At 33.8% G+C, this 72,089-nt stretch overlaps 3 protein-coding genes and 2 pseudogenes across 3 annotated transcripts; 1 reads left to right on the forward strand and 4 right to left on the reverse strand.

Annotated features, from left to right (window-relative positions):
- Positions 1 to 3,202: 3,202 nt before the first annotated feature.
- LOC120188058 (DNA gyrase subunit B, chloroplastic/mitochondrial-like) lies at positions 3,203 to 24,631 on the reverse strand. Its single transcript, XM_039191595.1, has 21 exons — positions 24,404 to 24,631; positions 23,937 to 24,078; positions 23,748 to 23,828; positions 23,554 to 23,667; positions 23,074 to 23,130; positions 22,247 to 22,348; positions 20,628 to 20,778; positions 20,474 to 20,550; positions 20,151 to 20,261; positions 18,962 to 19,032; positions 18,467 to 18,608; positions 11,633 to 11,731; positions 11,380 to 11,508; positions 11,136 to 11,250; positions 6,636 to 6,703; positions 5,303 to 5,416; positions 5,108 to 5,224; positions 4,981 to 5,034; positions 4,787 to 4,892; positions 3,623 to 3,753; positions 3,203 to 3,324 (listed from the first exon to the last, which is right to left on the reverse strand). Exons 1-21 carry the CDS (start codon positions 24,544 to 24,546, stop codon positions 3,256 to 3,258), a joined length of 2,193 nt encoding a protein of 730 aa, XP_039047526.1. The 5' UTR covers positions 24,547 to 24,631; the 3' UTR covers positions 3,203 to 3,255.
- On the reverse strand, positions 20,821 to 46,519 carry LOC120188060 (annotated as a pseudogene).
- On the reverse strand, positions 32,592 to 35,072 carry LOC120188059 (pentatricopeptide repeat-containing protein At3g53700, chloroplastic-like). The gene is made up of 2 exons (XM_039191596.1): positions 34,769 to 35,072; positions 32,592 to 33,983 (listed from the first exon to the last, which is right to left on the reverse strand). The coding sequence occupies exons 1-2, from the start codon at positions 35,033 to 35,035 to the stop codon at positions 32,985 to 32,987; spliced, it is 1,266 nt and encodes a 421-aa protein (XP_039047527.1). The 5' UTR covers positions 35,036 to 35,072; the 3' UTR covers positions 32,592 to 32,984.
- A 6,143-nt stretch (positions 46,520 to 52,662) lies between the features above and the next one.
- Positions 52,663 to 53,756, forward strand: LOC120187987 (putative cyclin-D6-1). The gene is made up of 4 exons (XM_039191559.1): positions 52,663 to 52,809; positions 52,884 to 53,063; positions 53,142 to 53,474; positions 53,544 to 53,756. Exons 1-4 carry the CDS (start codon positions 52,663 to 52,665, stop codon positions 53,739 to 53,741), a joined length of 858 nt encoding a protein of 285 aa, XP_039047490.1. The 3' UTR covers positions 53,742 to 53,756.
- A 2,460-nt stretch (positions 53,757 to 56,216) lies between these two features.
- LOC120187999 lies at positions 56,217 to 57,442 on the reverse strand (annotated as a pseudogene).
- Positions 57,443 to 72,089: the final 14,647 nt, after the last annotated feature.

A 72,089-nucleotide genomic window follows, 5' to 3' on the forward strand; every position in this document is an offset into this window, starting at 1 on the left:
ATTTAATCATCATTCTAAAGTTAGTATATTTAGCTTAAATTAGTCCTCACATTTAGGTTTCTCTTAATTTAGTCCCTGTTTAGGATTGTTTTCTTTAATTAGTTGTGTATATTTATTTTGCACGTTGATATGTTTATGTATAAGTATGCGAATGATTTATTTAGGAGTCACATAACATTATTTTTGCATAATTTGTATGTTACTTTCATGTGCATAACTTAATCCTATCATATAATTAGATTAAGGGTTTAGGGTTTAGGAGTTAGGTTTTAGTGTTTATGGTTTAGAGTTTAGGGTTTAGGGTTTAGGGTTTAGGGTTTAGGGTTTAGGGTTTTTAATAATCAGATTAATGTTTTAGGTTTAGGGTTTAGGGTTTAGGGGTTTTAATATATTTTTAATAATGTAATTTTAAAAAATCTAAAGTTATAATATAACATTATAACTTACAAATTGGTCACCAAAATTAATTTAATAAGATTGGGTTAAACATAAATGACTGAACATAAACGAACATAAACGAACATAATCGAACATAACCGAACGAACATAATCGAACATTCACGAACGTAAATGAACGGACGAGACCAATGTTTATGTTCGTTCATTTAATTAAACGAACACAAATCTTGTTCATGTTCGTTCATTTAATAAATAAACGCACATAAATGAACTTCTCGCCGCACGGTTCATGAACGGTTCGTTGAACGTTCAGTTCATTTATAGGCCTAATAATTATAAATATTCATAATAGTAAACTATTGATAAGTTAATAGTATATGACGGGAAATAATTTTTTTCCTTTTTTAAACGATTCTTAGTAGAGGAGAAGAGGATTGAACTCACAACCTAAACGTGATGAAATGTGTCAATTAATTTTTTTTAAACCACCTATCTTAAAAATTATTGACAATAACATGTTAAATTTAAATATGATTATTCAATTATTCATGAGATCTGTTTCGTGATTTAAAGGAGTGATCTATGGATCAAAGTTAAAAATATTAAAAAAATATTAATTAATCAGCAATGATGGTTGACATGACAATGTACAATTTTACCGGATGTTACATAACATTGTTAAAATACTTAACATGCTAGGACGATGTTTATTCAGAATAACTTTTGGGTAAATTATATATATTATTTTTAATGTTAGAGCAAGTATTTTTTTCTCTATTGATATTTTAAAATTAATGATTTTGATCATTAATATTATCTATTTATAATTTGTTCACTCGACTATTAATAATCGTTACTGAGATAACAGTTTATGTGACGAGTTAGTCTGACTTATTTTGACATCATTTGATCACCTAGACCATTTTGACTCTCGTCTCTTCTTCCTCTTCAACTTACCATTTTGACCCTTCCCAAACCCTTTATTTCCCTTCTTTTGTTTTTCTCTTTAACTCCTCCAATAAGAAACGCAACTGCAACTCTTTCCACCTTCGTTCATGGCCACGGAAACGTCGCCTCTCTCTGTTCATGTCATCCCACAACACAAACATTTTTAAGAAACGATTGGTCTCTGTAAACTGGACTTCTAATTATGCAATTTGGACTTGCATCTAAATTAAAATAAAACAACCCCGACAATATATGTTTTAAAAGAGGAAACGAATATCTAGAAAAAAGTGGCGGTTTGGTCTTAAATCTGCAAATGTTTCACTGCCATAAGTTTGCATGCTTTCCTTGTTTATTTCCACGCTAGTTTTGTTACATACACTAACATTAGATATGTTTCATCTCCAAAGCGACGTGCTATTTTGGAGCTACGTTTTCAGAAGTTCATTGGCTCATGCATTCGATGTATTGACTTTAAACTATTTGACAATGAACACTTGTACACTCCTACAGACGTTCTACTCAAACCTGAGACTTTTAAGAATAATAATCATCCTTTAACTATTGAGGTCGCTTGATTCATGTAAAGTTTATGCATTTAAATATGTAAAGTTTATGCATTTAAATATAGGGGGGAAAGACCCATTTGATTCCTTTCTGTAAATCAATTTGTTTGTGTGTTGACAAAGTGATGTTTTCAATAGCTTTCTCATGTAATATACTTTGATTTTGTTCCTATTTGGATTTTCTGCTACTATAAAATTGCTGCAAACATTGTGGTTGTTGGAACTTGGAACAGGAAAAGGAACATATAGTATGGAGGTAGCCAGCAATGTAACCTGTATTATAATTCTACTGGTTCTTTTCTGCGGGTCAGTAGTCTGAAATATAGGGAAAAGGCTTCGGTGGCCATGAACGGAGGTGGAAAGGGTTGTAATCGGGTTTCTGATCGGTGGAGATGAAGAAAAGGAGAGAAATTTAAGGGTTTGGGAATGGACTCGAACAAAGAATGAAAATAATAAGTTGAAGAAGAGACGAGAGCAATGATCTCACGTGGTCAAAAGATATCCAAAAAAAAGGTCTGATTTACATGCCACATCAAGATTTTGTTACTTCATTAACGACCGTTAACAATTAACTAATAATTTATTGTAAATCAATAATATTAATTATCAAATCATTACTTTTAAAATATCAATACGAATAAGAGAAACTTAAACATTTATGGTTTTTATTCAGCTTGCCCTAAATTGGAAGAAAAGTTTCTAAGACTACAACTTGTGTGGTAGGAATAATTTATTTAATAATGTTTATTTAATTTATTTTAAGGTTGTTGAAATTTCTAACATTCTCTTGCTTCCTAATTTTAATTCATTTTCGTCCCTCCCTCCCTTACCAACGAGATTACTGATGATTTGCGGACGCTGCATTGATTATATATTATTAGCAATTGAGCAATGGAGTTAAGAATACTTTTCTTTTCTCATATAACCACTAGTATCCGATTTATTGGTTGAATAATCTGAATCAAACACTGCAAAGATAAAGGTGACACTCCCAACCAATTTGCTCCATTTACAAATCTCAGATTCGAACTCCTCTGATCTTGTTTAAGAGATCTTGTTCCTCATTTAGGAATTTGATATCTTAATTTTAGAACTATGATGATTCTTTTTACATAAAACAAGGGCTAATTACTAGAGTTAATCATTTCAACTAAATAACAGCCTTGAATATCTCTATAAATACAAGAGCCAATTATATAACAAATCAAGAAAACAAAAATCCCAAATCACCTGTCCCTTTAAACCCAATTAAAATAGTGCCACTTTCATGGGACCCATCTCTAAATAGCATCAAGACATCAGATTTAGCAATGCAGATATTCTATGCATCACTGATCCATCGTACTCAAATGTCCAGCTTATCAAGGTTCACCTGGCTTGCAGAATTCTGGATGAGTTCCTTCCTTATGTCCACCTAAAAGGCACCACAAAAGTAGCTTACAACCAAAATTATCACTATTATGCATGAATGTGACGGAGTTAAACGAATAAAGGATGCACCGTGCAGTGCATTCGGAAATCCTTTTGGCCTCAACCAAATCCAGATTTCCATTCGGTAGTGTTCATGCTTACAAGAGTGGGGCAAGAAAATACATCGACCATTACTAGGCTCATACTGGACTCTTTTGGTCAATGTAAAAAGAGACCGTTAATAGTTGTGCCTCATTCATCGTAAATAACCTATCCATGAACGAGATCAGCAATTTACATACCCGAGCACCCATAAGGGATGAAAACACTCTATTAGATTCAGCTGCATCTTCAACCACTAATTGCTTCAATAGCCTTCGCTCGGGGTCCATTGTTGTTTCCCACAGCTGAGCAGGCATCATCTCGCCCAAACCTGCATTGCAACCAATTAAAATATAAGATCAATGCTGAATACTAAAAACTTGTACAACTCCATATTTCAGTAAATCCTTATCCTTATTATTGCCACAAGTAAGTTTTGTGAGGAAGCCTCACTCAACTAAATATAGGATATTTGTAAGCTGGGTATTTGTTTCAAATTATTGCTTATTATTGCTACAGTATGAACCTATCATTAAAAAAAAGGAAAAGATGACATGTAAGCATATTGAAGCTTTCTCTATTTATTTTAGTAGTGATTCCATTCTATTCTCAAAATGCAACTCATTTTCCATTTTTTTTTAAATATTTATTACTCCATATCTGTTGAGTATTGAGATTCCATGGCATTATATTAAAGTTGAACCCTCCACCTATTGCCAACTGGTTTTAGGTTATATGGATATCAGAGCTCGGGTTCAGTTATGTTGTTCTTCCTGCCTAAACCCCATGCGAGGTTGACTACCCCTGGTGAAGATGTTCACAAGTAGCCTACATATGGAGAATGTTGAGAGGTGTTATACCACATCTGTTAAGTATTTAGTTTCCTACGGTCTTATATTAAAAGTAAAACCCCTCCACCTACATAAAGTTATAAAATGCCAAAAGAGGAAGGAATCCTATAATATGTACATGTACATCCCCACTTTGTCGGCTCATACACATTACACAACAAGAAATAATAGGTATACCAATGAATCATAAATAAGGCTACAGATTAGCATTGTGTAGACTCTCAACAATCAACTATAAATTTTTAGCATGTATGTGTATGTACACATGCAAACTCAAACAAATGCAAACAAATGCAAACTCAAACTCAAACAATCAACTTAGAAAACTTTGAAATTAAAATAATTTCATTAACGTCAAACAAGAAAATCATTAAGAAGAAAGCACACAACTATGTTCTAAGAGGTGAACATTAATCGCATAATACAAAGTACCGTGCTTAGCCTTCCAACAGTCGATTAAAAATCAACAGACAGCAAAAAGAGGAAGAGATAGAAAGAGATTTTTATCCTTGCCTTTGAATCTCTGAATGTTGTAAGATGCATTCTGAGGGAACAAACTCAGGGCCTTTTTAAGGTCTGCATCATCATAACAATAGTGTACTTGTTTTCCCCTTTCAACCTGATAAATGTATCAAACCAGGAGAGAATATATAAGCAAGCCATCAAATAGATTAGATTCTCATAATCCAGTGAAGCCGTCGACAAACCTTGTAAAGAGGTGGAACACCAACATAAATGCATCCTGCATCAAATAAGGCTCTCTGCAAAGATAACAGGGATATCAATTTGTTTATTATTGTACCCACAATATTGTGACTCCTTTTACCACTGTACCTGATACCTGAAGAAAAATGTCAGCAGCAGTGTTCGGATATGAGCGCCATCTACATCAGCATCTGTTAAGATAATGATCTTATGATACCGTAGGTTTTCTATTTTAAAATCCTCGCCCTGGGATCAAAAAGATACAATACATGATATTATCAACAACTTTAAAATTGAAATTGAGCAGAATAACAAAATAAGTACCTTCACCCCAAGTCCAAGACCAAGAATCAAGTTCTGAATTTCTTCATTTTTGTACATTGCTGCCTCATCCCTCCTTTCAATATTCAAAATTTTACCCCTCAAGGGAAGGATAGCCTGCAACAACACATTTTCAGACTAAAATGTCAGATATAACTCTAATAAGGACAACAGTAAAATAAGACACCAATTTTCACAGAATAAAGGTCTATAACCCCATGCATAACAGAGCACCATTTAATCAGTTAAATGTCATTTGGTTAACTAAAGTACAAACTACTTCCCAAACCATCTTAAAATTATACCATAAGCCAACTTCCTAGGTCAAAACACTTAAGCTTCTAGAATTACCATGAGCCACAAAGCATATCATGTATTTTGAGTAATTTGCATTGTGGTATAATAATCCAGAAAGACATAACTACAGTAGCATGTTAGAGAAGACATGATATAAAGAATGCTATGCTGAAGTGCTTTTTACCATGTAATAAGAATATAACTTAAAGAAAAGAGGACTTGGGTGAAAATAAAGCGTAGCCTAAAGCTATGGGCCCCCTCAAAAATATTCAAAAACTAAATCAGTCCCATTGGAAATGTTACTTTAACATTCAAAACAGCTAACAAGCAACAATGATGACACTTTTGTTTGGACTTTAGTTGCGGAAAATCAATAGTACCTTCCTCTTCCCCTCATTCTTTTGTTTCCTTTCCTACTCATTCTATTCTATAATATTACTTCACTGTCTTCTACTCATTTCCTTTTGCTGCACTCATAATCATCAAGGTGTGTTAGACATCTCTCTCTTCCTTTTCCTTTCCTACTCATTCTTCTATATTATTACTTGTCTTCTACTCACTTCATTTTGCTACCATTTGGTCCATTTTAAAATACTTCCATTTTCATATGTTTCACAAAACTGTTAAAATGTTTATAAAAAAAGTTTATAAAAATGCTATAAGAGCAAATGAAAAAACTTAGCAGATGAAAACATTTGCATAATAATACCAGTCTCACGATGGCATCAATTGGTTAGCATCTGCTCCTATAAGCATCATGAGACTAGCCTATTACAAACACGTACTACAGATTTCATAAGCAAAGTTCTCCCACTCCACTACATCTTTTCTTCATATGAATAGGTGTTACTTTTAAAAGTTAGTGTGTTTTAACATCAAGAAAAAGCATGTTCCATCAACTCCATAAAGGAAAGCTTAAATAATTGATTAATTGAAGGCTAATACCAAGAACATATAAAGAATTTTCCAACATGTTTCAAGAAATTGCTTGATAACTAAATTAAATCCATTCTACCCAACTACTATGGAGAAGTATAACCTGAAAGCGCCTATCACGGCCTTGCTTAGCACTGCCACCAGCTGAGTCTCCTTCAACTATGAAAATCTCTGTATACATGTAACCATATAATAAGTTTTAGACACTATTACGTAGCAGATCAGAATGCATTATCATTTATTTTGAAGCCAAAAGGAACTAACAATGTAGAATTCACACAATGAAAAATAAAGTCAGAGATACTTAATCCCTCAACTGGCATATTTCCATTCTCTGCCAACTAATTTTTATATCTTGTATACTGGCTTTCAATCAGTGAAAAATCATCCTATTTAGTTATATAGCAATTAGCCCCCCAGGAAAATAAAAATTAAAAATTAAAAAAAACCTTATCTTTGTCGTTATAAGCACAGATAAATAAGAGAACTAAAAAAACCGTAAGAACTGCAGCTCTAACCTTAGATCTAACAGTAGATCTTGAAAGTCAAATTTAATGGTTATTAAAATAAATAAGATGAAAGAGTGAAAAAGAGGTATTGCTATCTACCATCAGTATAAATCCCATAATAGCATTGGTTAAAAGATAGGGCATGACATTTGGGCTAGAGACGAGAGTTTGAAACTTAGAAGGGTATAGAAAGACAGAAACAAGAAAATAAATCTGGAGAGAGATGGAAAGAAAAATAGCTTAGTTGTAATAAAGGTGTACAATTACAGTTATATAAAATTTAAAGAAAATAAAACGGTTACTCTGGCCATTCATGTAAAGAGGAGTTAAAATCTACCAACTACTAGTTGATCTAGTGGAAACAGGTGTTAGATCCATTAAACCATGTCCAGAGTTCAAATCCTAGCTTTCTAAATGGAGCAAGCTGGGTTTGGAGGGTCACCCTCATAATAGGGCTCTGTAATACACAATTCAGAATAGTCAGTCACCGGGTCAGATATACTGGTGGTTATACCAGATCTGAATACATTTTTAATAATAATTTTCAGTTTTACTTATTATTTTTGCAATTGCACATCAAGACCCCTCCCACAGTCCAAGCAACAAAAATTATACCATAATCTAACCTCAGCAAAAATATTCAGAAACTTCTACTTTTGCTCAATATTCATAATGAAAACATTTGGCCGTCTCTAAAGGAAGACATTCTGAAGTTTTTTAAGGATTTTTACTCGGGGAAGAAGCTGCGAAATGGTGTGAACCATTCGTTTATCACGCTGATTCCGAAGAAGTCTAATCCGGTTGGAATTGAGGACTATAGGCTTATTAGCTTGGTAGGAGGGTTGTATAAGATCTTGTCGAAAGTGCTGTCAAAAAGATTAAGGGTGTGTTTAGATTCGCTGATTGGTCACTGGCAGTTCGCGTTTATCCCAGGGAGGCAGATTTGCGATTACTCCTTTATAGCGAATGAAGGCATCGATTATTGGACGAGGAAAGGAAGGAGAGGTATTGCTTTCAAAGTGGACTTCAGAAAAGCTTATGATTCAGTTGATTGGGTTGTTTTGATAAAGATTATGGAGCACATGGGATTCGGACAGAAATGGCGTTTTTGGATCTTCGAGTGCATATCCACAACTATTTCAGTCCTAGTAAATGGATCTCCAACAGAAAGTTTCAATATATCAAGGGGATTACGTCAAGGCTATTCTTTATCTCCGATGTTATTTAACTTAGTGGGAGAGTTGCTTAATCTGTTGCTGTCAAAGGCGGTTGAGTTGGGATTGTTTAATGGATTTCATATTGGTTGCGACAATAGCTCGTTCTTGTTATCTCATTTGCAATTCGCTGATGATTTGCTAATCTTTTATGGCGTTTCAGAAGGCCAATTGAAGAATGTTAAGAGAGTTTTGGTAGTCTTTGAGATGTGTACAGGGCTACAGTTAAATCTCTCAAAAAATAAGATTTTTGGGATTAATTTGGAGGACTCAACTGTCAATGATTGGGCCAAGTCTATTGGGTGTTTGGCTGATGTTTTTCCGACGGAGTATCTCGGGCTTCCTCTTGGGTCCATGCGAAATTCGATAGGGTTATGAGAGCTAATTATCCAGAAATTTTATCAGAAGTTGTCGATAGGGTTATGGGAGCTGATTATCCAGAAATTTTATCAGAAGTTGACTGGATGGAAAGCTTCGACGCTATCCCTTGCTGGAAGGGTTGTGTTGGTGAAATTTGTCCTTTCTGCGCTTCCGATATACTATATGTCTGTTCCAAATGCCTTCTGGCATTTGTTGAAGGATGAATTCAGTTATGGCTAACTTTCTATGGGGGAGCACGATTCAGAAAAGTAAAGTTCATTGGGTTAACTGGTCGCAAGTCTGTAAACAAAGAGAGTATAGGGGTTTGGGGGTCACGGATTTAAAGCTTATGAATAAAGCATTATTAGGTAAGTGGGTTTGGAAATTTGGTAGTGAGAAGGAATCCTGGTGGAAAATGATGGTGTGCTCCAAGTACAGTTTGGATAGAAGGGCGATTCTGTTGGAAAAAAATGTCCTCCCAGTCTTCATGGTTTTGCAAAGGAGTTTTTAATAACTTCTGGTCAAACGACACTTTTGGCCAATGTTTACGCAATCATTTGGTACTGCAAGTTGGGAAAGGAAATTCCTTTAAGTTTTGGCGGGATGGATGGCTTTTCAGCCTTCCTCTGAGGATGAAATTTCCCAGGCTTTTGAGTTATAGCAGATTTTGGGTCGCTAATCAATGGAAGATGGGTGTGGGACATCCAGATGAGGAGAAATTTGTTAGATTGGGAAATGGATCAATGGATTGAATTGTTTTTGTTATTGGACAAAGTTAGTATTCGTTTGGGTGATGATGATTGTTGTGTTTGGAGAGGGAACGGGGAAGGTGTATATTCGGTTAAATCGTGCATTAAAGTAGCTTCAAGATTTTCGGATCCGGATTTGCTATGGTCGAAGTTTGTTTGGGCTGGTTTTGCACCTCCCAAAGTAGAAGCTTTGTTATGGCAGATTATTCACCAGAAGATGGCAGTCAAATATGCTTTAATTAAGCAGGGTGTAAGCGGAATCGAGGATCCTCTGTGCCCGTTGTGTGGTTCTGAAACCGAGTTTGTTTGTCATTTATTCTTCTCATGCAGATTAGTTTGGGGAGTGTGGGTGCGGTTCTTAAGGCTACGGAACGTATGTTCAGCCTTGCCCAATAGTCCCAAGGAATTCATATACTTCTGGGCTGATGTAATTCTGAAATCTGAGATTTGGAAATTTATTTTGGGTGCTGTAATGTGGTCCGTTTGGAAATGTAGGAATCAAATGGTTTTGAGAATGGCAGTGTGGATCAAACTTATCCCTTTTTTTTGGCTAGATATAGGGTGGCTACTTGGTTCTTGGCGAAGAAGTTCAGGTTTCTGTTTCACTAGATTGTCTTGTGGGTGACCTAACGTTGGCCGATAAGCATAATGGTTCGATGAAGAAAATTCCTACCTCGACATGTTGGTGTCCACCCCCTTCGGGATGGTTTAAAGTAAATGTGGACGGGGCAGTGGGCTGTGACTGGAGGTGCAGTGGTATCGGTGGGATGCTTAGGGATGTTGAAGGCAAGTAGATAGGGTCATTCTCAGTTGCGTCTGGACTAGGTCCTCCGGTCCTTGTTGAGCTCAAAGCAATTCAAGCTGGGTTGAAGTTGTTTTTATATTCAAAGTGGAAAGATAAGGGGCGTCTTATTTTGGAGAGTGATTCTTTGATAGTTGTGAATTGGATTAAAAATCCTGAAGCTAGCCCTGTTGTATTTAGCAATTTGGTTAAGGAATTAGCAAAGAGTGTGCTAGATTTTAACGTGTTGTTAAGCATGTTAAGAGTAGTATAAATTGGGAAGCTGATGGTTTAGCTAATGCAGGTATCGTGTCAGGTGTGTGTGTGTGTGTTTTTTTTTTGGTGTGTAGGTTGTTTTTGAGGGGAGAGGCGTTGATTTATGTGGAAGATTGTAATCAAGGGGATTTTTTACCCAGGTTGTACTCTATGTTTCTATTAATAAAATGTGGACACTCTTTTCCTCCTTCCAGTGTCCATCAAGATACATGTGTAACTTGACGATTATGAAGGGGGTTTTAACGAGGCCTTTTTCTTATAAAAAAACATAGAATGGTGGAAAAAACATTCAGAAGGGAAAAGGTTCATAAAAAGTATATATGCAACAAAACTATACCTCGTGTAAAGATGTTGGTAGCAAGAAGATAATAGTGACAGAAACACCTTCGGTATAGAGAATTTGAATAACATTTTACCCTGAATACTAAAAATAGAATAGCAGCTATTTCTTTTACTTGATTAAGGAATTGCAGGGGGGGAAACATCATTAAAATATAACACTTAGAATTGAAACCAGGTTAAACACCAAAAATTGACCTTTACACATTTGGCAATTGCTATAAGTAGCATATACAGAGCCTAGTAACAAGACTCCAAAATGATTGAACCAAGGAGAAATTTAACTACAACCAGAACACAACTAACATGAGAAAAATTCCATTAAAAAACTCATAATGTAAGTCAGATAATATTTTAAAATAAAGCAACATTTACCAGATTCTTCTGGATTTGTGGATGAACAATCAGCCAGTTTTCCAGGAAGAGAAGATGATTTTAACACACTCTTTTGCCGGACTAATTCCCTTGCCCTCTTTGCTGCAAGAGCTGCCTGGTTGCAAAACAACAGCCATGAGAACATCATTGTTATGTACTTACTTCCAGCAGACATAGAGCCCTTAGACAAGGTAACTAGTGAATCAGTAACAGGGTCAAAAGAAAGTTTATAACATAAAGGTACCTTGAAAGCATTTAGTGACTTGGAAAGGATTGAATCAAGTACATCTGGATGCAACTCCAAATATTCAGTAAGAAATTCTTGAACAGTTTGATCAACGATTTTTCGCACATCAGGATTTCCCAATCTTGTCTTTAAAGATAAATGAAAATTCAAGTCATTATAACAGCAATGTAGGCCATGCATTGGGCTCAAGATATCAAGAGCTTCACTATGCAAGAATAATAGTATGAAAAGCATGATATGCAAATAATACCTTAGTTTGTCCTTCAAATTCTGGATTTGAAACTTTCACAGAAATAATGCATGTCAGTCCCTCCCTTACATGTTCACCACTTAAGCTAATATCCTTATCCTGAGAGATACAGAAGATAATCATGATGGCATAGATCACAAGTACTTCAAACCATCCATGGGAAAAATAATAGTTAAACTTGAATCAACAACATCAATAAACACATTGAAAGTATTTAAAGTGCTTTAATTATTAGACGGAAAAGAGTGATTTAACTACTTTTTGCTTAGACCTTAAAAGTACATGAATAGAGATTTGCAACCTTGGTTTTAAAATGTGGGATGCGCTCTGATGCGTTTAGTGTCCCGGGAGCCAATGCATGATGCGCTCGCATCACGAACCCGATGCGCCAATTTTCACAAAAAAATACTTTTGAACTAATTTTATACCTTGTAAATACTTATATATCAAAAATACTTCAATTAATACCAAAAGTAGCTTAATAGTTCTTCATAAATATTGAATAACATAATAGACAAGTACGCGTAAGAAAATCAAAACAATCAAAAGATAAATCAACAATAACCCCCACTTCCCTTTCCCCCACAAAGTTCTCCAAACATTCTCTAGTCACAAACTAAATGTCTCCAAGATCCCCATCATCAAACCCGAGCACGTCTCCATCTCCCTCATCATCAAACCCGAGCACGTCTCCATCTCCCTCATCATCATCAGTCACTCCAATGTCTTCCTCTATTTCATCTTCATCAAGAAGAGCGAGTCTTTTTCCTTTATCATTTCTTGATGGGCCGACCCCATCATCACCTCCTCTTCTTGATCCTCTAGTGAAATGACTTGGCTCATTAGCCCCGGAAGATCTACCCACCGCATCCCATGTAAGATCATCATCAAGAAACACCAAATCTTCTTCATCTCCTTCCACACATAATAAATAAACAAATTCCACACAACTTTAAAAATAGTAGTGAGCAAAGACTTAACCTTAAGGCGATATATTGCCCAAGTAAACTCCCAGCTCCAACTCCCCACTCTACAATTTACATAACACATTTTCATTTCTAATTTTAACTAAGTTTATCATTACAATATTGAATATTAAAAATAGTTTATAGCGTGTTCATTATAATAAACCCGGTTTATTGATTCGGATGAAGAAAATAAAAGTCTAGTCCACTGCTATATCTAGAAGGGCTAGACGGTAAATGAGACGAGACAGATCGTGAGCTACTCAAGATCGACTTATTCAAAGCTCGATAGATATTCAACTCGAATGGACTCGGCTCGATCTTGAACTCGACTCGAGTTCTTAACGAGCCGAAACAAATTATTTGATACTCAACTTGACAAGCTCACAAATATCTCAAAAATATAATATATTAAAATTTTATTTTTAAAAAAATAAATTATTAATAATATTAACATTTATGTGTTGATTCTTTCAAAAAATACAGTATAAAGTTTTCATGTATTTAATATTCATATTCAAGTTTGAGTTTCAATCGAATTAAGTTTAAGATTATTTTTTCATTTTGAGTTTAAATTCATGGTTTCGAGTTTCGAGTCAAGCTTAAAAAATTTAGACTCGTGAGTTTTCGAGTCGATTCGAACTTAATTTTAAAGTTTTTAAATCGATTCAGACTCAATAATATTCGAGCTCGAGAGGGACCTAATAAGTATATAAATAAATAAACCAATAAATAAAGCGTGAAGTGAACTTCATTGAGACCCTGTGCCTGCAAGTAACGGCCCAGATTCTCTCTCTCTCTCTTCCTTGTCCTTTAATTTATCTGCTCTCTTTCCCCTTCACTATCTTCCATTTCCACTCCCTTTTCCTTTCTCTTCACAAATCCCTCGAGAAAGGAACAGAGAAAAAAAACAATATAAGTATATAACACACGATGTTGCTCGGAAAACGTACACGCCAGCCAATCAAGAGAACGACGAGCATGACGGGGATCGCCTTCGTCGATGCCTCCGACGTGGAGGAAGTCGTGGACCGACACCCAATCGTATCCGATCCTCCCCCTCCCCACCTTGAATTCGACGACGGAAACTCCCGTTCCGATCAACGTTTCTCGTCCACGGTGTCTTCCAAAAACCCTTCTTCGGAAAGATCGGCTTCTACTAACCACATAGTCGAGATCTTGTTAGCTTTGTGATCGCCGCTTAGCTTCTGGTCGTGACATATATATGTATAGGTATTTTTCTACTCTTTTCACATCATCTTTTCTTCCCCCCTCTCCTAGTTTGAATCCTTTTCAGTGAGCTTCGTTTTGTTTCTTTTTTGCAGGGGGATACAGCGTTTTGTAGTCTCGAGTGCAGAGAAAAGCAGATGAACAAGGAAGAAAGGGAAGAGAAGAATGCAATTGCAGATGCGCATCAGACCGCATTATGTACGCCCTACCGCATCAGGCTGCCATTTTAAAACCAAGTTTGCAACTTAAATGGCTTTTTGACAAGGAGCATGACAAAGGTGATTCTGCATAAAAAGGTGTAGATAAAGGTTTATATGATGAAAGTTTTTCAGAAAATATTTTGAACCAGCTCAATATTTCAAAACTCAACTTGAGGCTCTTCATAAACTACTTGGGACTCCTACAGCCAGTGGGTCACTAGCTATTCAAGGTACTGCCTTAAATACTACACATGAACCTATCTAGATACTAGACTCGGGTGCATCCAACCACATGACAGGTAATCTTAGGGATGGAAAACAGGCGGGTCGGGTGCGGATACCCCCTCCCTGTCCCCATACCCACCTAATATTTTCAAATCCACCACCCGCCCACCACCCATGATGGGTAAATTTTTCAGATCCACGCGGGTATATTCTCAAATCCATTCCCGCACCCATTACCCAACTGGAGACGTACCTGACTAGACCCGCCTGGCAGCAACCTTAAGTTATACATAAGCAATAAACATAAAACAAACACGTACATTAAGAATCATAATAAAATAAACCAAGGATTATAAGTTATATCTTATACAATATTAAAATTTATAAATTAGTCTCTAAAATTATACCTAAATTCATAATGGTCCAAAATTTAATGGGTATTTAGTGGGCGGGAAATGTGCGACGGGAGGATGCGGGGCGGATGCGAGGCGAGTAAGGTCTCAAACCCATCACCCACCCACTACCCGCGATGGGTACCATTTTCTAAATCCACACCCGCCCACTACCCACTAAAGTTATATCCATCCCTGCCCTAATTGGAGCGGGTATGGTGCGGAATCCATGAAATTATACCCGTTTGCCATCCTTAGGTAATCCAAGTTTGTTTCACATATTTACCATGTCATGATCACTCCCGGATTCGCATAGCTAATGGATCTTACTCGCCGGTGGCTGGATTGGGAACAATTAGACTTACTGAAAATTTTTCCATTGATAAAGTTTTACATGTTTCAAATCTTTCTTGTAATTTACTCTCAATTAGCAAGCTTACCAAGGATGAAAAAGTACTTGCTGAATTTTCTGCTTTTGGTTGTGTGGTTCAGGAACAAGAATCGGAGAAGATGATTGGCACTGCTAAAGTTGATGATGGCTTATATGTTTGGAACAAAGACAATTCACAAGAAGGGATGGCCTTATCTACATCAAAAGAAGATTCTATCATGTTATGGCACCGTAGACTAGGACACCCGAATTTCTTGTACTTGAAGAAATTGTTTCCTCTACTATTTCTAAATAAGAAAATAAGTTCCTTGAATTGTGAAGTTTGCCAACTGTCTAAACACACTCATGTCCCTTATCCTTTGAAACCTTAGGTTCAATCTCAACCATTCTCTTTAATCCACAGTGATCTATGGGGAGCCAGTCGAGTAAAAAACATCACAGGGGCTAGGTGGTTCATAACTTTCATTGATGACCACACTAGAGTTTGTTGGGTCTATCTCCTCAAAGAAAAAACCGAAGTCATTCAATGATTCGAACCCAATTCAATTTCAAAATTCACACCCTTAGAACTGATAATGGGAGAGAGTACTTTAATTCTATCCTAAGTCTTTATCTTTCAGAGCAAGGAATCATACATCAAAGTCCTTGTCTTGACACCCCTCAACAAAACGGGGTTTCCAAGAGGAAAAACAGACACCTTGTAGACGTGGCTCGTGCCCTTATGTTTACTACGGGTGTTCCAAAGTATTTATGGGGAGAAGTTGTTCTCACTGCTTATTATCATATAAACCGACTCCCATCAAGGATATTAAACTTTCAAGCACCTTTACATACTCTTCAAAAAAAATTCCCTTGATTTGTGTTCTTAATCTCCCAACCAAAACTTTTGGTTGCAAAGCATTTGTCCACAACCATCAACCTAACCGATCTAAACTTGATCCTAGAGCCCACACTTGTGTCTTTATTGGTTACTCACCTACACAAAAGGGTACAAGTGCAACTCTCCAACCTTACATTGGATGTTTGTGTCCCTTGATGTTACTTTCTTCGAAAACGAACTATATTTTTCAGCCTCTCATCTTTAAGAGGAGATATTTAGTGAAGATGAGACCTTGAACAATCTTCTCATTATACCTCAAGACTCTATCAGCTCTCCCACCACTACAAAACCTGCTGAAAATCCTACAGCCATTGTAATTCTTGCTTTGGACCCTGTTTTTCCTATCTCCACTATGCAGCAACAAGAAACAAGGGTGATTAACCATACTAATGAAGAAAAACAGCCCTCATTCTGAAAAACAACAAGAAAAAACTCAACGGCTTCGTATATACTCTCGGAGGCATCAGCTGCCAGAGACTGAAACAACAGTGCCAATGCCATCTTTACCCGAGGACTGCCTTGGGGAAGAAGTCTCACCTCCTTCACCTTCCATCTATCTTCCAACTGCATTAAGAAAGGGCACTAGGAGCTGCACTCAACATCCCATTTCTCAGTTTGTATCCTATGGAAACTTGTCTAAATCCTACAATGCCTTTGTTTCTAATGTTGACTCTGTAGAAACTCCAAAGAACATAGAAGAGGCTCTTAAGTCAACCAAATGGAGGCAAGTTGTGTTGGATGAAATAAAGGCTCTTGAAGACAATGGAACTTGGGAAATATCTAAACTACCTACTAGGAAGAAGATTGTGGGTTGTAAGTGGATTTTCACTACAAAATTTAAACCAGATAGGAGCATTGATCGATAAAAGGCTAGACTTGTGGCCAGGGGTTTCACTCAAACATATGGGTTGGACTACGAGGAAACATTTGCACCAGTAGCCAAACTGAATACTATTCGAGTGCTTCTCTTAATTACTGTCAACTTAGAATGGCCTTTGATCCAATTGAATGTAAAGAACGCTTTTCTCAATGGAGAATTAAACGAAGAAGTCTACATGGATTTTCCGCCCGAATTCGAAGGAAGCAAGGGCCAAGTATGCAAGTTGAAGAAGTCCTTGTATGGACTAAAGCAATTCCCTAGGGCTTGGTTTAATCGTTTTGCCAAAGCCATGACTAGTAGACATTATATTCAAGGTCAAGCTGATCACACCTTATTCTACAAACACTCGGATAATGGGAAGTGATGTATTCTCATTGTATATGTAGATGACATAATATTGACAGTAGATTATTCTATTGAAATTGAAAGACTAAAAGAGTTCTTAAGTCTTGAGTTTCAACTTAAAGACTTGAGGAATCTTCGATATTTTCTTGGAATGGAGATAGCAAGGTCAAAGGCAGGTATTCCAATCTCTCAAAGAAAGTATGTTTTGGATCTACTTCCTGAAGTCGGACTCTTGGGTTGCAAACCAGCCGAGACTCCTATGGAACCCAACCTTAAATTAGGAATTGATAAGGATGGAAAAGAGGTACAGGGAAAGATATCAACGGTTAGTGGGAAAACTTATCTATCTTTCTCACACTCGTCCAGACATAGCTTTTGGAGTAAGTGTTATTAGTCAATTTATGCATGCCCCTATGGAGAAACATTTGGAAGTTGCCTACAGGATATTGAGGTACTTAAAAGGGACTCCTGGTAAGGGGTTGCATTTCAAGAAAGATGTAAATCGAAGCATAGAAGTCTACATTGATGCAGACTGGGCAGGTGTTGTTAATGACAGGCGCTCCACAAGCCGTTACTGCAGCTATGTTTGGGGTAATCTCGTGACATGGAGTAAAAAGCAGTCTGTTATGGCACGCAACAATGTTGAATCTGAGTATCGAGCTCTGTCCCACGGTATATGTGAAGGAATATGGTTACAACGGCTAATGGGAGAACTAAAATTATCCTATACAAAACCGATAACATTATTCTGTGACAACCAGGCAGCAGTTAGTATGGCTCATAATCTTGTACACCATGACCGTACCAAGCATGTGGAAATTGATCACCACTTTATTATGGAGAAAATTAACAAAGGGGAAGTTTGTGTTTCATATTTACCTACAAGACAACAAGTAGCAGACGTGTTAACCAAAAGCTTGAGCAGAAAAAGGTTCGAAGAAATTATGGGCAAGCTGGGTTTGATTAACATCTACACTCCAGCTTGAGGAGGAGTGTTGGAATTCCTTAAATTAAACAGATTTAGGAATTTCCTTGTACCATTAGCCATAATCTAATTACTATTTTTTAGGGATAGGTTAATTTCTAGAGATTATTTCCTTTTTTTTTATTTTTCTACTATTTTAAAAGGTTGTATTTAGATTAGAAGAAAATAGAATTATTCTTCTTCCTAAACGTGTTCAATCTTTTTCTTGGAATATGGGATAAATAATGCAAGATGGTAGTCCCCATAACAAAGAAGAAATTGTTCTAAAGAAGAAAAAAATTCAACAGAAGGAGAGCAAGAACAGAGAAAACTTCTAAAATAGAAAGTACTAATAGAAATACCTTGACAATCTTAGACTTTTTTCCAAGGTTATTGAGAGTTCTAGTCAATGAAGCCTTAACCCCTTCTATATGTGTGCCACCATCAATGGTTCGTATGCTATTGGCATAACCCAACATTGTATCTGAATATGCATCTGAACACCTAGTATAGTTGAACAAGCCAACCAAATCACATGGATTATTAAACCAATAATATATAAACAGTACATGATAGAAAATTATAGACACCAAACAAATGAAACTGGCAGGTAAAAGTTACATAAAATTATAACCCAACACCAACTAATGTAACAATTTTAAATTCCATCAAATAAATTCCCCAGTAAATACATCAAAGGTATGAATTTAGTAATGACGGGTGTTACTAATTCGTCAAACGTAAATAAATAGAATCTATAATGTTTAAAATGTATGGCAGCACAGATAATATTTTTTTATCATGAAAAGGACAATTTGAATGCATGTGAATAGCATACTAAGTGGTTAGTACTTTACCACTGAAGAGCAACATCAATTGTGGTTCCATCTATTTGTCTGCTGAAACCTAGCACATCATGAAGTGGTTTCTGAACCAAAGAACCAGCAGTTACCAATAAAAAATATCATCAGAATGCAAATATCAGATATATATCCAAGCATTTAGATTGTAAAACCAGAATACACATGCAATAATACAACTCTGTGCAGATGTCAACGACAAACTGCAAATCTAGATTTTGCATTTACCCACTTCTATTTCACCAGTAATTTTTGCAACAGACAATAAATTACTAATCCCAAAGAAATCTTAGTTTCCAAGCCATTACTTGAATCTCCATTCTGGGACAAAAATGCAGGCCCAGGATACAAAGTTTCCATCATGTGTCTCACTCATGATTTTATTCTCATATATTGGAGCCTTTAAGGCTGAAAGATTGGAAATCAATGTATAACATATGCACTGCTCGCCAAACTCAATAAAATATAAGTTTATCATTCTGAACTTGCCTATTAGCAAGTTTCAAAACCTATAATGGCTCCACCACAGCTCTGAAGTGGATTAAACATCCTGACCTATGTACCCCACTATTTCAGAACTTGGTTAGAGGTTTAGCGTCTAAGGTGGAAGGACATGGCATCATTTCAAGACATATATTGAGAGCCGCCAATTGGGAAGCGGATGAGTTAGCAAAGGCTGGTATTGGTTGATCAAGTAGTATTCTGTTGAGGTTTCTGTGTGCTTGTGTTTGTCTCGTTTTTTAGGTCCTGGTCTTACTGCTGCAGGTCGTTCTATGTTTTTAAGTTTTATGTCAAGCTGTCTATGACTACGAATTGGTTGTACGTTATGTTTCAGGGTAATAAAATTCAGAGGTGCTCTTGTCCTCCTTCCGATGTCCTTCATGTTACTGATATAACATGAAGGATATGAAGGGGGTTTTAATGAGGCCTAACTTCTATAAAAAAAAAACCTATAATGGCTGTAATCCTAACCTTTACCATTATTTTGGTGTTGCATGAATCACTTTATATAAATATAAATGTATATATTTATAAGAGGATGAGGACGTATGAAAATAGCATAAAAGCAAATAAAAGGAAAAGAAATGAAGGAGAGGAGAGGAGAGGAGAAAGGAACAATACATAAATAGAGAAGTAAGAATGAATGGAAAGGGGAAGAGAGACAAGAAAAAACACAAGCACAAACCTTATCAGCATTTAGCCATTTCACATATTCGAACAGCCCACCAGCAAAGAAATATTCATTATAAAGGCTCTTTTCTGGACCATTATCTTCTTTTTTAAGCGTGATAGTAAGCTGCAACGATCAATTAGAAAAAGCAAGGCTATAACACCAGAAGGTAAAGTCTCAGATTTATACTACATAAAGGAAGCAGATAGACCAGAAAATTCCTATAATGATATCCATTTTGTTTTTGGCCCTATATAACGCAAGGTAAAAGAAATTAATGGAAAGTGTTATGAGGATTGATCCTAACATAGTGACCTAACTAAATGTGAAGAATTTACCTTAGGGTTCAAGAAAGCAAGTTCTCTAATTCGTCCAGCAAGTGTGTTGTAGTCAAACTCAATTGTCGTGGTAAATACTGTGTTAAGAAATATATATTAAATCATAAAAATCTGATTATCATAAATAAATAGGAGCTCAAAATACCAGCCATACTTTTATTGTCAGGCCAAAACCGAATGCTTGTCCCTAGATGATCACTTGATTCAGTTGAAAGCACATGACAAGTTAGTGTCGTTACAGGCTTCCCGCGTGAATACTTTTGCTGGTATTCCATTCCATCTCTCCAAACAGTGACTTCTAATGCCTGCAACAAACAGTGGATTAATAATCCGAACCTTAGTACTACTTTGTTTCAATCCTTGGTAAGGGATATAGCTACCATTGTGGAGAGGAAGGGTATTATCATGAGGCATATTTTGAGAGCAACAAACTGGGAAGCGGATGAATTAGCTAAAGCTGGTATAGGTTGATTTTTAGGTTTGTGTAATGCTTAAAGGTGTTAGGCCTTGGTTATTCTTATTAAGGGAGTATTAGGGTGTGTTATGTTTACAGAATTATGGTATTTGTTATGTAAGGAGTTGCTAGTGTTGAGGTGTGGAGGTGTATTAATGTTCTCATTAATAAAAGTTAGAGGCGCTCTTTTCCTCCTTCCAATGTCCTTCATGTTATGTTTGTAACATGTAGGATATGAAGGGGGTTTTTAATGACGCCTTATTCTATCAAAAAAAAAACTTAAAATAAGTGATCATCAATTACGGCAAAACCTTAATTTCAATTTAGTAAGAAATAACTGTCACCAGAACAAAATATTGTATACACCCTTGAATACAAACATTAATGTTCTAATTTGTAATTTATGCATAAAACATGAATGCAAATGAAGTGTAAACTACATTTTATCAAAACCTGAGCGGAGTACATATCATGTTCAAGGACATAGGAAGTAACAAAATAAAATTAATAAATAAATTAAAAAGGAAAAAGTAAAGTTGATGACCCATAGCCAAGAGACCCAAATATAAACCAAGTTAGTCAAAAGCAAGGTACAATCGAAACTATTCCCTGGGATCATCTTTGACTCCCAAAAAGCATTCACTGAGAAAATATTAGCTCAGGTTTTTTCAGTAAATAAATATTTAATAGAATAAACATATATCTTGTATGATAAATAGATATTATGGTATAGTCATAAGCGTCAAATTTCATGGGAAATGGATTTTAGTTTGTAGATTACAAACCCGCATAGAAAGTTAACCTTGCAATTGTTCAACCATAAACCACATTAGAGAAGTATAACTCAATCTACAGGTACAATAAGACTCAAATGATGTAAATGAAACAAACAAAGAAAAGATCCATGTTGGACACCCTGTTAGCTGTCTATCATTTCTTCAAAGTAGCAGAACATAATAAATCAAGGTGATGACAAGACAATAAGTACATAAAGGAGAAGTGTCCTTCCAATTTTTTGTCAGATTTCATTGTTTTACCCCTTTAATTAGAGAGCTATGCTCTCATATATGAGCACCATTTCTGTAATTGTCCACAGAGTTGGCAGTTACATTCATCCCCTCCAACCCCCCCCCCAAAACCAAAAAAACTTCAATTTTGTTTCTCTTTTTTGGGGTTCTTTGGCATTTTCTGGAACCAAAATCGTCAGAGAGCATAGATGCGATACTAGGCCTATCCCACCTTTGACAACTGATATAACCATAAAAAACTAGATAAAACCAGAAATGAGGAAATTATAAAATTTAAAACATTATTCATACCTCAGATAAGGCATTAACAACAGATAAACCCACACCATGCAAGCCACCAGAGACATTATAACCACTACTTAAACCACCAAACTTGCCACCTGCATGTAAGACCTGCAGAATAAGAAGAATATGCAACTCAGATTTCCATCAGACAAAGTAACCATTGATATCATACTACTTCTGTTATATAATTCATGCAAATTTTCTAAAATCAGAGAATCTTATTGAATATTTTGAAAATCATTGGGAAGTTGTATTTCCCACAATTCATTCACCAAATATACCATGTATTTTTATGAAAATTTAGGAAAAATAATATTAAACAAAGAAGTTTTGGTAGAAATTAACTCAAATTTCCATCATTCAAAGTAACTATCAAGATTAGACTATTATAGTTATACAATTCATGCAATTTTTCTAAAAGCAATGAATTTGATTCAATATTTTGAAGACATTCCAGATGGCCTATTTCTGATTCTCACAATACCTTCAAAAAATATACTATGTACTTTTATGACAATCTAGGAAAAAGAAATATTAAGTGAAAGTCTAAAGCCATACCAATTGATTAGAAGGTTATAAAATGAAACAAAAATGGAAATAGAGAACTATAAGAAAGCAAAAATACACATAGCACCCTAAGGAAAAATACCAAAGCATGGTCTCAACATTCCTGCAAATCATGTATGCAAGACCTAGCCATGAAAACGAACTTCAGATAAAAAATTACAGGACAAAGGAGAGTGCTTTATTTATATATGCAGCTTTCATGAAGAAGATTCTCGGAAACCTCAATATGAAAACAGAGGACTATATGGTTTTTATGCTTTTTTTACCGTCAACACTGTTTCCAAGGCAGATTTCTTTGTGACAGGATGTAAATCAATTGGAATCTGCAATTCATAAGCACTACCACGTTAAAAGCAATAGGAAAGCACATTAATAGCAGGCAGAAATAAAAGATAGCTTTTATCAATATTATGAAGTAAAACAATTGAAATGGTCTGGCACTGGAAACACATAATGACCGATGTGTCAGTTTAGGTCATATATACAAAAATTATGACAAAGAAAATTCTTATTGACTGTTTGTGTAATTCACATCTCAAGATAATGTACTGAGCATGAACCAGTGATATAAAGATATTGACTGCAAAAAGGGATATGCTGCACCCATGGAGAAAACAAGGTATTTGATAAAATAGTCTGGACACCAAAATCAAATTCACAGGAAAGAAAATCTTAAAACACATTTGACAACAAATATAATACAGAATAAAAGCATTTATAGCAGTAAAATAACAGAAGTTACATACTCCTCGGCCATTATCACTTATGCTCACAGAACCATCTGAATGTAAAATAACATCTATTTGTGATGCAAAACCTGCTTGAGCCTCATCAACAGCATTATCCAATATCTCGTATACCTAATAGGAAGAAGTAAAATCAAAAGTGTCAATGATTTTAACATCAAATTGTTGTAGAAGGAAAAGGAGAAATAAATTACCAAGTGATGCAAACCACGAGGACCTGTACTTCCGATATACATTCCAGGTCTTTTTCTAACAGGGTCCAATCCTTCCAAAACCTAATGATATTATAAGACATTCCTTAGCACCAAAACAACAACAACGTAAAAACATCATCGATACTAAGTTAAAGAATATAAGAAAAGATTATATTTTTTCAAAATTACCTGAATTTGCTCGGAGTTATAAGCTTTCGAGCTTTTGCTTCCACTAACAGCTTCAGTTGTGAAATTAGAAGATATAAATGCCTTTGGAGTAAGTACATGTTGAACTGGAAACCTGCAAATGCTCTTCAATGTGAAGTTTTTCCTGCAAAATCAATGACAAGTAGAAAATGAAATACAAAAATTAAAACAAAACCCGCATTAACCAGTCACAAATAATTGAAAATTAAATATCTTCCCATTATCACTCAAATCAGAAATAAGAAAAGGAAAAAAATTTCTCAAACGAAACCAAAAAGACAACTCTTGTGGCAATTTTATGTACTTGAAGTAAGAACTGAATAAAGTTCAAAATGCCCATCATGTTTTCTACTTTCGAAAACCCAACTTTGCTTCTTTCCCACCAAGTAATGAAAAAAGAAAGGAAAAAATATGGATGAAACCAGAGAAAAGAAAAACAAAATAAAAACCTGGGGTTGAAGAAGATGGAATGACGAGGAAACGAAGCGAGGGAATGAAAAGAAGGAGAATGAAGAAAGAAACGAGGGCGAGAAGCCATGAGACGAAGAGGATAGTGCAGATGAGGATAAAGATATCGCGGAAGAAGCGCCATTAAACAGCAACACTTTGGGTTTTAGAGGGACTCTCGATCTTTTTCTTCAATTTTTGGCTCTACGCGTAATGTGTTTTATATAAATCCTAAAAACCTAGGCTCAGTCTAAAGGAAAACACTGAGGGGGGTGTTTGGTTCAATTTTTATGTTTAGTTGGTCATGAATTTTATTCTCGATAATGTTTTATATATTATTGAGAATGTCATTACCTCTCTTTTCTTAGGTATTGTAATATTACCGGTATTTTGGACTAAAATGCCCTTAAATTTTTATTTTTTTTCAAAAATATCATTCTTCTGTCATTGAATAATAAAAATTCTACGAAAGTTAAATTACAAATTTATCCTTAAATTATTTTAGATTTACAAAAAAAATCTATAATTAAAATTTTATATGAAGTTCAGGGGTTAAAAAATTAACCTTTTTTATATTTTTAATTTTGTAAAAAATTATATAAATATTATGAATTTAATTTTTTAAAGAAAATATATAAATATTTTACAATTTGTAATATTATACAAATATATAATAAGGACAATTTGGTCAAATATACATTCCAATAATCTTTTATTCAATTAACCAAACACGGTAATCTTACATTTCTGCTAAACCAACCAAACACAAAATACAACATTCCAGTAATCCTATTCCCTAGTAATCTTTTATTCCCACTGGTAATCTTACATTCCGTGAACCAAACGCACCCTAAAATGAAGCAAATATAAGGATGTTATTTTTTAGTTTGGACGGAAATGAACATATCATTCAATTTTATAAATTATTTGTCAATCGTTTGTATAGTTTATGTTTGTTTGTTAAGTTTAATAAACGAGTATAAATAAATTGTATATGTTCATTTAATAAACAAATGAATTTGAATAAATGTGTGTTTAGTTCGTTTATGTTCACGAATAAGTTCGTTTATGAGCTTCTTTATAACCTCATTTATCGACTCGTTCATTTATGTTCACAAAAAACTCATTTAATGTCTCGTTCAGAAGCTCGTTTACTTTTTTTACATTTTAAATATTGGTGAATGTAATGACTAAATTGAACATATGGTGAAAGTTGGAGTTTATAATATGAAACTTGAGGAATTTAAGAACTAGTGGCATAATTTTACCATTTTTTATCTTGGAAATGATCATGTTAACGAATGTTAAATGAACATGTTCACAAACGTATAAACGAACACTAAACGTACATATTCGTGAACTCCAAAACGAACATGTTCACGAATATTTAAAGAACATATTTGCTAACTCTAAACGAATGAATACAAACATGTTCAAAAATAAATAAACGACACAAACACAACTTTTTTCCTTCAAATTCAATTATTTACACCCCTATTTTTGAGTTGTTGGATGCAAGGACTGACTCAGGATTTCATGTTAGCATGGACGAATTTATAAAATTTAAGTTTGGGCGAGCTTATAAAATTTTAGAGGGTGAAAACATATTTTCAATAAAAAATACAAAGAAAATATCTAAAATATATAGTACTAAAATTTTAGGGGGCGATCGCCCCCACTCGTTCCCCTTTAGGTCCATCCCTGGTTGGATGGCCTTTTAGATTAAAAAAATAAAATAAAATCTAGTCTTTGGATTTAAAAAAATTAATGAGAGAAACTAATTATGTATGTTAACTGGTTAACATGCACATAAAAAGAGGTTAAATTAAACGGTAGAAAACTCCCATAAAAACCTTTCAACTTCACATACTCAAAAAATCATACTTATCACCGATAGAGTTGGTGCAAATTGTAATTATCTTGATATCGCTTAAGTAAGGTCTCGAGTTTGAATCATTGTGTATGCAATAAATCTCTACTGGGAGACTCACCCACCAAAATTAGGTGTGCAATCTGAACTAGTCCAGATTAATTAAGGCAAAGCCTTAAAACCGATAGGAAAACCAAAAAAACCATACTATCTTTTTCAACCCATTGAAAGTGAGTTAGAGTGTAACACCCCCAACCCGTATCCGAGCCTGAGGTGTCACATTGTCTTCTCAAAACTCTGTTCTTTACAAATCCACTAAAATCTTAATTTCATCATTTAAGAAAATGAGTATTTTACATTAATAATTACAATCAAATTGTTTCTTTAAAACTATCAGAGCATATTCAATTTAAAATATTGTAACTACATGCCAACTAACTCTATAAACAAAATACATATGTTCAATATGTTTCTGATCTGATCATCGTAAGGAAAATACTGACATGTCTTGCTTCTCGCTATTCCACTCTCGTTTCTCATACCTACGTGTGAAACAATCACACGTTAAGTCGTTGACTTAGTGAGGCATAAAACATATAATAAAACTCTAACTCGTAATCATGCTTGAACTATTTCTACTAACATATCACATACAAGCATCACATCCACATATACATATACTAATTCCTACTATGCACATTTCATATATTCATCTATAAAATAATTATCCATATGCGCACATATTATTCTTCACTTCATAACTTTATCATTTTATTATCATACTTTCACATACGTACACATCATTTTACTAAACAAACATATATCCATTCATATATATATATATATATATATATATATATATATCAAATACACACATGCATATAATTATCTTCTTTCCTATTATTATCATATTATCACCATTCATATTTCTATTTTCTTGTTTATATGATTCATTATGTTCATATCATATATCTTATAACATATACAATAATCACTCATACACACATATCATATCATATAATTCATATCACAAAACACATATATACATCACATACATTATATTCAATGTTATCTCTTATTAGCCCATGTACACCTGTGAGAACTGTAGATATGTGAGTCTATTAAGGTTGTGCACTATGTTGTCACCACAGCTCGTATGGGGTCTCACTAGGGGCTATGAAATTTTGTCCCAAAGGACCACTATGAAATATCCCGAAGAACCGCGTAGACCTTCGACTCTTGGCATGCCAACTATACCTATAGCTCTCGTATCATATAACATGGGCATTATATTCATATCACTTCACATATTCACATATACATTTCACTTTTCATATGATTTCATAATCATATGCCACTTAGCTTATAACACTTCTCTTGTGTTCATATGACATGTACATTGTCATCTCTTATTCTCATATGATTCTCATACCTCAAGTATATCACATTCATATTACAGATTCATATAAGCTCACTGTTTTTTTATCACTTATCTTCTTATTATATTATTCACATCATATACCTTATTGTCACATAATCTCATATCACATAACATGTATTATTCAAGTATATTAGCATGTCACATGGCTATGTCTTCTCATGTATTCACTTTCATCATATTCTTCTATGATTACCTATTTTATCTCATAACCATATGTTCACATAAGCCACATAACATATACAAAAACATATCCACTCATATAATCAAACATACATATATTTCATGTCATTCACCTACTTATAATCAAGACTTCATGCACTTTAACTATCGGAAATAGACTTATCACAAGTCCAATTCCATATCATTTTATAAAATAAGATGCACTCACCTTGGCCTCACTAAGTTCCAATTCACTTTTATGATTTCCTTTCTTTCGATCGAATCTTAATTTGATGATCGTTCTGGAACTTGTTCGAGTTCGGAATCTACATAATCATACATTGATACATATTAGTATCCAATTGATATATTATAATCTATCATTTCTTAGACCAAAAGAAATGTCTATTTCAATTTCCTCTTGAAGTGCATCGATGCATTCTTTAACATGTGCATCGATGCACTACCCATGCATCGATACACCAATTACCTTCGATGTTGTTATTTTAAGGGGATGCATCGATGCACCAATTGCAATCGATGTTCATTTATTTGAGAGTGCATCGATGCACATTGAATTTGCATCGATGCACACAACCCAGAAATTCCATTTGAGCCCAAAATTCTTACTTTGACCTCAAATTCTACTTATTAACCCCTCCTTATGCCTTAAAACTCATCTATACATATGTAAACCTTCTTATAACACTATAACACTTAACTATCCCTCATAATTCACCACAATTCTTGAATCAAAGAATTTCATTAAATTTTCCATGTGTTCTTAATTCAATTCTATCACCTCTAACTTCTTAATTAACCCTTTGGCAAGTCAAATTTAACTTCATATTCTGTTAACTCCTTTTATTTCAATAATTCACTTAAACACTCCTTTTTCTAAATCTCTTATAACTTGTTCATTTTGAAGTTTTAGGTCACCATAACTCTTCCCTTACTCTTTGTTATCACTCGAGAATCAAAAGAAACCATAAGATTGAAGAAACAAGCAAATTAAATCCAACTCACCTTATACATGAAGACACAGGAAGAGGAAGAAGAAGAAACTGAATCCATCTCTCCATAATTTTCTTTCCCATTTACATGTGGTTATCTCTTTTATAAAGAGATAATAAAAATATTTCTTTGCAAAGACCAATTTACCCTTACTTTCTTACATATTTACCAAATAGTCTTCAAAATATTCCTAATTAAGTCTCTGAACTTTCAGATCTTTCAAAATTAGACTTCAAATTTTCAAAACTTCTATTTTAGTTACTTACTCTAGTTTTGGGATGTTACATAGAGTATAGCAAGATTTGAGGTACGATTGTTCCTCTTCACAACTCAAACTTTAAAATAAGATCTAAAATCTCATTAATGGGTGTTTTGGAGAGGTTAAGGTTTTGCTAGGTTTATGCTTTATGAGAGGTTTTGAAGGAATTTAATTTTAGATTTGTCTTTCATCTTTCCATTACTCTTTTATTTTCTTGATGTATTTTATAATGATTATTAAATAGTGAAATGAGATGCCTTTGACGTATTAAGAGGCAAGGAGCAATAAGCAAACTTAAGGAGGGTGAATAAGTAATATTTTAAGCATTTTTATACAAGATAATACACTTTCTTTACTAGTTAGAGGTATGTGAATCATAAAGAATGACCCTTGTAGGTTAAATATCAATACTAATGCATGTCATATTAAATTTTGTGAATCAATATTCTTGAGATGAGATTGGCGTTAAGAATGCTTGGTAATGATGTTAAATGATGTGAGGACGACGATAGTGGCTTTAGGTACAGTCTTAAGGATAGAATGAGATGGCTAGAATTAGATTTATGAGTACCTTTTTAGCTTAAAATTATATTTCTTACATTTTGATATCGATATTATTCTTACATTATTGATACCTCTTAAAATATGCAGAAATCTGGGTAATAGCATAGTGTAGTATTGAAATTGTTCTTCACGGTATCAGTACTATTTATGTGGTATCGATACCGAAGGTTTGATATCGATACCATTGAAAATATTTAAACATCGAGGCAGATTTTGATATCGATGCCACGAGTTAGTATCGATACTACAAGATGATGGTATCGATACTAGTGAAGTAACATAGTGCTACTAATAGCAAATATAGAAAAATCAAGCAATTTTTTTGTATTGACACCACCCTATGGAATCGATGCCTAATGAGTAAATATCAATACCCGTCAAGAGTATCAGTATTAATTACAAGAATAGGCTTACTGAGAGGGGAATTGAGGTTCAATCAGATAATATATACTTGTGTTATATAATAATGTGATTTGAATTAAGTATGTAAATATACCTACTATTATATGGGAGTAGGAACGAAGAATGATTTTTGACAAATGACTAACTCGAGTCAAAGACAAGTATGACATCCTCTTTGGAACTTTTGTTTTTCACCTCTATTTATTTTTTACCATAGTAGTTGATGTGTCTATTTTTACCATAGTAGTTGATGTGTCTAGCATTAATAAACTCATGTAAGTTTCTTTCAATTGAAGCAAACTTTTAAAGAATATATGTGTAAATATACTCTCAAATAGTAACATTGACATAATCATTATTATGTTATCCCATGTAGGATGTTACCATAAGGTGCAGCTTAAAAAAATTGTCAAATTTGTTTAAAGAGATGAAGGAGAAAAAGAACAACATTAATGATGTTATCCGAGAGATTGAATTTGACCCTTTATTAGAAACTAAGTCTCGACCAATTCGTTGGGACCTGTGTCGTGATTTAGTGGAGACCTTTGATGTCGAAAGGTCTGTTATGAAATTTAACGGACATATCATTCCTTTGAAGGAAGATGTGGAAGTTGTGTTAGGTATAGAAAATCATAGTGTTAATGTTTTAGAAGTGATGGAGAGGGAGAAGGAGAAAGACCTATGTTTAAAGAATAACATCAACAAAGAAGTTTTCTTTGTTGAGCTTGAGCAATAAATATTAAGTGGTGATTTTGATTGCGATGCATTATAAGCTATGTTTTGTTGGTGTGTTTCTATATCCCACGGTTGAGACATGCCCATTCAGTGATTATTTTAAATTATTGTGCTCAGATGACCTAAATAGAAAACTTAATTGTATGAACTTTGTCATATTTGAACAAACACTATATTCGTTTATAATATTTTGAATGAAAAGTTGTTGATGATGAATTTGATCTTCGATGTAAATAAATTGTTGCTTCTGAGCAAGTCATGTCGATAGTGTATTATGAAATAAAAAGAATGAAGCAATAAGAAAACCAAGACAAAAAGATATAAAGATAAAGAGAGAGATCTTGTACTATTATCTCAATATGATTATGTACAATGTTTTCTCTAATCTCTATATTTATAGGTATAAAGAGTAGATGTCATATACAACTCTAATCTTAATGGATATTAAAGTTATAATAATAAAATACATCAAAGTCGTATTTAATACATAATGTTCTAATCTTAATAGATATTCACATAAATAAATATTCATAACAAAATGTGATTTATATATTAGATGAGCATAGTTTGACGACGTTGATATTCTGACATGTTCTATCAATAGAATCTCGCATTTAAGTATAGTTCTAACAATTTCTTTTTGGATATTTAATTTAATTAAAAATATTATTTCATTAAATATTTGTTTGGAAAATATTTTAAAATATCAATGACATGTTCAGAGAGAATTAAATTTATTTCATTATAAAATAAATCTCTTTTTACAAATTAAAATATAAATAAAAGAGAATTAAATTTAAATATCAAAAATTAAATTTATTAAATCAAATTAAAGATAATACGTGATTAAATGATATTGTTTTTATTAACTGTGTGGTGGAAGTGACAATCATTCTTCATACATAATCGTACTTCTAAACCTAATTTTTAATTTTACAGATTAAATTTATCATTTTATTGATACAATATATTTTTATGTAATTTAATCCCACCTAAAAAACGATTGATGACACTCTAAATTTTTTTCAAGTTATATTTTATTTTATTAATAAATTTGATCTCAAAATTGTTATGACATAAACAAAGATCGAAAAAACAGTTGAATGATAAGGGAGAGATTAAAATTTTAAAGGATGGTCTAATTTTTCTTAAATGCTTATTATTTTACTCTTTTATAATTTAATCCTTTCTCCAATTTTAATCATTTTCTTATATACTTATAAATCAAACTCCATTTTGGAACTCGATTTAAGGATAAAATTTTTCCAAACACTTAATAAAATTTTCGAACCAACAATTTAAATTAAGTTATTTTTAATAAAATAAAAAAAATTCTCTTTTTATAATTTTTTTAAAAAATCATCCAAAATTTAAATCGATTATTTGATTCACTAATCCAAACCTATTAACCTGGATTTTAAAACGTAATAGTTGAGGTATTTTGATATTATCTGACATTATATTATTACTTTATCATATTTAAATATTAGATTTTAATAAAAAGTTCAGATGTTGATAAATTATCCAGTTCTCATACAATTACAAATTCATAAAGTTATCAATTCATGATCATATTGGAAACATGTACCATGCGATTCATGATCAGCCAATATAAGTCACAAATTTAATTCAAATGAATAAATCGGATCATCTGACAAACATATTTAGAACCCGTCAAATGATCTCAAATTTAGTTCAAATGATTAAATCAGATTATCTGACAAACATATTTAAAACCAATCAAGTGATTTCAGTGATCAAAGTGAGTGTTCTTTTCCATTGAGGTACTGGATTCGAACAACTGCGTCTAAATGTAAGAACGATTATGAACAAATACTATCTTGTAATCGCCTGGAATATTAAAAAAAAAGATTTAAGCAAGGTTGTCACCATTTTGATGTCAAAAAATGGACAAAATGTCTGAAGTGATTCCATGAAGCTCTTCATGTCCTGATCTTCATCTTGAGTAAAAGACGACTGAACTCCAACCAATGCTCCAGTGCTATATGCGATGCAAACAATCCCTTCCGATGTCGGAAAACATATTCCAAGATGCAGCACTGTTTATCCAGGAAGCACATCCAGAATCACGCGTAAATGCGACGTCAAGGCAAGTATCGGTTTTTTCCAACTAGGATGCTATCGAACTCCAGCCAATTCCATATCCTTAATCACCCAATGTAATCGCTGAGAAAGCCCGGCTCTTCGATACCCCGCAACCAACAAATCATAGGTTGATTTCGTGAGCTTATGTGAACCCTTAATACGCTCCAAAAATAGATCTAGTCTTTCATAAGCTTCTTCCCTGAAGTAACAGCAGATAACCTTCTCAACATCATCTGCGCATCTAAACAATAACCCTTGTTTCAGCAGCCTGCCCACGGAGTATTCGACATCATCCAATCGATTCAATGCTGCATACATAGTTATGATCCCGGAGTTCACGTGTGATAAAACAGCAACATCCTGTCCCGACTCCACTACAGTTAAAAGTAGGTCTTCCATTTCTTCTACCTTTCCATGTCTCAAATATAAACCGACGACCTTCTCAGCCATCTTTGGACTAATTTCCTGCCCAGCTTCAAGGCAAGATTTCAAGAACTCTTTAACGTGATTGAATCTCCGGCGTCTGCAAAATCCCTCCAGCAAGTTCTCCAATATGGTCTCACTAGGCATCATTCCTTTCAATGTCATTTCTTCGTAGAATCTATCAACACCGTCAAAGTCTCGAGATCGACTACAACCAGAAATGAGTGAATCATATGTTTGAAGAGTAGCACAATAACCAGAAGCCTTCTTAGCTGAATACCAGCTTTTCATGGCGTCGACATATCCCAAACTCGAAAACCCTGTTATGAAGGTCTCATAAGTCTCCTCATTTGGTTTGTAGCTCTCTGAACTTGCCATTATCTCGAACAAGCTCAATGCTGTTAACAAATCATTCGAGGACAAGCAAGCATGTATGAAGGAATTGAAAATAGAAGTTGTTGGTTTAATCCCATGAACCTCCATTGAAGTAAAGACATGCATTGCAAGTGAAACATTTCGAATCTTTGCACAAAGAGACATTATATAGAAATATTGATCATAGTCTCCCTCATTTTCCTTCAACATTTTCTCTAATTTCCATTCCAAAACCTGACCAATAAAATAATAACCTAAGTTGAACAATGGGGAAATAGAACATTAATTCAATAAATTAAGCTGGTTATGTATTCATTGCCTATAATTAAGTTCCTGTGTTACTCTAAAATTCGAGTTTTATTTGCATACGCATGTTCAAATATGGATGAATCTAAAATATAACCGATTAATATAAAACTAAAAAAAAAAGACAGAAATCACTTGTAATCCAAAGACTTACCGAGAGCGTAACCCTTTAGAATAAACTAAATAACATTTTAGGTTGAAATCGAAAATATTACATTCTCCGAGAAATCACATAAATTGTATAACCATTTTAGTTGCAACCTAAAAATTTACTGTCAATACATTATCGGTTTTAGACGAAATTATTACAAATTATGTAATTTTTAGAGTAGACATATAACATTTTAGGTTAAACACATCATAATGTAACGTTCTTGGTTGTAGTCGAAATAATTACCAATTGTATAACTGTTTTTTTTGTTGAACATGGTAACATTTTAGTTAAATCCGAATATCCAAAACAACATGATTGCAAGGAAATAAAATTATTTATAAGAAAAACGTATGATTGGAAAATGGAAAAGAACCCTATGTATAAGAGAAGACATGATTACAAGAAAATAAAATGATTAAATTTGAAAAGAGGGTACATAGGAGTTCTTCCATTCACTAATGTTCAAAAATCTTAGCAGCCAAATAATCTCACCTTTCAATATTTATTTTTAAAATATATATATATATATAACGGAAAGAAATGGGTTTTAGAATCTTACCAGCCGAGCCTTCTCCGGTGGCAAAGATGGGAGAACGGCGGCGAGAGACTCCCAGGAAAACTGGGGATTATTGTGGGCAAAACGATACTCAGAATCAATCGTAGACTTGATTAATGAGGTGGGTAATTGAAGTAGTTTCTTCAGAAGAGGATTGAAAGAGGATGGGTCGTTACATAACCAGCGTTGAGATTTACAAGGGATTTGAACAAATTGAGAGCCTGAACCTATTTTAGCTGCTCTTAATAAAACCTTGCAAACTAACGCCATTGTTTTTTTTAATTCCTTCTCTCTTTTTCGGATGGAAATGGATGCTTGGCTGTAGGAATAGTAGCAGACTTTGGTGGTATTTGTTTTGTTTCAGAGTTTTTTTTAGAGTAAACTATGTAAATAGTCCCTTATATTTTCTGTCTGACTGACTTTGGTCATTAGTTTAAAATTGAAGGGGAAATGGTCTCTATTATTATCAATCTATTTGATTTTAGTCTCTCAATCGTTAACTCTCGTTTAATTAGTCTCTCAATTATGTTAGGGACTTAAACAAAAAGGGACTTAAGAAAAAGAGGACTAATGGAAATTAATAATAGAGAGAATTGAACCGGACGAACTGATAATATGAGGGATCATTTACCCTTAATTTTTAAATTCGTGACTAAAGTTGATCAAACCCTCAACAAAAAGAACTATTCACATAGTTTATCTTTTTTTTAATTAGTATCAGATTCATCACTTTTTTTTTATATTCGTATATTTTTATCTATTAAATTTTAAAGGTTTAATATAAAAATAAATGTTTAAATACTTAAAGTTAATGTGGACACTTAACTTTTTTTTAAAATAATTTAGATACTTAAAATTAATTTTAGATATAATTTAAATACTTATTTTTATATTAAGACAATTTCTTTTTGCTAAATTTTACCCTCAATTATTTAAAAAATAATAATTGCTTATCTAATAGATACTGGGGAAAATATTAATTTTTTTAATAATTTTGATGTGATAATATGTGTCAATTTATATGTATTTTTTTGCCATCTTGGTTCTAAGGTTTCACCTTGATTAATTCGGATCGATTCGCGTTGCACACTTGATTTTGGTGGGTGAGTCTTCCAACGGAGATTTTCTACATACATAAGGTCTCAAACTTGAGAACTGCTTAACCGATATCAAATTATTTATCACTTGGTTGGTTCAATTCATATGTATTTTATATAGTCATAATACTATTTGTCCTATATATTATATAATATATGATTTAAAATTTATAAAAATATGTAAATTAAAAGCACTATAAAAATGTACGAGAAAAAATAGTATAAGTACATATGGATTACCATAATATTCAATATCCATTTTTGTTAAAAAAAATCAATCCTTCTTAGAAAGTTACAACTTTTGGCATATTACTTGTAAAAGTTCTTTGGGTTATTAGAGTTCGTGGAAATTGTTCATGTTAAGGGAAGTATTTTTTTTTCATTTTTTGTTGTTTTAAATTCAGTAAATTATTAATTGATTTGATCTGAAATTAAATTAAAAGAAACAATATTTCTTGTCACAAATTAGTTTGATTTCTCTTTAATGTGTCAAAGCACTCTATTATTGCATGATTAGCAATCCTTGGAAGATAGGCAACTAAACATAGGCTCTTGCAAATGGCAGTATGACGGACCTCAAAGAGTGAAGCAATTCCTCTGGCTAATTTTTCATCAACGGGTAATGACGAACTCTGAACGGAGGAGACGTGGGCTGTCTTCGGATCACCTTTGTCCTATTTGCGGTAGTTGCGAAGAGACTATTCTCCATGTCATTCGAGACTGCCCCTCAGGCTCATATGATATGGGATTACCCCCTCCCCCACCGTTTCAAGCTAAGTTTCTTTTCCCTACCTCTTTTTGATTGGATGGTTACTAATCTTTCACATAATGTAGGTTTGAACCAGACTACTTTTCATTGGAGACATTTGTTTGGAATCCTAGTTTGGCTTCTATGGAAGCAACGCAATGCTTTTGTTTTCAATGGACAAGTTCGCTCAATGATGGAGACTATACACTCGGCTTGGAGTTGGGCGCAGGCGATTAAAGAAACTCCAAGGAAGAAATCCCAGAGTGACAGACACCATTATAATTAAGAAACAACCATGGCGTCCCCCCACCATGGGTTCGGTCAAGCTAAATACGGATGGAGCTGTTTTTCCAACAACTATGGTGGCCGCTAGTGGAGTTGTGCAACGCGATTTTAATGGTGATTGGATTATCGGCTACCATCGAAATATCGGCCGTTGTAATATCCATAATGCCGAACTTTGGGCAGTGCTTGATGGTCTTACAATCGCTTGGGATATATGATTCAGGAACATCGAAGTCGAAGTTGATAACCATGACGTGGTTAAGACTTTAAACACCTGTCCGAGGTTGCATGAATCGACTATTGTCCGACATATCCGTCGCTTACTTGAGCATCAATGGAGCGCTAAAATCTCCCATATTAATCGTGAAGCCAACGCCACTGCAGGAGCGCTAAAATTATCACCTTGGGACTTACTGTTTACCATCAACCTCCACGAGGAACCCAAGCCTCCTTGCATGCTGATGCTATTGACTGATAATTTCATAAATTAAAATCAATTCACATTTTAAAAATATTCAAATTGAGTTATGAATAGCTTGAAATTTTCAATAATTAGTGGATTAATTTTTAAATTTGAGTTGAATCCCTCAATTTTGCATAATATATATATCACATATGAAAAATATAAAGAGAGATATATGTATATCATATATGGTTGTAGAAAACCATTTAAAGTGGAATCAAATATTATCATAATATTATAAATATTTACAATAAATTTAAATAAAAACTCAAACAACTCAAGACTCAAATTTCATAAACGGACTCCACTCGAAAAATCTTCAAATAAAATTTGAGTTATAAAATAAGACTTATCAACTAAAAAAAAATTAACTCATCTCAATCGAATATTCACCCTAAATGCGAAGACAAAAGAATATCAAGTTAACTACATAATAAAATTGTATATATTTAAATAAAGTACAAAAACAATTTTTAAATATCTTTTTTTTTAAAAAGTAATATTTAGTAAGATTAAATTCGAATAATAAAGCGTTTAGTGCACTCATAATTCAAATTGAATTTTAAAGATGTTGTTAGGAATGTCACCTATAATATATGTATTAAAACAAACATAAAATATAAAATTTGTATATATCCCTAAACAGAAAATGAGCCCATTATAAACATATGCTGCTATTTAAATAAATTAATCTCTAAAACCAGCTTAGAACCAAGGCTTCACCATCCCTTGCCTATGAGCCACAACCAGTCGAGAGTTACCCCAGCGAAGATGCCTCCTAGCAGGAACAAAACAAGCAAATTCCCCAATGCATTCTGCTCAGGTCCCTATAAAAAAAGGAAAAAAAATCACTAACTTTTTATTTTTCTTTCAGGTTTAAAGAAATTGAAGCATAAACAATATTGTAACAAACCTTATAGCCCTTGGGTGCAGAAGTAAGGACACAGACTGTGAGGTAACCATTAGATAAGCCTAAGAAGCTTGTTAGCATGATCATCCAGCCTTGGTCGCCATATCTAGTAGTGAAGTAAAATGCCGGGACGAATAATACACGAGAAAGTATCACGGTTGTGAGAGCTTTCCTCGATTTGAGCTTCAACGGTTTTACTAGTGGAATGTATCTCCCAATAAGATCCCATACATTGTACATTGCTATCAGAACGAGGGCATACCTGAAATGTTAATGATAAATCTGGTGTAACTTGTAGCTACATATAAACACCAAGAACGAATGAGACAATAACATACCAGGTACCTAAACTGTGTTTTCCGGTATCTTCAGACAAGAATCCAGGAAAAATGGATAGTGTCAGCGCGTATATCAGAAACATGTCGAGTGCGTAATCGATATTCTGAATTAGTAACTCTTTGGTGCTCAGCCTTTCCTGCTTCTTGGTGTCTACCTCATCCTGCAGAAGACATTGATTCTTCTTACACAATGAATTGAAAAATACTAGGACATTTCTTAAGAATGACAGTAGGCAGAATGACATACATTTCCAGGTAATGCTTGGATGCCACCAGCAGCCAGGTCAGCTGCAACAGTTTTAGATCCTTCAGAGGCTGCCTTTGAGCGATAGTACTTCACAATTGGTAGTTTTGGAAATACATACGCATAGAGAAGAACACATACAAGCTCAAAAAATGCAGAGATGGAAAAGAACAGAACTGCACAGAGGTGTGGTTACCACAGAGAGAGAAATTATTAGTCTCGAATAAACCAAAAATGTAAGGGATACTAATGATTTGCTTGTTGATTAATTGTTAAGCTTAATTCAAATTTCAGATCTTTAGACTAAGATTATCAAGAAAGATGTTTTTCCTTTTGTGATAGGGAATTAAGTATAAGGGGATTAAAACTTACTGATAGGGAAGCGGTGGCGGGTTAATGAACGTTGCTCTTGTTGAAGAATCAAACTTAGAAAAGATCTAGACTCGATGAAGAACAATAAGGGATGAATCAGGAAGGTGGCGGCAATAGATAGGGTTTCTTTTTGGTGCTGGAAACAAGATAAAAATAAGATTAAAACAAGATAAAGAAAAGATAAATGAATTGCAAATAAAATAAGATAACAAATAAATCAAAAGATCTCCCTTATGAAGGTGAACGATAAAGATGATTGATGACGTTGATGGATATGTGGAAAATCGATGGATAATGTCCTATCGAGCCCTCCTAGTCGCAATGAAAAGGTAAACATGATAATATGACTCTAACCAACCCTCCTAGTCGCGATGAAAAGGCAAATTGGAGTGTGAAGATTAATCTCCCTCACAAAAACTTGAAAGAACTCGAGGAGAAGAAGCATCGAAGGCACAAGGCAATCAGCACTTGCAAAAATGAACTCTCGTTGTATTATTAATCAAAGAAATCTTCAATTACAAAGTTTATTGAAGCCTCCTTTATATAGGGGCTGAGTTCTAAAGGTCCTAAATAACTAATGAATAAAATAATAATAAACTAAACATATCTTAACTCTAATTCCTAATAAAATAATAATAACTAAAGATAATATTTTTAACCCAATCTTAATTCCTAATAAAATAATAAATCTAATCCTAAAAGATAATGCATCATCCTATATTAAGTTATATTACAAATAATCAATAAAAATATTGAAAATTCGTAATATTTACAAAATCCCGTATTAATCCCGTTTAGGATTTTCTGCATGCACCATCTTCAGTAAAATAGCCATATCTTGAGTTCCTGATATCAGATTGATGCGATTCAAGAACCGTTAGAAAGATAAGAGACAGTCGGTCGTATCTACAGAAGAGACATATTGACTAAATAAGATCAGGATCCCATTCAAAAAGTCGTCGTAAGTCTGCTTCTGTTATGATATTCTTTTCCAATGCTTGGACGAGTGGATCATTTGGAAGAGTTATTACTTCTTCCTTTGATGTGAGCCTTGTGATGCATGTATCATCCTCCCTTTCTTCAAAAAGATTCGACCTCGAATCTGAAACATTAAAGGGAGCAACATTAGAATCGTTTAATGATTCATTCACATTATACTTATCGAATAGATATGCTTTGAATCTTCGAGACTTTGTTCTTCTAATAGGTTCGAGTATAAACATTAGTCCAAAGAAGCATGTATTATGGACTCTGGTGCATGTATCATTCCCCCACTCCTCAAAAGGATTCGTCCTCGAATCTGAAAATCCAAAACAAAGAGAATTAGATATGTTGAAAGGAAAACTTGTGAAACATTTACCAGGATCAATGTGATGTGTCTTTATGCGTTTTAGTCGAGGTTTCTTCTTTGTAGGAACTGATTTCTTGTAGTCTTGAAATCCTCTTTTGCATACAAGTCTTGTAATCTGATGTTTTGGTTGAAATTCAACATGGCGTCGGCCACTGTTGGCTTTCTGTATGATTGCTTCAGATAATTTCTCCATGGTTTTATTCGTGTGTGGCGAGAATGAGTGTTTAAAAACCATGTCAACTGGTTTGTTAAAGTAATCCCTTAAGTCTCCCTAAGTGTGGTTCATTAATTAAGAATTCTCGGGAGGAGATTTGTGGACTGTAGAACCTATTTAGTTGACAAGGAAACTCATATACAAGATAAAGTTCATTAAAAGCACTTTTAAAAGTATGGGTAGAAATATCAGAAATATCCGAGTTATTGTGATATACATCTTTAATATGTTCAATTCTCGGAATAGTAGTATGCGTTTTATAGGTAAGAGTATACCTTCGTGGTAGTGCATCGTCTACTGTGTTTTGCTTACCTCGGTCTGTTATACACTTAAAGGAGTTGTGCTTAGTGTGGATGACAACTTCACGAGCCTTACCTTGTAAAAAGGAGAAGAAGTACGTTACAATAGCATTAAAATGAGTAATAAAATACTTACCTATAGACTCTAGTAACTGGTGGCTCTTCATTGATATGACATAGTGATTAGGGCTTTCAGGTGGTAACCCATCAGGAGGGTCACCTAGCACTATTCGACAACTCTTAGCGATGGAAAATGGTGTGGGCCAGTCTCGTGTTGTTTTTAATTTCTCATCATTTACATGGATTCCCGGTGCACGAACTATAAAGCCTTTGGAGTTGTTCGAATCTTGTTTCGTCATTAAGATGACATCACAACTAAGGCTTTCCTGGATGTAGCCTTTTCGTAACAAATCTAACTCTTTGGTTTCTTCGATATTGTATGTTTGACAAGGTATGATGGAACCTTGAATTAGATTGGTTTGGTGTTGTTTTCCTCTTTCCGGTGGTAATTCGTTAGGTGGATCACCTAACACTTCTTGAAAATCCTGTAACAAAGATGAAAACACACTAGGCAAATTCTTGTTAATGTTAGAAATCGAAACAATTGATTCCCTAAAGTGAACAAGGATGGAAGGCTGTTTATAAATAAGGTTCTCTCTCAATTCTTTTGTGCTCACACATTGATTTTGAGTCACTCTTTTCTTCTCACAATTAGGTTCACTCACCTCCCATGGGTCATTATTCTTTTGGCTTTTGTAACTAGTGACCTCTTTTGTTTTTGCCTCTTTCTCAACTTTTTCTTTTTTTGCTTTCCCTACCTCCTCATAAATTATCATTTGATCTTTAGGGACTGGAAGTGTGTCATTCTTTGCTGGTCGTTCTTTCTCCTTGTCAGGTTTTTCATCTATTGGCTTTTTTAGAGAAGATGGAGTAGAAGATGAGGAAGGATTTGAAGGATTACCTTGGTAATGTTCACTGAATCGAGATCTCCTTTGGATTTGTGCTTCGACTGTCATTGCTTTCTTTAGTGCGTCTTCAAGGTTTTCGTACCCTTATAGATCAAGAAGATCAATGATGTTTGAGTTTAAGCCGACGATGAATCTTGACACGGTGACCTCTTCTTTTTCGGTTATGTTAGCCCTATTGAGTAAGGACCGCATCTCCTTATAGTACTCTTCAACTGAACTTCTACCTTGTCGAAGTCGGTCTAATCGTAGTTTAACTTCACGTGTATAATGTGTCGGTAGGAATCGCTTCCTCATGGTTTGTTTGAGGTAGGTCCAAGAAGTGATTGTTGGAATTTGGAAGTTCTGGATCTTTTCCCTTGTTTGCATCCACCAAGTTCGAGCATATCCTTCGAATTGTGTGGTGATAAGGTGAACTTGTTTAGCTTGGGAGCAGTCATGGTATGCGAACATGAGATCAACTTTTCCTTCCCATTCGATGTACCTGTCTGGATCATTGTCTCATTTGAAAGACGGGATCGTGAATTTTGGTTTTGCAAAGAGTTCGGGTGCTTGCAAACGTGGTTATTCTCGCCCGGGTACTAAAAGTTCAGCATTGTTTGGTCTTGGATTCTGGTTTGGTAGATCCAATTGTGGTTTTTGTCATTCTCTCACGATTTCATCAAATCTTTTAACTTGAGTCGTGAGTCGGGTAAGTGTGGCTAAGATAGCCGTAAGTGTCTTGTTGTTATTGTCGCCCATCTTGAAATCATAACACTCAAAAGAAAATTTTAAAGTAAAATAAAAATAAAAGGAAGAAAATTCAACAAAGCAAGAAACCTCACAAGTCACTCTAAGAAAGTAACACAACGAGAGGCAAGTAAGCCGATCTTGTACTCTTTAAAACTCACTTTACCAAGTAGTCTTCCACAGTTCGTATCGGAGTTTGATTACTAGGAAAGGCGATAAGAAAAAACTTAAAAGTTCTAAGAGGCCAAACAAGGTTAGACTCCAAGAGAACGAGAATGCAAAGAAGAAAGAAGTATGCAAACTCTTTAGTCCTACTAACACAAGGAAGATAATGTGTTAGATAATGCAAAAGAACAATAACAGGGAAAAAACAAAAGAACCTAAAGCACTAAGAGTCAAAGAAAAAAAGGACCAAATCAGAAAACCTGGAAAACGCTGGATCAACTTGAGCAACGTTTTTGAGGAGGTTATCGGTGTCCAAAAATTCTGAAAAAATTCTTGAATGACTTTCGATGCGTCAAGCAACCACCTATAAAATTTCAGAACCAAATACCTTCAGTAGTATCCAGTAGATTCTGTTGAACGGTGAGTCCTCAAACAATCTATTTTCTTGATCGCTTTTTTTCGAAGTTGTTATTGATCTCCAAAATTTCTGATTTTTTGTGTGAATTATTTCCAATATATGAAGTTTCAATATGGAAAGTTTCAGCACAAAATTCCTCCTGTAGAATTTTCAAGAAATTCGACAATATTCTAGACCGAATCTGCCGATAAAACTTGAATGATGTATTTGAAGGCTCTAATGAACTCTGATTGAAGTGAATTTTGGACTGGAGATTACACTTACAATGAGTATGATATCTCAGAAAATCAGACCTAAATACCTTCGTTTGCAATTTTTTTTGAAATTTTGGCTTTTTTGTTTTTTTTGCCTCTTTTTTTTGTTTTTTTTTTGAAAAAAATAGCAAACTAACAAGAAGGATTTGAATCTAAATTAAAATTAAATAAAAAATAACCTGAAATAATGAATCTTCTCTGAACTAGCTCCGTTGGGGTACCTTGACGGTGTTATGTGCAAGAACAAACAAGATTGCTTGCTTCTTTCCAAGAATCAGCCCAAATCTGATACCAATTGATAGGGAAGCGGTGGCGGGTTAATGAACGTTGCTCTTGTTGAAGAATCAAACCTAGAAAAGATCTAGACTCGATGAAGAACAATAAGGGATGAATCAGGAAGGTGGCGGCAATAGATAGGGTTTCTTTTTGGTGCTGGTAACAAGATAAAAATAAAATTAAAACAAGATAAAGAAAAGATAAATGAATTGCAAATAAAATAAGATAACAAAGAAATCAAAAGATCTCCCTTATGAAGGTGAACGATAAAGATGATTGATGACGTGGATGAATATGTGGAAAATCGATGGATAATGTCATATCGAGCCCTCCTAGTCGCAATGAAAAGGCAAACACTATAATATGGCTCTAACCAACCCTCCTAGTCGCGATGAAAAGGCAAATTGGAGTGTGAAGATTAATCTCCCTCACAAGAACTTGAAAGAACTCAAGGAGAAGAAGCTTCGAAGGCACAAGGCAATCAACACTTGCAAAAACGAACTCTCGTTGTATTATTAATCAAAGAAATCTTCAATTACAAAGTTTAATGAAGCCTCCTTTATATAGGGACTGAGTTCTAAAGGTCCTAAATAACTAATGAATAAAATAATAATAAACTAAACATATCTTAACTCTAATTCCTAATAAAATAATAATAACTAAAGATAATATTTTTAACCCAATCTTAATTCCTAATAAAATAATAAATCTAATCCTAAAAGATAATGCATTATCCTATATTAAGTTATATTACAAATAATCAATAAAAATATTGAAAATTCGTAATATTTACAAAATCCCGTATTAATCCTGTATAGGATTTTCTGCATGCACCGTCTTCACTAAAATAGCCATATCTTGAGTTCCCGATATCGGATTGATGCAATTCAAGAACCGCTAGAAAGATAAGAGACAGTCGGTCGTATCTATAGAAGACATCTTGACTAAATAAGATCAGGATCCCATTCAAAATGTCGTCGTAAGTATGCTTCTATTCTGATATTCTTTTCCAATGCTTGGACGAGTGGATCATTTGGAAGAGTTATTACTTCTTCCTTTGATGTGAGCCTTGTGATGCATGTATCACTTACTGGCTCCTTTGCGAAAACCACCCTGCGAATTCTCGAATGCTGCTTTTGTGATTAACCTCAAAGCAGAGGTTAGAGCCCCTGATGCAGCCAAACCAGCAACATATGACTGAGGAATCCAGAACATATAACAAAAGAAAACATGAAGTTTAGTCATCAGAAAATTCAGCCAAAAGGGAGTTCAATGACATGCGAAAGTGTTGATCTTTTATACTGACTTGAAGAAATTCAGGTTTCATGTAGGAGAGATCTCCAACCATTCCACCTTGCACATGAGCATCTGCAACCCCAAAAGCTCCACTGATGACACAAATTCCTATGAAAGTTCCAACTCCTCCTTTACCAGAGGTAGCTAAATCCAACTATACATAAAACATAGAGGAGAGAACCCATAAGTTTGAGTTAATGAATCAAGAACATATGAAAGATTCAGAAAACACAAGCAGGCTTCAATTGCAATCCTCAAAGTAAACCTATCATGTATCAATAAGTCACAAGGGAACTTACAACTACAACCGCAAGGGAACTTAAGAAAACAATATATATCCAAATAAATTCCTTCTTCTAGTGTTTATTTTTGCCTCGTTGTAAGCCAGTAATGCCAGTGTTCCAAGTGCAAATGGCTGATAAACAAGAGTAAGGACCCTAGATGGGTGGTAATGCTGCACATGGGAAAAGAAACTAGGTTACATGACAATAACATTTATAATTATCACTATACATATTTCAAGCTAAAAAAGCAGAGCAACTATGAAGAGTAGAAGTGCTCAGCAAGATAAAGTAGCATTATTTGTAAAAATGTAGAATTTGACAGCAAGACAAGAAATCCCACAGTTAGAAAAGTTAGCTGCAGCGGTAAATCCGGTAACAAATTTTGCAATCAGATTGACAAAGTGGCAGTGCTTAATGAAACTATAACATAGTTCCCTACCTTTCTGTTACAAAGGTATTCTAAATGACCTAAACGCAAATTTATGTATCGAATGGAAGCCAGAAGACATTATCATTGTCTCATCGACATGGTTTTCAAACAACATGATCTATGTCAATGTTTTAGTCATGAGCTAGAACGTTGAAATGTATATTTGACTACTTCACAAAAGAATACAGATTGATAACAAAATCTGTTCAAGTCACAGGCTTATAAAGCTCCTTTATTTCATATTGAAACAAAATCAGCTGCAAATTGTTTTAGTTGCATTTATATAATCATCGAACACTGTCACAATGCCACAACCATGAGGAATAATTTGGAAAGTGAGCACAAACATGTAAAAAAATGATATTGAAATTACCGGAAACAAATAAGAGTAGTAATCTTGTATTGTCAGCGTACTATTCCAAGAAAAGAGTCAGCCATTCCCGAGCAGCCAACACACAACTATCGCCATGTTCTTCCCCTGTATGACAGGAAGAAAAAAACATATTCATCCTGCAAATTGTTTTAGTTAAAAACTCAGGAGGAATCAGGAAGCTGAAGGATAAACCTCAAGCCTTTGAGAAGCCTCATCAGGGAACACCATACTTGCTCTCTATTAAATGCCTCGTACAACGACTTGGAATCAAAGCTGCTTAATATCCAAATAACGGTGGTCGGATTTAATGCTGTCAACAAAATCATATATAAAAAAGTCAAGCATTTAATGTATCTAAATGCTCAGTTTCACAAGCATTTATGCGGAATTCGCAGGGTATGAAGTGTGAAATAAACAAAACATAAGATTGATATTCATAATCCACAATCACAAAGCCTTAAACTGGGTTTATACAAATCAAAAACCTTGAAATCATTCAAACCAGAAGAACCCATGATCAAATTCCCTACACATAACTAAAAGCCACGTTTAGAAAAATCCAAACTTTGCAGGGAAAAAAAGAGAATTTCTGCGTAAAAACACATAAACAACATTGAATCGAAAAAGAAATCGAAAACAAAGGCAGAGACAGAAAATGAAGAGATTGAACTTACTTGTAAGAAGAGATCCTTTTCAGGGTCAGAAGAGATTCTTCAAACAGGTTAAACTGTTGGTATCAATAAAATATCCACTTCTGATTATGACATACGGAGAAAAAGAAAAGCAGTTTTTTTCTTTTCTTTTATTGATTACTGAGGGGGAGTGATGACAAATTCCCTTGGTTGAGATATTATATATGCTGCGTTGAATTTGTAGAGTGTTAGGCGATGGTGTTTTCGCCATAGTCAACCACCTTGTTCGAACACATTTTGCCGCAAAGGATATGCATTGACCAAAGACTATTAAACTCCCAAAACAATTCATATTATTTTTAATTCTCCCTCTATGATTAAATTGGGGCGGACTACAACATTAATTGAATTAATTTGAAATACACATTAACTAGGAATGAATGATACTCGATTAAATATTTATAATTATTTAAATTATTTAAATAAGATTATCTAAATCTAAATTAAATATTATAATTTATCTGATATTTAAATTTATAAAAAATAGAAATTAAAATTCTAAGTTATATATTTTCTATGAAAAATTTAATTTATATTTTAAATATATGAATCCTAGTCATGTTAAAGTTTAGATGATTAATATTATTAAGTTATATAAATTTAAATTTTTTATAACTACTAGTATCCAATCTATTGATTCAATATATTAAATTTAAAAAATTCTAACAAAATTTAAAACCTTAATATTTCAATTGTCTAATTTAAATAATTAATATTTTTAAGTTATATTAATTTGATTCTCAAATATGTGGATCCCCAAGTTATTTCATCGCCCAGACGTACAAGAAATAGGGTTTTAATTCATGATTTGGTATTTATAAGTCCTTGTTATGGTGTTGTTTTTATATATACGAAGGGGTTATTTTGTTTGGGATCCTCAACATTTTAATTTGTTCTTTACAGGAATGATATAACACCCTCAAACTGATCCATTTGTTAATTAGATTGACAATGTTACATTACGATATCGATAATGTTATTAGTCCTAATTGGATTATCGAATAGTCAATTAGTTCACCTTATGATTTAGGGACTAATGTCTAAAGATTTTAACATTAGAGATCAAAAATGGAATCACAAAATTATTACAAATTAAGAGATGATATCATAAATCTTGTACAATTGATGGCTAAATAATGATTTGTCTATTTTAAGCTATTAGTATCGATACCGATATATGAATATTGATATTGTATGGATATAATAATGTCGATACTTTTAGTTAGTATCGATATCGATTTGGTATGCAGAAACCCTAGATCATCTATTGGATATCGATAGCAAGATTTGACTATTGATATTGATAATCTAATCTTGTTACTAAAATGATATATTTTAATATGTTTTTAGGTACTCCTACTGAGTTGACGTTGATATCATTTGTATGGTCATACAAAATACACTAAATGATCAAATACAACCTTAAAATATGTCTTTAACCTTTTCTACCATGCACCATTTAGCAAGTATGATTCATTAGTCTACATCAAAACATATTTTAAATATAAAATATTCACATATGATTCATTAAAATAACTATGCATACTAATCACATGAACACCAACCATATTATCAACAAGTTTCATCATGAATTATGCATGATCTCATGCCAAATTCACCTAATTATAGATTGATACTAGGTCTCATTCTTACTACTTTAACAACGTATCTTGCTTAATCTCCAAAGATCATTTAGTATAACATAAGTCATATTTAACATGGCTTAAACAAAACAAACTAATCAACTCAAACATGATTCAAATGCCATGCAAATACACGTTACAAAATCATATACATAAGAATTCAGCAAAAACAATCATTACATTGATTAGGGCCTGATGATGACTAAATAAATAATGTAAGCTTATATATTTTAATGATGTAATCTTAATCATAAATACTATTGGATGACACTTCTATAATCACGATTCAGTGATAGCAATTACAATGTCTATAATTATGTGTAATCAATAATAATAGCAACCGGAGGAAATCCACCATAAAGGGTTCCTAAAATTTTTACTCCGAGTCTCGCAGGAAGTGAAGAAGGTACCTCCTGAAGGGGTACTGACTGCCACTTGACACTATAAATTAGACTTTTCATAACCTGAAATCCTTGACTAATTTCTCACTAACATAAAGTAAAAATGAAAATGCAGTAATTGTGAAACCTCAAGCAGTAAGCCAGTCTTTCCTGCTTCATGGATTGCAGGAATTGGCACCGTTAACATCATGTTCCCAAGAAACATGGTTGAATGACATAAACTGGTGCAAGTAGGGTTTTGATTTTATCAGAAATACCATGTCGAAAAATGGACCACAAGCTGAGACAATAAATTATAAACTGAGAATACATGGAATGAGACGACCCAAAGAGACAGGGAATGATGATGTTATTTTGTATGATGGCACGACGTGAAACATGCACTCATCGTGTCACTGCATTTGAATGTGTGTGCCTCTTTCTTGTCCCTTCTCCACACACACATTACTATCATTTTAAGCTTGCAATCAACAAAATAGTGCATTCCAAAGGTAAAAAGAAAAGAAAATGAGCTTGTTTGACATTTCTTTAGACATTTTTCCGGCAGCGATCTCGATAAAGAATCCATTGTGTTTTGTCATCAAGGACGAAGAAGATAAAAGGAAAAGGAAAAACCAGCAACCTTGAAGTTGAAGCAGGCCCAACAAACTGGAACTTTATTAGGCAAACATCATATTAAAATAATGAACTAAACTATTAAATCACATTTATTACAACCGCATAAACCAACGTGGTTAATTGAATTGTCACCAATTGTTAATATTTGAAGGCTAATTATCCATACAATTGTGGCCGACTTATCAAATAATTACCACACCAATTTACATGGATAAGTATCGCCTTGTACCCTTCTCAACTTTTTACACCACCACTTGTCATTAATTTGAATGCAACAACACATGAAACTAAATCTAATATAGTTGATCCATGCATAATTAATAAATCTTTGTTCTTATTCCCAAACTTTATAGTAAATAAAAGAAAGTCCGCTGCGGCTGCATGTGGGTTTGAAGCATTTGTCAAGCGGTTTCCGTCTTGTAAAGTGGTGACTTAAATGAGATAACTCGAGAGTTGGAGAATTGTCATGGGAATAATACCACAGTACATAATTTCAAAAGTAGGTGCATCGTGCATGTGAGATTCTGGCTCGAACCTTTTGTCGCTGTTTTATTATTAGGGTAAACTACAAGTTTAGTACTCTGAGCATTACTTTTATTTTGTTTTGGTCACTTTACTATTTTTTTTAAAAAAAATCATACATATTTTTATATCTTAGTTTATTTTGGTTACTCGTCGTTAAAAAATTTATAAAACTGTTTATGGGGCATTTTTTTATTTTTTCAATGATGATGTAGCATTATCTTATAGTGACACATTAGCATCGCTGTTGATTTTTTAATGTGGGTGACCAAATTGAACCAAAACCAAACGTTAGAAATGATTTTGAAAAAAATATAGTTGAGTAATCAAACCAGAACAAAAGTGATAGCTGGGGTACTAAACATGTAGTTTACCCTTATTATTAAGAAAACACTATAATATTTTATGGTTAAAATGTACAAATGATTCTTCAACTATATGGCGTTGTCGTGTTAAGTCTTTTAACATATGAATAATTGACTGACCATTTAATAACTTTTAATAATTTGAGGACTCAAAAGAGAAGCATCTTATAATCGAGTGATCATTTGTATACTTTACCCATATTTAATTGTTAGATCTGTATACTATTAGGCATGTGTTCGCTAGAGGTGGGTATACGGGCTACCCGTCTGTTTAACCCGCGGGTTTTGACGGTACGGGCTTAAACGAAGCGGTTTAAAAAGCCCGCAATCATAAACATTTTTGAATTCTAAGGCCTGCGGCCCGTCCATTTAACTCGCGGGTTAAACAAGCTTACCCGCGGCCCGTTAAATAAAAATAATTTTAAATGCTTTAAATGCAATAAAAAAATAATGTTCTAACTTGCTACACCTTTAAAAATGATCCAGTAACTTGAAAAGGAAGGTAACACCGTCAAAAAAATAAATAATATTTAAATTTTATTTTAAATAACCGGAAATGATTATAAAATAATATTTTTTTTTATTTTTTAATCATTATATTCACTTATATCACCAAATTGAAAAACAAATAAAACAATAACCACATTATACTTTTATAAAACACGATTATTCAATGCTATAATATGAAGACACAAAAGTGCTTGCAAGAAGAAATTCAAACAGAAAAATTCAACAAAGTCAAACATTATACAAATCTAACAAATTTTCTTTTGTAAAAGCCTTTAAAAGTTGAAAAGTATGTTTTCAATTTTTTTTTTACTTTTCTTTCTTATTTTTAATCCAAATATTACGTGTCATGTGATATATTATTAGAATATCAAGTGACTTTTTATAATTAAAGAACGAAATGGATAACACACTTCATGAAAAAAATAAAGGTCAAAATTAAATAAAAAAATCTTTAAATACCAAAGTGATAATGATGTAAATTTTATAAGACTAAAATGTTATATAAATCTTTTAATTTTTTTTAAAATGAAGAATAATTTGATACATTGTAAATGAAATACTATATAAATCTTTAAATTTTTAAAATAATGTAAATTTTATAAGACTAAAATACTATATAAATCTTTAAATACCAAAGACAAATGCTCTAATAAATTTAAGAACTACAGTGGTTATAAATAACATCATATTTATATGTAATTTATTTTTTTTCTATAAAATTATTTAAGTTTATTTTCACTAAAATTTTATAAATTTTAAATTAAACGACCTATTGCGGGCTTCGCGGGCTACCTATGGTTATACCCATTAAACCCACGGATTTAATGGTCCGGGCTAAAAAACACGCAATTTAAATAAATTTTAGTTTTTGATATCTAAAATCCGAATGGATCGCGAGTTAAACTTGATAACCCGCTAGCCTTAGCCCATATACCCACATCTGGTGCTCGCACTCTAACTTCAGGTAGAGACGTTCAGATTGAAAGTTGAAACAGGACACTGAAAGAGACAAACAACATGTTTTGAACATTAAGGAACATGACAGTTTAAGAAGCTCTTTTTCTTCATTTAATTATATATATTTTTTAAGAAAAATAATATGACTTTTCAGTATGCTAAAGTAAAAGCAGTAAAATGAACTCGAATTTAAAATTTTAATTAAAAAAATTAGAACTTATTTAAAATATTAAATTAAAAAAATTAAAATTGAAATAACTTCATTTTGAAATTTTTTAACCCAAGCTCAAATATAACACCTATTATTCAGTTATTTCATTTTTCCAATTTTATTTAAAATTTTAACTTATGATTCTCCTAATATAAATTTGTAGTAGATAATTAATTCATAATTTAAATATTTAATATATAAGAAATATTTATATATTTAATAACATGGACAACAACAATCGATAAAAGTAAAGTATAGGAAATATAAAAACTAAAAACTACATTAAATAAGTTTTTATCAGAAAAGATAACATAATATAATTAGGATTGAATACGAACAGACACGAACCTTACTGCTCTGATCACTTGCTAATAAGAAAAGACACGAATCTTAAAAGCGAGAGAAGAAGAGATGTCCATACAAAATAGCATAAGAAATAATAGCACGCTGCTCTCCCTCAACGCCACATGGAGTTCAATATTCGAAACCCATTAACCCTCTTCACTCACTCCTGCCCTTCCATCTTCCTAGCTGAATATGATGATTTGCCTACACTCAAAGCTACAGATGCTGATATTTGTTTCAGACGAGAAGCTATTTGTTCAATCTCACAGGTAAGTATTAAAAAAGGGGTCTAATTCGTGTGTTCATTTTGTTTTGTGGTATAAGTTTGCCTTTTCTTTTTCAGTTTGCTTGCAAATTCGACCCTTTTATATCGTATCTTGCCGTCAATTATCTCGACCGGTTCTTATCCACCCAAGCAATACCGCAGCAACCTAAGCCATGGGTTTTACGACTTGTTGCAGTCTGTTGTGTCTCTTTAGCTGCCAAGATGAACGAAGCCGATTTCTCTCTCACCGACGTTCAGGTAAAATTCTTAAACTTTGGATGTTTTTAACGTTGCCACGACGAATTTTATACGTGTGGTTATGGAAAATTCGTATAGGCCGACGGTGGTTTCATGTTTGATGCACAAACGGTAGAGAGAATGGAATATGTAATCTTGGGAGCATTAAAATGGCGGATGCGTTCGATTACTCCTTTCTCTTTCGTATCCTTTTTCATTTCGTTTTTCAACCGCAAAGACCCTTCGTTAACGCAAGCTCTCAATGCACGAGCTGTTGAAATCATCTTTAAAGCTCAATCGGATATAAAGGTTTTAGAGTTCAAGCCATCGATAATTGCAGCATCGGCGCTTCTGTCTGCCTCTAATGAACTATTTCCCTTGCTGTTCCCCAGCTATCACAAGGCAATTTCCAGCTGTTTATACATACATAAGGTGTCATTGCAGTACAATGTGGTTTGTTTATTAATGTCTTGCTATTAGTGGTAATGAATTCTCGTGCAGGAAAACCCGTTAGAATGCTACAATTGGATGGTAGGGAAGGAGAGAGATGATTCGATGGTTTACAGCTGCAACACGGCAGTCAATGTGCTCGACCATCAATTTTCATGTTCAGAAAGTGAAAATGGAAAAATCAGTGATTATTCGGAAAATCAAACGCCCATATCTCTCAGGTCCAACACTGTTGATGATGAGAGCTAGTTTTCTTTCGGATAACAGAACAAAAAGGGAAAAAGAATGGAAAATGAGAAATGTTGGATGCTACAGCCAGAGACCAATAAGAGAAGTTGATGTCTGTTCCATGAATTGGGGAGTTAAGGGGATTTTTGTTTTCCTTTGCCTTTTGTTTTCTTCAAGGTATCGACATAGACGAACCACTTCATCGCTTTGAGTTGTAGGTTGGATTTTTGTTGATATGTTGGGTGTTACCGTGCTTGTCTCTTAGTTTTCGCAGAAGAATAATAGTGGCAATACTAATATGAAACACATCATGATCAAAAAATGCTTATAATGTTTAATTAAATAATTATGTTAGTCTCTACTGCATTCATACACACATCTTAATAAAGTTAGAAAGCATAATAAGTTATTCGCATCATACATATATTTAATAATATAACACACATCTTAATAATATGATAAATTTCAATGCTTTCGTAAAATTATAATTTTAAAAATAAATTATGAAATTCATATATTTTAAAAATATTTTTTTTCAAAATTATTGTTTAAAAATATTAAAAAATACCAAAACTAAAATTTAGTTATAATTAAGGGGCCAAATGAGATATTTTCTATTAATTTAGCATGACATGTCACCTCTTTAACAATATTTAAGGATCGATGCTTGCTTTTTATACAAAATCTAAAGTTTAATATTTATTTTGTAATTTTTAAAAATTCAATTACGAAAAAGATCATTTTAAGATAGTTTAATGACCAATTATAAAATTTACTCTATTTTATATTAGTGCATATAATGTGCAGCATTTGTTGTAGACTTATCCCTCAATCAATAAATTTTAATAATTAATTCTTCAAAGTTAGAAAAAATTGTCGTAATAATAATAGAATAAAAATATAAATGTGCACCAAACTTTTAGGATACTTGTATTTAGTTATTCAATTTTTAAAACTTGTAATATAATCATTGCACTTTTAATCCCCTTTTATTATTCAAATTGTCATTATTTGTCGTTAATTTTTTTGACATGACACGTTAAAATCATATTCTCAAAAAAATCCTAAGCTTCTCATACCTAAAATTGGTAGCCTTTACTCATCCTTTTGTCATCGATTCTGCCCATGCTTGATAGTTTATCTAATTGAAAAGATCACTAAACTACTCCTCTATCATTCTTCTATTTCTTTCCTCCGGTTCAAATTCAGAAAGTCTTTTAATCTCCTCGAATCCTATTCAAAATTAAAAGCTAAAACTTTACATACCATTGTCAATTGTCAATGAGCTTGAAATGTGAATTATGTTAATTTTCTTGCCAAACAACTCGCCAAGACCGAGATAAGCAATTTTCTTTTTCTTTTCTTCTTGTTTTTATTTTGTTTATTATCGACTGACATTGATGGTTGTAATTGTGAATGGTGACCGAATTGGTGAAAGTGGCTCAGGATTGGTTTGGTGGTGGATTGTAGTTGTGGCTTATGATTATGGTATTTAGAACTCAAATAAAATGATGGTGATGAATGGTTTAATGGACGTGGGATCTTAATTATGGAGGGTATTTTGTTTAGAGGTGACAACAATCAAAAGAACAGTAAACGATGATGGTGCAAGCGAAAAGGATATTGGTGGCTATCAATTAATCTGAGAAACTTGGGGTTTTCGTGGAAGAAGATATCTAAAGTGGCATGTCAGTATTATTTAAGTTTTCAAAATCCGATGACTAAAATACAAATACCCCAAAATTTTGGTGTCCATTTTTGAAAATTTTCGTAAGTATTATTATTTATGTTTATTATAAGTGACGAAACTATGAAGGCCTTGACCTACTTTTTTTTGTGTAATAATAATTTAAATATTTATTAAATCAAGATTAACTTTGAAATTAAATATTTAACCGTCTTATCCTAATTCTGACATTGTTTAGTATTCATGAACCATTACGTATCTATCCCTTTCCTCTTAAGTCATTGATTATGCAATGCATTTAACATTCAAATATGAATGAAAATGCAATGTATGTATGCACTAACTCATCCAACCTGTTACTGTTACAACCAAAAGTGAAACAATTCACATTTGAGAATCTAGAATAATTTGAACTGCCTGTGGGAACATACAGTTTTTTTAACCAACCCTAAATCCAGTCTTCAATCCCCTTTATTTAATAGTTAAGTTGTTCAACATCCTTTGTGCATTTCCTTTTCCATTTATTCAATGCATTGACCCCTATTTCGTTTCTAAGTTTTCTTTCTAAAACCCTAAATTAAGCGTCCATCTGTTTATTAGGATTATTATTGTGTGTGTGTGTTGGGGGGAGGGGGGGGGCTCGAAACATGCAATAGATTAACTGAAGAATTTGAAAACAAATCAAAGGACCACTCCATTACTAAACTCTCAGTTATACAACTGAAAAAAAAAACGAAAAGACAACTTCAACTAGGTATATAATCTATGCTAAGTGCTACCTATAGCATCCAAAATCTGAAAAAGCAAGTTTATGGCCCTCCTCGGATCGACTGAAAGAGCAAATCAGCAGTCTGAGCATCATAGTAAATGTCTGCAAAAGGCGATGGTTCCAAGGATGATGGATAATCATCTTGGCTGTGGTCGTAGATGTTGTCTGCAACAAAGGGCTCGCTCCAGAAATCCCAACTGCTATGAGTTTCACATATATCTGTAGAAGGAAGACAAGTATTATCCTCTACACCGGGCGCAATAACATTTAAGCCATTGCCAGAGAACGACGATTCAGCAGTTGAAGATATTGCTGAAGGCATGGATGAACTCTCTAAGATCACGTTGGCCGGAGTATCAATAAGGATGTTTTCAGTTCCACCTTCAGAATTCTGAGTGACTTCTTGTCTTTCGCATCAGATGTAGTCGGATTTCGCTTAGTAAGCTTCTTCAGATGAGAATGCCAGTGCTTCTTTATTTCATTGTCTGATCTTCCAGGTAAACTTGCAGCGAGGGCAGACCATCTGTATACATCAAATATTATTACTTAAAATTTTCATATATTAGCCTAACTATATTGTTGAATTATGAAAAAAAGTTAAGTTAGATCAAACCGGTTTCCAAATTGTTCATGTAACTTGATGATCAAGGCATCTTCTTCTTTAGTGAAGTTCCCATGTTTTAGTTGAGGCTGGAGGTAATTTTTCCACCTTAACCTGCAACTCCGTCCGTACCTTTTAAGACCTCAAGAAAATTTAGAAAAAGGAATACAATATCATTTTATGAACATTGATCAAGTATATATAAAAAGCACTTACACTTCGTTAGAATGTATCAAAACCCTATCGTTTCCAAATTCCAAGAAAATTTAATTAGGTTTTTCCTTTTTAACAAAAAAAATAAACCCTAGTAAAAAAAAAAACCAAAACGAACTGTGTTGACAAAAAAGGAAAAAAAATATAAAAATAAAGTTCAGACTTGATAATGAAATAAGTTCTCTCCTTGTTTTATATCCAGAAAAAAAAGCAGAACTTGAATCAATATCCAGAAAAAAGTTCTTTCATTTTAGATTTACAGTTTAGAACAAGTAAGACTGTAAGATCATTGGAAATCAGGAAGGAATAGAAAGTATACTAGCAAGCTTAGGAAGTATATGCCATTTGCAAATCCCATACGTGTGGATAAAAGATCTTAGTTTATGATCTTCATCAGGACTCCATGCACCTTGCTTAATTCCAGTTTGATCATAGATGGGAGCTCTCACCATCTTCCTTTTAAGACCTCAAGAAAATTTAGAAAAAAGGAATACAATAAATAATTAATGTTCTCTCCTCCTGGGCAGTTCTGGCTCTCATTTATAGCTCTGATATGAAAATGAATCGTGTTCAACAAGCTCTGAGATAAGTGGGAGAACTTTCTAGGTTAGTGAAGTGAATATTATATGATCTAGTTGATAGGATTTGAATATAGTAAGAACACAACAATAAAAATATATTTAAGGTCAAATTAAGAAAATTTACTATATTATTAAAATTCTATAATTTTAATAACTAAAATAGTAATTGTACCGAATAATAATAATTTTTCAAACATATCATCATATGTATAATATCAATATTATTTGTAAAAATTGTATTTGTATCAAACACTTACACATTACATTAACTAAAATATCCGTGCGTTGTTGTTCATGCATCTTTAACCAACAAACTTGAGTTCAAAACAGGGATGTGGTGGCATCAGGACCTACAAATTTGAGTAAGTTTTTGTTTTCTCATTAAAATTTTAAAAAAGTAAAAAATTAATTATTAACATTATTTATTTATAATAGATTGGTGACTTACCATTAACAATTGTTATTGCATTAACGAAGTGACACATTAAACTAACTTACGTTTGACCGATTATTTGACTCCCCTTCATCATCTTCTTCTTTAAATCCACTTTAAGCCAATCTAAAAATCCACAATTCTACTCTTCCACTTGTACAAGCTGCAACATACAAAAAGCAAAGAAAAATCCAAAACAAATGGCTAATCCCTCTGGTTTTCTCCTGGCCATTTCCTTACTCCTCCTCGGCACCGCAACTCATATCATCGTCATGTTGGCCTCCGCTGTAAGCGGCGTGCACAACTTGAGTTGGGTACCGACGAAGATGGCGAACGAGTTCGGCAGTTGTCAGGGCTCAATGACTAAGTGCATGGCTAACAACATGAATGATGGTTAGAGTTCAACAGGCGCATATTGCAAACGACGAACACACAATACATAAACTATGAAGCTCTTTAGAAGGACATCGTGCCCTACTCTAATAGGGGAGCATCATATTATATATAACTGCCAGCCGAGAGCGCAACCTAACCCTTACAACCGAGGTTGCTGTGCCATTACTCGTTGTTGGGGTTAAAGATTGTCCAACTCGACTCGAATTTCATAAATTCAATTTAACTCGAAAAATTTCAAATAAAGTTTGAGTCATAAACTAGACTCGTCAACTTGACTAACTCGAAATTTTTTAACCCGAGTTGACTCGATCGAATACTTACCCTAAGGCCAAGTACTTATGACCTGTGGACATATTTTAGACAGATAACTCAAAAAAGACCACAAAACTCAGCTAAATCCAACACAATATTAAAAGTAGAATCACCACCGAAAGATGATGCAACACACATTCTTGCATGCAGACAAATTTAAATGGTAATAGGAACTGAGAGAACAACCAAACATGTGAGCAGAACTGCCTGAATAACCAAGATCTGTTTTTTTTTTTCATTTTCCCCTTTATTCCTTGCATTAGTGATACATGAATCACAAGGCTTACATCAAAGGAAGAAGTAATAACTCTTCCAAATGATCCACTCATCCAGTCTTTGGAAAAGAAGACCAGAACAACAATAGACTTGATACAACTTTTTGAATGAGATCATGTTCTTATTTGGTTAACATGTCTTCTGGATAGCTTTCCAACGGTTCTTGAATTGCATCAATATGATACCGGGAACTCAAGATATGATCATTTTTGTGAAGACAATGCAAGTAGAAAATCTTATACGTGATTAATACGGGATTTCGTAAATATTACGAATTATCAATATTTTTATTGATTATTTGTAATATAATTTAACATAGGATGATGCATTATCTTTTAGGATTAGATTTATTATTTTATTAGGAATTAAGGCTGAGTTAAAACATTATTTTTAGTTATTATTATTTTATTAGGAATTAGAGTTAAGTCATTTTTAGTTTGTTATTATTTTATTCATTAGTTATTTATGACCTTTAGAACTCATCTCCTATATAAAGATGCTTCATTCATCTTTGTAAAATAGATTTCTTTGATTAATAATACAACAAGAGTTTATTTTTGCAAGTGTTAATTGCCTTGTGCCTTTGAAGCTTCTTCTCCTGGAGTTCTTTCAAGTTCATGTGAGGGAGATTAATCTTCACACTCCAATTTGCCTTTTTATCACGACTATGAGAGTTGGTTAGAGTCATATTATCGAGTTTGACTTTTCATTCCGACTAGGAGGGTTCGATAGGACACTTATCCATGTATTTTCCACAAATCAATCCACACCATCAAGCATCTTTACTGTTCACCTTCATAAGTGAGATCTTTTGATTTATTTATTATCTTACTTTATTTTCAATTTCTTTATCTTTTATTTATCTTGTTCTAATCTTGTTGCCCTGATTCCAACAACTAAAAGAAACCCTAAAGAATCCTAGTTGTTGTCGCCACCTTCCCCTATCATTACCCTTTGTTCTTCATCGAATCTAGAGCTTTCTATGTTTGATTATTCAACAAAAGCAACATTCATTAATCCATCACCCCTTCCCTATCAATTGGTATCATATTTGGATCGATTCTTGGAAAGAATCAAGCAATCTTGCTTGTTTCTTGCACAAAAAACAACCAATGTACCTCAACAGAGCTAATTCGCAAAAGATTAATCATTTCATGTTTTTTGTTTAATTTTAATTTATATTCAAATTCTTTTTGTTAGTTTGATATTTTTCATAAAAAAAAGAAAAAGAAAAATCAAAAAGCCAAAAAAAATTCAAAAACTACGAACGAAGGAATTTAGGGCTTATTTTCTGTAGATCTCATATTCATCATAAGAGTAATCTACAGTCCAAAATTCACCCCAATCGGAGTTCATTAGAGCCTTCAAATACATTGTTCAAGTTTCATCGGCAGATTCGGTCTGGAATGTTGTCGAATTTCTTGAAAATTATACAGAAGGAATTTCGTGGTGAAATTTTCCAGAGTGAAACTACACATATTGAAGATCATTAAAAAAATAAAATTTTTTAGAGATCAATAACATCTTCGAACAAACCGATCATGAAAAATATACTGTTTGAGGACTCACCGTTCAACAGAGTCTACTAGATACTATTGAAGGTATTTGGTTATGAAAATTTACATGTAGTTTCTACACACATCAAACAACATTCAAGAATTTTTCCAAAATTTTTGGACACCAATAACCCCTCAAAAGCGTTGCTCAAGTTGACCCAACATTTTCTAGGTTTTTGGTTTGGTTCTTTTTTTTTCTTTGACTCTTAGTGCTTTAGGTTCTTTTGTTTTCTTTTTTATTTTTCTTTTATATTATCTAATACATTATCTTCTTTGTGTTATTAGGACTAAAGAGTTTGCATACTTTTTCCTTCTTTGCATTCTCGTTTTCTTGGAGTCTAACCCTTGTTTGGCCTCTTAGAGCTTTTAGGTTTTCTTATCGCATTTGCTAGTAATCAAACTCCGATATGAACTGTGGAAGACTACTTGGTGTAGAAAATCAGACTATAGAAAGAAAACAGATTGTATAGTATAAAACAGACTGTAGGAAACAGTCAAGTCTGTTATTTTATTCTTGCATACTTTCAATAGAAACATATTACATATTTATATACAAATTATGCCTCTAAACTAGGAAACTCTAAGTTAGGAAAGATACTAATCCTAGAAGATGTAATCCCTTGAAATAAGGGATTTGAAAACAGAAAATAATTACAGAATCTCTTGACAGCTCATTTCTATAATTCCTACACTCCCTCTCAAACTGGTGTATATATGTTGTATATTCCCAGTTTGAATGATAGCTCATCAAAAGTCACTCGTGGAAGGGCTTTGGTGAAGATATTTGCAAGCTGTTTCTTCGTCGGAATGTACTGCAGTTGTGAAACTCCATTTTTGACCTTCTCGTAAATAAAATGTATGTCTATCTCAATGTGTTTCGTTCTATCATGCTGTATTGGGTTTTTTGCTATACTCATAGCTGATTGACTGTCACTAAAAATCTCAAAATTCTTCTTGTCATCTAAGTCCAGTTCTGTGAGCAGTCTTTTAATCCACATTCTTTCACATATTCCGAGAGCCATTGCTCTAAACTCTGACTCAACACTACTTCGAGAGACAACGACTTGTTTCTTACTTCTCCAAGTCACAAAATTACCCCAAACGTAGGCACAATAGCCACTAACTGACCTTCTATCAGTTAATTCACCTCCCTAGCTTGCATCCGTATAAACCTTCACTGTTCTATCTTGATTTTTTCTAAATATAAGTCCAGCTCTTGGGGTAAACTTCAAGAACCTTAGAATTCTGTTAACAACTTCCAAATGTTCTTCTCGAGGATCACTCATATGTTGGCTGACAATGCTCACTGAGTATGCAATATCAGGTCTGGTCAGTGAAAGATATATAAACTTCCCAACTAACCTTTGGTAGGTTTTCTTGTTTACTGGATTTCCAGTATGGTCCTTGCAAAATTTCAAGCCTTGCTCCATTAGAGTTTCAACTGGTTTGCAGTCGAGCATCCCTATTTCTGCAAGAAGATCAAAAACATACTTACGTTGGTTTATGACCAGCCTTCTTCGGACCTTGCAACTTCCATACCCAGGAAATACCTCATACTCCCTAAATCCTTGGTTTCAAAACCCTTTGCAAGATTCATCTTTAGCTTTTCTATTTCTTCTATATCACTGCCAGTTATGATCATATCATCTATATAGACAATTAGGACGGTTATCTTACCACTCGGTGTAATTTTTCTGAATAATGTGTGATCCACTTGGCCTTTTTTGAAACCATTCTGTGTCATAGCCTTAGCAAATCGATCAAACCAAGCCCTGGGAGACTGTTTTAAGCCATATAAGGATTTATTGAGCTTGCAAACAGTTTTCTTAGTGGCCTTTCCTTCTAATCCGGGGGGACCTCCATGTATACTTCTTATTCAAGGTTCCCATTCAGAAAACATTCTTTATGTCCAGCTGATGCAATTTCCAGTCCATGTTAACAGCTACTGATAACAATATTATGATGATATTCAATTTTGCAACCGGTGCAAAAGTCTCCTGGTAGTCGATGCCATAGGACTGGGAAAAACCTTTAGCAACCAGCCTTGCCTTGTATCTTTCCACACTCCCATCCGAATGATATTTGACTGTGAATATCCACCTACATCCAACAGCTCTTTTCCCTTCTGGCAAATCTGTCAAACTCCATGTCTTATTCTTTTGCAACGCTGTTATATCCTCTTCCACATCCTTTTTCCACTCAGGAGATTGAAATGCTTCTGTCACATTTCTTGGGATTTTCACACTGTTAATGCTGACAGTGAAGGCCCTGAAATTAGGCTGTAATTCCCATATGCAACATACTTATTCATGGGATGAGCAGTGCATTTTCTTACCCCCTTCCTAATAGCAATAGGAAAGTCATCAAGATCAACAGTAGTAGCCTCTTGGTAATCATCATTACCTTCTGTTTCAGATGCAACAGGATTTGAATCTGGTTCTTGGCTTTCAGAGGCAACAGGATCCGAATCTGGTTCTTGGCGAATGCTAGGCTGACTGATTTCTTCAGCAACATCTTTCCTTCTTCTAAAGTAAACACTGAGTTGTTTCGGATGGGGAGTTATGGTTTCAGGGTCATTGGTAGGTGCATTTTTTATAGTGGTGAAAGGGGTTTTGCACGGACTAGAGTTCTGAGGTAAGAAGAAAGGTAATTCATCAGAGTTATTTAGGTTATTCCCATCACCCTCACTAGGAACTGGAACTGTGCTAGCCGGCTTTGGAGAGACAGTAATAGGTAAAGAAAGGATAGGCTGTAAAGAAATATTGGTTTGAACAGACTGAAATTCCTTGTAACTCTCCCCCTGAATTTCTGTTCCCAAAAAATAAGGTTGGTTTTCAAAAAATGTAACATCAAAGGAGACATATGTCTTTTTTGTGGAAGGTGAGTAACACTTGTAACCCTTCTGACTTGAAGAATAGCCCAAGAACACACACTTTATGGACCTAGGATCTAATTTCCCTCTGTTGTGGATATGAACAAAGGCTGTACACCCAAACACCCGAGGAGATAGACTTGAGTTTAAATGTTTAAAATGGGGAAAAAGTTGAAACAAAACCTTAGTAGGAATTTTGAAATCTAAAGTCTTACTCGGCATTCTATTAATGAGGTATGTGGCTGTAAGAAGAGCTTTCCCCCAAAGATACTTAGGAGCATTAGCAGTAAACAGAAGAGACCTAGTAACCTCTAGAAGATGTCTATTTTTCCTTTCTGCTACCCCGTTTTGTTGAGGTGTGTTGACACAAGACGTAAGGTGAACAATGCCTTTTTCCTTAAAGAAATACCCAAGAGTTTTATTCAAATACTCACTCTCATTGTCACTCCTCAGAATTTTTATTTTTGTGTCAAATTAGGTTTCAACTTTTTGATAAAAACTTTTAAAAAGTGACTCAACCTCAGACTTTTCTCTCATTAAGAATACCTATGTTGTCCTAGAGTAATCATATATAAAAAACACAATCCACTTATACCCAAAAATACTTTTGACAGGAGAAGGGCCCCAAATATCACTATGGATAATGGAAAAAGGTGTTGTTGGTTCGAATTTGGCTGCAATATATGGTTTTCTGGTGTGTTTGGCTATTTGAAAAATTTCACAGGAAAACAAGGATGGATCTTTATTTATAAATAAGTTCGGTAAGATTTTGGAAAGAGAGTAAAAATTAAGATGGCCTAATCTAGAGTGCCATAACATAATTTTATCGGTATTGAGATCAGAAGATAAAATTGGTTTCCTAAGAGCACTGGATAAGGCATGATTATGAAATTTTTTACCTCCAATGGTGTACAATCCTTTGCCCAGCCTAGTACTGCCAATCACCCTCTTCGAGTCCTGTGCCTGAAAAATGCAACCACCAGTACCAAACATAACATTACAACCATAATATTTAATTAATTTACTGACTGACAGCAGATTGCATGCAAGTCTAGGAACATAGAGGACATTATGAAGTATTAGATTTTTGTTTAATGTAACAGAACCACTCCCTTTGACTGTAATGAGAGAGTCATCTGCTATTTTGATAGAAGCTGGTAAGCTGTTTTCATTATATTCCTCCAAGAGATCAATATTTCCTGTCATATGATCTGATGCACCCGAGTCTATTATCCATAGTACCAAGAAAGCATATAGGTTATTCCCATCAATAGTAGTATAAGTCACATTGGTAGGCTTGACTGTCATACTGCTCAAAATCTATTGCAGCTCCTCTATCTGTTTCTTGCTAAAATTGCTTGAGAAATCATCTTGAGAGGGAATATGGGCCTCATTTTGAAACCTGGACCTCCTTTTGAAACCTGGACCGTGTGGGCTGCCAGTCGGCTGGTTTTCCGTGCAGCTTCCAACATTGGTCTACATATGGCCTGGTTTCTTACAATGTTCACACCAGAGGCGATTTTGCTTCTGCTGCACTGAAAATCTGAAATCTGAAAAAACAGATTGAGATGGGTTGGTATGGGAAGTGATTTCGGATGCTGAGGGATCCCAATTAGCCATGAAAAAATAGAGTTGAACATGAATTGATTTAAAGAGAAGTGGAAATTGGATTGATCGCTCTAACCTGATACCATGTAGAAAATCAGACTATAGAAAGAAAACAGACTGTATAGTAGAAAACAGACTGTAGGAAACAGTCAAGTCTGTTATTTTATTCTTGCATACTTTCAATAGAAACATATTACATATTATATACAAATTATGCCTCTAAACTAGGAAACTCTAAGTTAGGAAAGATACTAATCCTAGGAGATGTAATCCCTTGAAATAAGAGATTTGAAAACAGAAAATAATTACAGAATCTATTGACAGTTCATTTCTATAATTCCTACACTTGGTAAAGTTAGTTTTAAATAGTATAAGATCGGCTTACTTGCCTCTCACTGTATTATTTTTTTGGAGTGACTAGTGAGGCTTATTGTTTTGTTTTCTTTTCTTTTACTTTAAAATTTTCTTTTGAGTGTTATGATTTCAGGATGGGCGACAATAATAACGAGACACTTACGATTATCTTAGCCGCACATGAATGACTCATGACTCAATTTGAAACAAGATTTGATCAACTTAACAATGCCATGAAAGAACGACAAGAACTATAATTGGATCTACCAAACCAGAATCCAATACCAAGCAATACATAACTTTTGGTCCCCAGACGAGCACAACCACGTTTCCAAGCACCCGTACTCTTTGCAAAACCAAAGTTCACGATCCCGTCTTTCAGAGGATACTACGATCCAGACAAATACATCGATTGGGAAGGAAAAGTTGATCTTATTTTCGCATATCATGACTGCCCCCAAGCTGAACAAGTTATCCTCATCACCTTGGAATTCGAAGGATACACTTACACTTGGTAGATGCAAACAAGGAAAATGATCGACAACTTCCAAATTTAACCAATCACTTCTTGGACCGACCTCAAACAAGCCATGAGGAACATATTTCTACAGACACATTATATACGAGAAGTTAAACAATGACTACACTGACTTCGACAAGGTAGAAGTTTAGTTGAAGATTACTACAAGGAGATGCAATCCTTACTCAATAGGGCTAACATAATCAAAGAAGAAGAGGACACCGTGTCAAGATTCGTCGTCGGCTTAAACTCAAACATCACAGATCTTCTTGACCTCTATGGGTACGAATACTTTTCATATACACTAAAGATATTCTGATTCAGAGAACATTACCAAAGTACTTCATCCTCTTATCAAGGTAATCCTTCAAATCCTTCCTCATCTTCTTCTCCATCTTCTCTAAAAAAGCTGAGAGATGACAAACCACCCAAAAAGATTCTCATAGATCTACAACGAATTTGCAAGGAGATTGGGAACTTGAAACAAAAGGCAAAAGAGGTCACAACCGATAAAAGTCAAACAAATGACCCACGGGTGGTGAGTGAACCTAATTGTGAGAAGAAAATATTGACTCAAAATCTACGTGTGAGCACAAAAGAATTGAGAGAGAACCTTATTTACAAACAACCTTGCATTCTTGTTCGCTTTAGGGAATCAATTGTTTTGATTTCTAACATTAACAAGGATTTGTCTAGTGTGTTTTTCTCTCTTTTACAGGATTTTCGAGAAGTGTTAGGTGATCTACCTGACGGATTACCACTAGAAAGAGAAAAACAACACCAAACCAATCTAATTCAAGGTTCCATCATACCTCGTAAAACATACAATCTCAAAGAAACCAAAGAGTTAGATTTGTTACAAAAAAATTACATCGAGGAAAACCTTAGTCGTGACGTCATCTTAATGATGAAACATGATTTGAACAACTCCACAGTCTTTATAGTTCATGCACAGGGAATCCATGTAAATGATGAAAATGTAAAAGCAACACGAGACTGACCCACACCATCTTCCATCAGCAATAGTTGTCAAATGGTTCTAGGTGACCCTCCTGACGGGTTACCACCTGAAAGCCCTAATCACTATACTATATCAATGAAGAGTCACGATTTACGAGACTCTAAAGGTAAGTATTTTATTACTCATTTTAATTATATTGTAACGTACTTCTTCTCCTCTTTACAAGGTAAGACTCTTGAAGTGGTCATTCATACTAACATAACTCCTTTAAGTGCATAAAAGATCAAGGTAAGCAAAACACAGTAGACGATGCACTACCACGAAGGTTTTACAGTCGAAAAATCTCCTTTTGAGAATTCTTAATTCATAAACCACACTTAGGAGACTTAAGATATTACTTTCACAAACCAGTTGACATGGCTTTTCAGCACTCATTCACGCCACACACGAGTTAAACCATGGAAAGAATATCTGAAGCAATCATAAAGAAAGCCAACAGAAGATGACGCCATGTTCAATTTCAACCTAAACATCAAATTGCAAGACTTGTATGCAAAAGAGTATTTCAAGACTACAATAAATCAGTTCTTACAAAGAAGAAACCTCAACTAAATTGCATAAAGATGCATCACATTGATCCTGGTAAATGTTTCATAAGTTTTCCTTTCAACACATCTAATTCTCTCTCTTGGATTTTCATATTCGAGGACGAATCCTTTTGAGGAGTGGGGGAATGATACATGCACCAGAGTCTATAATGATAATACATGCTTCTTTGGACTAATGTTTCTACTCGAACCTATTAAAAGAACAAAGTCTCGAAGATTAAAAGCATATCTATTCGGTAAACATAATGTGAATGAATCATTAAACGATTCTAATGTAGCTCCCTTTAATGTTTTAGATTTGAGGTTGAATCTTGTTAAGTTAATCGATCGATGAAATCGACCAAGAGGGGGTGAATTGGCAATAAATATTTGGTGGAAGCTTTTGCAGAAAATTGAAAGTAATTGCACAACGATTTACAGTGGTTTGACTTTATCAACCAAAGTCTACGTCCACTACCTTAGCTATCCACACTAAGGATTTTCTAACAAATTCACTAATTTTTTCTTTCTTTTGAGACCAAAGAGATAACCTTACAACTCCCTCAAGAATATACCTCAATTCTTGAGAACACTCTTTTCTCAAAGAGAACATTACAAATTTACAAACTTATAAGAAAAAACCTCATAAGGCAAATATGTTTGCACAATTCTAGAACAAAGAAAGAACACTCAAGAATAAATACAATTGAGCACAATAAGTGTTCTTGAAAGCAAAATGAATATTGAATGAAAAATAGGCTTTAAATGCTCAAACTTGAGGTTTGATGCTTTCTCTTTGATTCTCTCTTGATTCTAATTGCTTGATGTTTCATGTTCTTGATCAATGACTTCTAAGTTTGTTTAAATACACATTCAAATGATTCTGAACGTTGGGGATGCTTAGTGGAGTCAATATAGCCGTTTAAGTGTGAAAAAAATTAATAAAATCAGTTGGGAGCGTCAGTGCATCGATGCATACCCATGGTGCATCGGTGCATCAATGTAAAATTCAAATATTTTGACCGTTGGACCCTTAGTGCATCAGTGCACTAAGAGTGCATCGATGCATAAAATGCATTTGATGTTTTGAAAAAGCCTAAGTTCATCGATGCATAATCTTGTGCATCGATACATCAAATGCAATGAGTGCATCGATGCATGGATTGATGCATCGGTACATGCCCTCCAAAAATTGATTTTAGGCTTGATTTTGGTTCAAAATACTTTGTGAAAATTTGTTTAAAAATAGTTTATGTATAAAACACAAATTTACACATTTAGTAAGGTTTAAAATTGATCTTGAAAGACTTGGAGTAATAGCTTGATATTCGAGTAATTAAATCGAATATACTTTTAGAAAATCATTTGTAAAATCTTAAAATTCATTTAACTTAATTTGTTATATCGAAACATCAAAATGTTTTCAACAATCTCTCCCTTTTTGATATAACAAAACTCTTGAGTAATTTTAAGATTTTCTTTGAAAATAAGTTTTGAAATCAATTTTGAAATTACTCCAAATTACTCCCCCTTACTATAACACTTCTCCGCTTTAAAACTTTTAACACTTAACACTTCTCCCCTTTTTTGTTAAATAAAAAAGACTAAAAAATTGAAGACTTTGAAAAACATAGCCAATTGATTTAAACATTTTAATTGAATATAGCTTAAGCTGCTAAGATCAAAGATCAAAAGAGAGGTTAGCCATTAGTGTTCATAATCAATATTCAAATCAAATGTGAAATGGTAAATTAGTCATAATGCAACTAAGATGTCAATAATGCAAAAATTAATAAACATGAAGCTCATAAAGATCAAACCAAACAGTTCAAACATCCAACAATAGTTAAACAATTCAAAATGTTTTAACAATTTAAATTCAAGTTCAAACCCAAAAACAATCAAAGCAAGATAAGTCTATTCATCCATCGAAGGATCGGGAGGAGGAGGAGGGTAACGAGCTCTCATCTCAAGCGTGAGTGCATCCAAACGATCATTCATATCTTGTTGTTGAGCTCCCAAGGTAGAGAGCTGGGACCCAATGAATGTGAAGCGTGAATCCATGGATGCATACCGTAAATCAAATGTCTCAAAAAACGAACGAAAATATGGAGGCATTTGATCTTCTTGTGGAGCTGTTTCCGGTGCAGGCTCGTCATCAGGTACGTGATCATCGATGTCTTGCATAAGTTGTTGAAATTCAGGATCATCGTCAGAAGCCAGAGCCGGAGGAGGAGGAGGAGCACGAGAGGAGCTAAGAGCAGCTCGTGAGGAACTAGCTCCCGGAGTTTGCTTTCTGGGTCTAAAAACCCATTGACCGGTTACCTCATCTTGTTTCCAATCCGCTTTCTTCAAGGATGTGAGATTGATTTGATTTTGGAGTGGGATAGGATTGTCGAGGGAGACGTCTAGACCAAATTTGATAAAGAGGTTACTAAAAAGACATCCATAAATCAATGTTTTAACATGTTTTGAAGGAACAATGTTTATGATGTCCACTAGTTGACTGAATATAATGTGGGGTAGATTGATTTTGATTTTATTCTTGAGCCAATGCATCCACCACAAATCCCTAATACGAAGAGTGGAGTACCTACCTCCGGATGGTCTAAACCAGCAAGAGATTATCAGATGAAGAAAATGATCGTGATGAGATCGTAGAGTACTAACACTAGCGTTTAGAACATAGGGATAATCTACAGTTTCATTCTCATTATATATCCCATCATCATCTAACCCAAAACGAAAAGCTATAGTCTCGGGGTCAATATTAATATATTGGCCTAAGAGATAAGATCTAATGGCTATAGTTCCACATTGAGTTTCGTTTTGAATACATACCGCATTGGAATAGAAAAATGCGGACAGACGATAGGTTTGAGCTGAAACAATTTATCAAACTTCCAAACTTTAAGAATCGGAAGGTATTCAAAGTTAATATCTATCATAGCTTGAAGAGAAGGAATACGCTCTTCTCGGATTCTATAAGTTTGAAAAGAATTTCTGTACCTAGAGTACAATTCGTCTCTACAATGCTCAGACATGTTAAAATAAGATCCTAATAGAGATAAAGGTGGAGGAGGAACATGATTAGGAGGTTGAGGAACGGGAGGACGATTTTAGTTTGACCGACTCGAAGATGACCTAGGTCGTTTAGGGTTTGACATGATTAAAGGAAATCATAATAAGGAATATCACCTGCAATTTAAAACTCATGTATGCACAATCAATCCCAAAACTCAAATGAGTCCTCAATAATTCAAGGTTCTCTAAACCATATCATAATGGGCATGTTTTTGAAAACTCTTTAATAATATTTGATAATCATAATATAGTTTTCATGAAAACAACACAATTAAATAAAAAATATTACTAATTTTCGAAATCATATTTTTTTTAAGTTCGAAATTCAAAGAAAAATCCTGAAAAATTGTTTGTTTTTGACGAAATTGGTAGTAAAATCTAGTTTAGAACCAACAAACAATCAATGCCCTATATAATGTTTATCCTAGAACTAATCAAAACTAGTTCTAAAATCAAAAATCAATAAAATAGAGGTTTTCAAAATATTACCTTGAAAATTCGGATTGAGAGGGATGAGGAGTTGTTTTGCACGATTTAATGATATAAGCAGGTTTTGAAGATGAAAAGTATGAAGAAACCGATGATTTTCCGATGATTTTGAGCAAGAGTAGGATTTAGAATGAGAGAGGAAAGAACGGCGGGAGAGTTTTTAGTTTTAGGGTTTGAAAATAATGAAGAAAATGAGGCATTTTAACCCAAAACCCGACGGATGCATCGATGCATGGCTCTTGTGCATCGATGCACATTCAAGGGCGTGCATCGGTGCATCAACTGATGTATCGATGCACATTCAAAGGGATACATCGGTACACTATTAAGTGTATCGATGCATTAAGCACAAAATTGTCATAAATCCGTTTTAAACACTCAAAATGCTAAATTAATTGGCTCTAGTGGTATTGGCAACTCATATATAAAAAATTAATTATGTTCAATCAATCAAATTAATCTTTAAACTTTATTTGAACATAAAATTAATTTTCACCAAAGAACATAAACTCCCCCTAACTAATAGCAAAGAATGCAATCAATAAATTATTATTATAAGCATTTTTCATTTATTCTTAAAAGTGTTAAAATTATTTTAAAGACTAAGTGAAGATAGGTCAATTAAACCTAATTCTCTCCTAAGTGTCCAAAATCTTTCCTTATCTAAGGGTTTTGTAAAAATATTCGCTAATTGGTGCAAAGTATCAACAAATTCTAGAACTACATCTTCCTTAGCGACATGGTCTCTAATGAAGTGATGTCTAATTTCATTATGTTTAGTTCTAGAGTGTTGGATGAGATTTTTAGTGAGAAAAATAGCACTAGTATTGTCACACTTGATAGGAATAATACCTACTTCAATTCCATAATCAAAAAGTTGTTGTTTCATCCATAAAACTTGTGCACAACAACTACCAGTTGAAATGTATTCCGCTTCAGTGATAGATAATGCAATACAATTTTGTTTATTTGAAAACCACGAAATCAGCATATTTCCAAGGAATTGACAAGTACTGGAGGTGCTTTTCCTATCTAATTTGCATCCTCCATAATCCGCATCTGAGAAGGCA

The sequence above is a fragment of the Hibiscus syriacus genome, unplaced genomic scaffold, assembly GCF_006381635.1.
Source record: "Hibiscus syriacus cultivar Baekdansim isolate YM2019G1 unplaced genomic scaffold, ASM638163v2 tig00116937_pilon, whole genome shotgun sequence".
Lineage (NCBI taxonomy): Eukaryota > Viridiplantae > Streptophyta > Magnoliopsida > Malvales > Malvaceae > Hibiscus > Hibiscus syriacus.

Bases quoted from the DNA above. Each gene is read 5' to 3' on its own strand.
- LOC120188058 (XM_039191595.1), bottom strand. From the start codon at position 24,546: ATGGCGCTTCTTCCGCGATATCTTTATCCTCATCTGCACTATCCTCTT. The intron at 11,732-18,466 runs GTATTTCTATTA...TGTATCTCTCAG, and splicing joins AAAAGTCTAAGATTGTCAAG to GATAAGGATATTAGCTTAAG. The intron at 3,325-3,622 runs GTATGTAAATTG...GGTGCCTTTTAG, and splicing joins CATCCCTTATGGGTGCTCGG to GTGGACATAAGGAAGGAACT.
- LOC120188059 (XM_039191596.1), bottom strand. From the start codon at position 35,035: ATGGCGTTAGTTTGCAAGGTTTTATTAAGAGCAGCTAAAATAGGTTCA. The intron at 33,984-34,768 runs GTAAGATTCTAA...TTTATTGGTCAG, and splicing joins CACCGGAGAAGGCTCGGCTG to GTTTTGGAATGGAAATTAGA.
- LOC120187987 (XM_039191559.1), top strand. From the start codon at position 52,663: ATGGAGTTCAATATTCGAAACCCATTAACCCTCTTCACTCACTCCTGC. The intron at 52,810-52,883 runs GTAAGTATTAAA...TTTCTTTTTCAG, and splicing joins CTATTTGTTCAATCTCACAG to TTTGCTTGCAAATTCGACCC. The intron at 53,475-53,543 runs GTGTCATTGCAG...ATTCTCGTGCAG, and splicing joins GCTGTTTATACATACATAAG to GAAAACCCGTTAGAATGCTA.